The sequence below is a fragment of the Accipiter gentilis genome, chromosome 29 (assembly GCF_929443795.1).
Source record: "Accipiter gentilis chromosome 29, bAccGen1.1, whole genome shotgun sequence".
NCBI classification, from domain to species: Eukaryota; Metazoa; Chordata; class Aves; order Accipitriformes; family Accipitridae; genus Astur; species Astur gentilis.
In genome coordinates this window covers 10,326,378-10,378,597 of record NC_064908.1, presented here as the reverse complement: position 1 = coordinate 10,378,597, position 52,220 = coordinate 10,326,378, and the positions used below count along the sequence as shown (strand labels likewise).

General features: G+C 51.6%; 3 protein-coding genes across 5 annotated transcripts; all 3 read right to left on the bottom strand.

Annotated features, from left to right (window-relative positions):
- Positions 1–1,227: 1,227 nt before the first annotated feature.
- On the bottom strand, positions 1,228–14,517 carry TOR4A (torsin family 4 member A). 3 transcript variants are annotated; one of them, XM_049831899.1, is made up of 3 exons: positions 7,960–8,140; positions 4,136–4,220; positions 1,228–4,025 (listed from the first exon to the last, which is right to left on the bottom strand). In XM_049831899.1, the coding sequence occupies exon 3, from the start codon at positions 3,984–3,986 to the stop codon at positions 2,484–2,486; it is 1,503 nt and encodes a 500-aa protein (XP_049687856.1). In that variant the 5' UTR covers positions 3,987–4,025; positions 4,136–4,220; positions 7,960–8,140; the 3' UTR covers positions 1,228–2,483. The 3 variants fall into 3 exon arrangements, with proteins under 3 accessions (XP_049687856.1, XP_049687857.1, XP_049687855.1); XM_049831900.1 differs by lacking the exons at positions 4,136–4,220; positions 7,960–8,140 and adding an exon at positions 14,498–14,517; XM_049831898.1 differs by lacking the exon at positions 4,136–4,220.
- Positions 14,518–16,416: 1,899 nt separating this feature from the next.
- ANAPC2 (anaphase promoting complex subunit 2) lies at positions 16,417–30,439 on the bottom strand. The gene is made up of 13 exons (XM_049831895.1): positions 28,925–30,439; positions 27,447–28,069; positions 26,790–26,922; positions 24,335–24,509; positions 24,067–24,186; positions 23,430–23,547; positions 23,165–23,346; positions 22,877–23,018; positions 22,045–22,120; positions 20,661–20,864; positions 18,286–18,415; positions 17,695–17,930; positions 16,417–16,921 (listed from the first exon to the last, which is right to left on the bottom strand). The coding sequence occupies exons 1-13, from the start codon at positions 29,378–29,380 to the stop codon at positions 16,709–16,711; spliced, it is 2,808 nt and encodes a 935-aa protein (XP_049687852.1). The 5' UTR covers positions 29,381–30,439; the 3' UTR covers positions 16,417–16,708.
- Positions 30,440–31,465: 1,026 nt separating this feature from the next.
- On the bottom strand, positions 31,466–51,760 carry TPRN (taperin). Its single transcript, XM_049831897.1, is given in 5 exon segments — positions 31,466–34,385; positions 34,786–34,916; positions 35,190–35,376; positions 49,615–50,847; positions 50,849–51,760. Coding segments are annotated over 5 exon segments (2,520 nt in total). The 5' UTR covers positions 51,755–51,760; the 3' UTR covers positions 31,466–34,322.
- Between the last annotated feature and the right edge of the window lie 460 nt (positions 51,761–52,220).

Here is a 52,220-nt window from a genome sequence, read left to right as displayed (position 1 = left end):
ATGCAGCTCGTGGGGGATACAAAGGCACGGGCTGGTGCCTCAGCAAAACTCAGACAGCTCACTTGGGGCAGGGTTGGGACCCCTGGTTTAGGGCAGGTGAATCTTAGAGGGATGAAAAGAAGCTCTGCAGATGCTCAGCTCCACTCAAAGTCACCCTCCTCTCTGGGGTGATGGTTTGTGCAGAGGCACCCAGGGACCTCTAGCACAACTAAACACCCTGTGGGTGGACTGCAAGTGCAGACATCCAAAACTAAGTCTAAATCCCCTCCAAAACAACTCAGGCATCCCCACATTACCTACAGCCCCTTGCATAGTCCTTGGAAGCCTGAATTCCTCTTGTGAAGGCAGCACTGCCATCAGCGCTGCTGCCTGTCCTGATGCCACGACAAAAGCCATCTGCATTCCAACACCCATGGGTCCCTGCTTTGGCAGCACCCCTGCAGCCCAGCACTATAGACCCTGATGGCATTTTCAGCTTCCAAGCTAGGGCAGTGTGGGTGATGCTTACCTCTCCTGTCGTACTCTTGGGCTTTGAACTCTCTCCCAGGCACGAGAGACCTTGGTAGAAGAAACCAGAAATAGCCTCTGTCCCTCTGCCAGCTGGAAGAGGAGTGGAATCCTGGTCCCTGAGTTGTTTCTGTTTCTTATCCAGGATAAAAACATATTAACTGTCCTGGTAGTAAAGTCTCACTAAGCTATGGAAACCAGCTCACACACGTCACTTTTTGTGGACGCTTGCATCTAGAAGGTGGCTTAGTTTCATTCAGAGCCCTTCTCCTAAGCCACGCAAGCAGCCCTTCCTGCTCTCTGCCCAGCTGCTCTCACGCTGCAGGGCTATTCTGCAGGAGAAAAAGGCTCCTCCACTGGATAATTTCAAGAGGAGAAACCATGGACAGGCAGTCCAGCCCAGCACCATCTCAGCCAAGGCCACACTTCCCCAGTCGCCAGCCTAGTCCCTCCGGGCAGCTCTGGGGGATGGAGGAGCTGTGCGACACACAGCTTTTGGCACTGCTGCACTGTGTGGGTTTTGGATCTGGCTTACCATAAGTGTACCTCGAAGAGCTGTGCACACAAGCTGCATCGAGGTGGTCTGCAAAAAAAATGCAGCAAAACTGTAGCCCTTGCTCCCAATCCAGGTCACCGGGAAGCACAGGCATGACAGTGCAGCTACATTGGTCCAGAAAAGAAATCTGGGAGGAAAACCACATTTCAGTCAAAGAAAGGAAATGTACTTTGAATGATTTTATTCAGGATAGTTTGGATTTATTCCTGACAATAGCTCTGGAAGCAGGAGTTTGTGATGAAAGTCTTTGGAGACCAACAATTAGAAAGAGGAAATCAAACAACCAGTGCAAACATCCACAGGATTATGTGTATGATAATTCACAGCAAATTGTAGAAGGGGATTTAGGCACAAAACCAAAACAGCAATGTCATAAATACCTGCTCAGTTTGCCTGCTCAAAACAAGGACATGTGCTTTTCCTGAGGTGCTTCCAGGCAGCGTGCTCTCTCCAGGGTCTCAATGGCAAAGAACCTCTCCTTGGCCTCGCAGGACTGGGAACAAGCCGAGGACTCCCACTGCACTCGGCCCAGCCAGCCTAAACTGCCTTTGCCAGTGTGTGTTGCTTAATATATGCCAGCTGCTATTTTGTGCTGTCTAGATAATGAGTGTGGTGAAGTGTACCCAGAAGCAAAAAGCAGAAGAACTCGCAGAAGGAGTTGCTACCACCAGACCTGAAACAATCCAGCAGTTATTTCTGCACTGGCTGGCGCAGCTGAGCAGTCTTCAAGACGAGCCCAAACAGACTTGCAGGGCAGAAATCTCACTGGAGGTGCCAAAGGTGAGCTCAGGTATGAGCTCAGAAGAGCAAGAACTCAGGAATGGGTCCAAAAAGCAGTCTCCAGAGCGTGTGGTCACGTAGGAGATGGGGAAATCGGAGTTCTGACTGCCCGTGCATTTGGGGGATGAGGAGCCACAAATTCTCTCAATTCTCCCAGGCGTTCAGCATGGCTTCTGCTCTGCACATCACCAGCCAAGACCAAGAAAAGCAAAGAGTTGAAGACCGTGAGCCTGGAGAAAGAGTGAGACACGGCTACGTGTACTGCAGGGACAGTAACCCAGTTACTATTTCTCCTCTTGTTTATATCCCACAGCGTCTGTCCTCATCTCACAACTCCTTAATGACAAAGTATCCCAAATGAGCATGTGAGGAACAAAGCATCTCACAATTAATGGCTGGTTGCTTGGGCTTTGTTGCCTGTGCCTTATTCACAGCACATTAGGAACATGTGAAGCATCTGGAGGAGAACAGAGACCATGTTGCAGAGCAGCCCTGGCTGCCATCCCTCCACCTTGACCAGGACAGACTCAGTGCAGGCCTGAGAAATGACACCTTGACCACAGCCTGCTGTAAAGTACTCCTCCATAAGCCCAGAATTTTGCAAATCCTGAGAGCAGGAATTGGCCTCTGCAGTAAGTCACTACAGCAGGTTGACTTTGGCCACAACCTGCTTGCAGCCCATCCTGGAGTACTGCTTGTCCCCTGTAGTGTAGTAACTGAGCTGACTCGCTAAACTTTCAATATGCTTCTGGTCAGGATACAGCCCTTCCCTCCTCATCTCCTCCAGGAAGCAGTTTATGACGTGACTTTTCTCCAGAAGAACAAATGGGATGATGTCCGCAGATTTCCAGAGGGGGTGGACATCAATCAGTACAGGCTGGATGATGCTCAGCAGTTCTTCAAGTCCCCTTTGCTGATGCAGAAGCTCAGCAGATGCATTCTGGATAACAAACTTGGTTATTTCACCACCTCCTATGTTGCTTATTAAAATGTAGATGGCGTTGAGGAACTCGTTGGTTTGATTGGGTTCAAAGAATCGGCTGAGAGTATCCAGCAGGACTGGAGACATGAGTTCAACCTCATCCAGAATAAACAATGGTATCTTCTCTTCTATTTCGGCTCTTGTAACCATGTCAGAAATCTTCTTAGACAAATCTATTTCACAAGTAAGAGGAGCCACCTCGTTGGGGCAGTGATGCATAACAAAGTACTGAAGCACAAAGTCATTGTCCATGACGGAACGAAAATGTTTAGCCAGTAGCCAGCCAACATGACTCTTCCCAACTCCTGTCGGGCCATTTAAAGAGATTACTAGAGGCTTGTTGTGTATGTGGGTAGCCAGATAGTCTTTCAGTAATTCCATAATACTTTCCACAGCAACCTTCTGCCCAAATACTTCCCGGTGCATTGTTTTCTCCAAACCATCTAGGTCATATTTTTGGAGATTATCATCCAGGTTCTCTATTGCATTGAGAATCTGAAAGAAGATAATGACAATGAGCAAGAGGAGGCAGCGTTTTGCCTTGCTCTTCTCCTCTGTTGGAAGGTATCTTTTTGTTTTGTCTGGATACAGGACTATCCTAGATTTCCTTCGATTCTTTTTCCGCCTGCATTTTTTCATAGAACACTGCTCCACAGATGTGTCAAAGGTGAAGTACTGGGAAGTTTCAAAGCTGGTCTGATTAAAGAAGGACATGGAAGGGCCATACAGGCTAGTTCGGTTCAGGGAAAGCTGCCTTTGAAGCAGCCTTCTATGGACAAGCTCTGAAGACTTTTCTCGAGGGAGCTCTAAATGCAGGCGGCTTTTCTTTTGCACCCGGTATTGTCGTCGCAGGCGGATGATTGCCCTCAACGGAGAAGAAATAGAAGACATTTTCTTTGAAACAGCAGGGATTTCAGTATCTGGTACTTCTTCCCCATCACTCTCATAGCAAGATGCCTCTTCTTTTGCGTCACTCTCAGCACAGCGCATTTCCCCTTCCTCATCGCTGTCAGTGCCGGGCATGTCTCCTTCCACGCTGCTCTCAGCACAAGGTGCCTCTTCTTTTGTGTTGGTCTCCGCACAGGGCACCTCTCCTCCCAGATCTTCTGTGGCAGAGGACACTTCTCCATCCACCTCAGTGCAGGGCAGCTCTCCATCCATCTCGTCTGGTTCTTACAGCCCATTCACATCATCTTCTTTCTAAAAAGAAAAAGAATATTGTAAAAGCAATCTTTGTAAGATCAGGAAGTGACTAATAACAGTCAAATTATTAGACAGATATCCCACTTTCTAATGGGCAGAACAGTTACCTGTAGCAATCAGCAATGGCAAGGTGGCAGAGAGAGACTTTTGGACGTAAGCTAACTTTCTGGAAGATGCTCTAGACATGAAAAACTACAGATGAAACTCAGTGTAAATAAATGTAAATCGATGCATATCATAAAACCAACCATGCCTTCACATACAGAAGGAAAGCTTGAAGCTGGCTGGACCCAAAGCCAGGGGCTCTGCCACGTGCTGCCACGAGCAAGAGGCAGGACACCGGGCATACAGATCTGTGCTGTGAAGCAGAGCTGTCCCGTCCTGTTTCCTTACAGCTGCTAAATTTAAGCCAGACACAAAACCACACCTCTGCACCAGCATACGCACACACGCGTGTGTACACACCCCTATAGGAAAGAGTCACTCGTACAACCACAGAGACCTTCCGGGGTGTGGGAGCGTGCACGGGAGCAACTTGCTGTGGAAAGGCTCTTGCCACTCAGGTTGTGGTGGCACGGCATCTCCCTGGGGGAGGATTTTTCCTGGCTGTGCCGATGGGTATGCCAGGCAGCGCTGGTCACTGCCGGCAGGGAGAGGAGGCGAAGGCGGCATCCAGCCAGCGCTCAGCCCTCGGCCCACAGCTCCCCGGGCTGCCCGCGGATGGGGAGGACTCAGGTTGCAGAGAACTGATGTGGTTGTGACTAAGCCTGCTAGCAGCACACGGCTATGGGGAGGGGAGAGGAGCGGGGCTGCCCCACAGCACCCTGACCCTCCTAGCCCCATGGTCCTTCCCTGCCCCGTCTGCCCACACACTTGCACCCCTGGACATGTGGTAGCCACTGTGTCCTTCCCACACGAGTCCCCGGAGCTGCACAGGAGAGCATCCCTGGGAATAACCGTCTGCGGGGGGGATGCATGGACAAGCCTTGGTCAGCAAACAAGGAGGAAGAGGAGAGGCCGTGCTCCAGCTGCAGGACATGATGACAAGAGGCACGGACCTGATGGGGAAGCCCCAGGGAAAAAAAACAGCTCTCCAGGCCTGGATGCAGCCACGCGGCACGACCCCGTGCACACACGGCCACCTCCACGTGCTGCAGCGCCAGGCATGGCTCTGTCCCTGCCCAGCATGAAGCCGGAGGCGGCAGAAGCTGTGTCACGGTGGGAGGGCATTTCCCTGCTGCCTCTGGACCGCAGCAGCGGTGACGCAAGGGACAGTTTGCCGCTGTGATATTACCAACCCTGAGAGCAGGAAGCTGGCACAGGCAGGGCAAGGAAAGATGCTTTCATCGGCCACCCAGAAAAATCATCCCTAGGTCTTGCCAAAAGCACCACTTCTCTGGAGAGGAGGAGGTGGTCCCCAAAGGGTTTGTTATTAACTCACTTCAGCTCAGCAGGAAGTTATCAACCTGCAAAATGTCACGGTCTGGCGAAGGTTTTACTTCCCTCACCATGAGGCTGATGCAGGCGGGCGCCCGCCGGCATGCAGCGAGCAAAAGGCTGGCAAGGGAAGCTGTGCAGGGAGTTGCAGGTGGTGGGAAACGCTCTTGTCCGCCTCCTTGCTTCACCCCGCTCCTTTCCCAGCTCCTTGGAAATGCCAGGACATGCCGAGCAAAGGCTTCGCCCCCGCCCCAGGGACAAGTTGATTTCTGGACCATGTGCCGGCAGCCGGCTTGTTGTGGGAACCAAGCCTGAGCAAGCGGCTCCCCCAGTGCTAATCACTGGACGAGCTATTGCTGTGCAGCAATTAGCCCCGAGTGCTAATTGCTGACCATGTGCAGGATTTGGCCGTGCCCACAGCAAAACCAGCCGGAGGAGGTTGCTGCAAGCAGGTGCAGAGGCAGCACCAGGCAGGAGGGCTGGGGACCACTGCCACCTGGGATGCCACCACCAGGGAGGCCACTGGGAATCCTGGGCTGTCCGCATGCCACCCTGGGGTCACAACCTTACTTCTCTCCATCTTGCACATTTTGCCTTCCTCACACAGCGCCTGAGGGTCCCCAAAGCGACAGCCGTCCCCACAGCTGCTGGCAAGCAGCCCCTGTGGCACAGACCAGCACGGGCCATGGTCCCCAGGGAGCGGGTCACCGCAGAGCTCAGCCTGGGGCCAGAGCAACCCTCTGGGCCATAACACACATCAACGCAAACACAAAGTGAAGCTTTCTCAGCCCCAAACGCATGCAGGTGTAGAGGGGATTGATTAAATGCCAGGGGAGAGCTGTAGGACTTTATGGGGAAAAGGTTTAGGGAGCAGAAGGATGCTGGCAGGGAAACAGGAGACATCCCAAACACTCCCCATGGATGCTGCTGGGTGCCCACCACACCCTGCCCCTGCCCATAGCCCCGGCCGAAGCATGAAGCGGTTTGGCTCCTTGCAGCCTGGAGCCAACTCTCCTACCACTGCTGTGTCCGCGCAGGGAGCCTTAGGCCAATGTGAGGACAATAGAAGACAGTGAGGACTGAGTGCTCACTAGCTGGGAGATGCTCAGGACCCTCTTTCCCCAAAGCTGAGAGCCCAAACAGCACATCCATCCCAGCAGCATGGGATGCCCAACCCTCCAGATGAGCCGAGTGAGGCAGGGTGGAGGGACCAAATCCCATCCTCAGCAAGAAATCTGTCCAGTCACGCATATAATAATCCTATTAATACCATGACTCAGTCCCTAATACTTGCTGGTATTTACATAGGACTCGAATTTTGTAAGAGCAGCCCCCGCGTGCTCAACATCAGAGCAGGGCCAGGGCAGGCAGCTGTGCCAGCCCAGCAGTGCTGCCAACCTGCAGAGATGCACTTTTGGCAGCTTAATTAGATGTTTGGTGAAAACTGTAGGAAAAAGAACCCAGCAATTAGGTCCACAGAATCACAAGTGCTCATGTAAACACTGTTAGCCACTGCTCTGCACCAAGTCCAGCCGCACCGCGGGAAGACTTGCACTTAGCTCTTGGAAATGCTCCTGAGAAACCTCCAGCTTTCCTCCTTTAACTCTTCCCCTAACGTCTGCATTCATGTCACCCCACTCCTGCCAGAACAAGGTTTCCACAACAGAGGAGCCTGTATGGGCAGACAGAAGCAGCCAGGCCAGGAGCAGGATGGGGGCAGCCTCCGGGCAGATGGCATTAGCAGGTAGAAAGTGCCTAGTTTGCAGGAGACATCAGCCCAATGCCAGCCGGAGAAACGTGTCCCCTGTTAAAGTGCCGGCTACTGAATCCTGAGGACAGCATTGGAGAGGAGGGAGCTGCACCCCAGACTGGGGCTCTTTGGCTTAGCAAAGCTGCTAGGAAAAGGGAATGGCTAGAAAATGAGCAAAATGGACCCTTGCAGTGCGGGCTGCAGATTAAAGGGCGTCAGTGGCCGGGAGCGGAATTCCTGGATGCTGGCAGAGGCCAGCATGGCTCCGGCACAGGGCACAGCCCCAGCACCCGACTTGCAGCTCCCTGGGGGCACCACTTGGAAACAAGCTGAGAAATATGGTTTGCTTTGTGGCTCAATCCTGGGGCATGCAGGCACTCACCCTCCCCAAAAACACAGCACGAGGGTGATGTGCAATGCAAAACCCACCCATACCACCCCAAAAGCCTGCTTGCCACCAAATCCCACCAGCCCCGCTCCCAGCCCAAATTTTTTGCCAAGCCCCAAAGACAGAGACCAATGGGAAGGGCAGCAAGCGGAGGGGAAGAGCCCAGAGCATCCGAAACCAGCGGGAACAGGAGGGTCCCTGCAAAACTGGGGCGGTTTTTGGTGGAAAGGGGCCACTGGGGATGAGCAGGAGGCAGTGGTGGGGACAGAGCTCAAAGTGGCCGAGGCCAAGGGGTGCCCCGGTGACCCTCTGTGGGGTGGGGAGCGGGACAGGGAAGCCGAACCAAGCGCAGTTACCGGCAGCGTCTCCCTCGGGGCCAGCCACTGGTGCTCCACTTCGGCCGCTGAGCCCAGCCTCTGGCCTCGGACGGGCCAGCTGCTCCTCTGCCCCCCCTTCTCTCATCCGTATAAAAAAACCCGACTGCAGAGAGGAAATGGCGAGGAGGAGTGGCCCGTGGCTGCACTTCCTTCTCCCCATGGTGTGGGACGGCTGACGGTGGCCGGTTTTCTCTCCCTCCTCTTGCTTAAAGCCCTCCTCAGCGGCTGCCGTCAGACAGCATCGTGCGAAGAAACACGAATCCTGGGCGGCCGCAGCGGGACTGGGTTGGGGCAGCGGGATGAGCTCATCATCCATGCAGCCTTGAAAACCCTGGGTTTGGGCAAAACATCCCCACCCTATGGGGTGTAATTAGCCCTGAGCCTGTCACCGGTAAAGGTCAAAGCGATGATGCTGCAAGGAGAGGTTATTGGGGCTAACCCAGCACCAGTGTAGCTCAGGGACGAGGTTTCTTACCAAGCAGGGAAAACAGGGAGGGCAGAAAATAGAGCGAATCTGGGAAAAAAATAGCAAGTCCATAAAAAAATAGTGAGTCTGGAAAAAAATAACAAGTCTAGAGTAGTTGAATTGTCTGTCCTGGGGCAGGCTCCTGCACCGCAGCAGCTCCTGCTCTGCTGTCCCCAGCCACCCCGACCCGCTGAGGCTTTTGGCCCCTTTGCAGCCCCCGGCCCCATGGCAGAGGGACAGGGACACGGCCAGGCCAGGCTGCATGGTCTCTGCAGAACCGACCTCTGGAAGAGACGGTGTGGGCACTCCAAGCCCTTGCTGCACAAAAACTCCCTGGGGAAGAACCGCTTCCTCCACCAGCTGCATTAAGAGAGAGAAGAAGGAAACAGCAGGGGTTTTTTCCATAGCCAGCAGTGCAAAAGCTCATCATGGCAGTTCCTCCTCACCTCCACCTGCAGCTCAACTTTCCTTTAGCCCTAACCAACCTGCTCCAACCCCCGCCCTACCTCTCACCTGCACTTGCACAACCTGGCCAAGGCTTTTCCCCAAAAAAACAAGCCCATTTGGGAAAGCCAGAGCAGCCCCAGTGTGACCCCTTGCAAGTCTTTCAAGCTCCTGTTTTTGATCAGCTCCCAGCTGGAACCTGCTCCCTGTGAGAGTGGCTGCCCAGGACCAAAAATAGGGATAAAAAAACCCAATTTGGAGTGTTCTGGAGCATCACAGCACAGATCCCACCCTGGCTGCAATGCACATGAAAGACCCCACATCTCCATGGGGTGGGGATGCTCTGAGCAGGGTCCCCCAGCCCTGCAAAGTCTCCCCAGCTCCATGCCAGGCACCCAGACATGCCTCTGCTGTGGCCTGGGCGGGATTTGCCTAACAAATCCTTGCAAATGTGGGGATTTCTGTGTCACAAAGCTGGAGGACAGCCACTGGCATGGAGTGACTGTCCGCTGCTCTCCAGGTCGGGAAGCCTGGCAGGGCTGACCCCAAGCTGGAGATCCCCTCTGGAGAAGCTCAGGCAAACATTTCAGGAACAGCCATGAAAAGAGATGTTTTTCTGGCTAATTTAGATTTTTGCAAAGGAAGAGCTTCTCCCAAGCAATATGGTTGAAAACCATTAAAAATAAAAAAGCAATGCTCCCCCAAAACCCTAAAAGAAGCAATTAGAGGAGCAAGAAGCTCCCAGCCACCACCTGAGGGCTGTTAGCATACCTCAATAGCCCAGAAAAAAATGTATTGCTCTAAGTGGGAAGGAGTATGAGCTGTCCCCAGTGCCCTGTGGGCAGCTGGGGGCAGGGGCGGGGGGGGGGGGGCAGGAAGCCTCCAAAAAGCAGCAGAAAACCAAGGGAGGATGGAAGCAGGGCTTGAAGTGCACCTGTGAGGGATGCTTGCCTGGCCGGGACACCAGGAGATGCTGAGCCCATGGCCAGAGCAGAGGGTGATGAGCTCCCGGTTACGGTGAGGACATGGGACCAACCTGCGTGGGACCCCCACGGTGCTGGAGGAGCTCGATGGTGCGTGGGGACGGGGACCCAAGCGGGGCAGCGTGGCCACCACCAGCCCATGCCCGAGCTGGGGGGCCCAAGCACAGCCATGGGGTGCCCACACAGGTGACGTGGTGATGCATGCAGGGTGATGCATGCAGGGTGATGCAGGGCTGGCCCTTGCAGGTGGGGACATCGTCCCGGTGTCGATGCCAACCAGCCTCCAAAATCATCGGCTCAGTCTGGGTCAGCTGCCAAAAAAAGCCAGGGGAGTGCCTTGGGGGGAGCAGGAGGACGGGGCAGGGGCATCCCTGGCACCAAGAGGTGTCCCACGTGGGGACGTCCCTCTGGCGTGGCCCATCAGGCAGGTGAGGACAAAGGGACAGGACCGTGGAAAATGGTCCCTGCTCACGTTCACGGCTGAAATACCACCTCATGCTGCTGCTGCCCCTGCCACGGCCCCGGGGTGGGGACTGTGTCACCCCTGCAGGCCCTTAGGGACCTCCGGCACCCCAAAGTGGGGGGAGCAAGCTGCCATGCCGCTAGGTGCCATGGGGAGGGGGCATCGGGGGGGGGGCACATGCAACTGGGGTGAGATGTTTGTGGGGGGCAATGCAATAGGGTGGGGGCTGCGGGGGGTGCAGAGCAGTGGGGGGGCTGCTTGCAGGCAGGGGGGCAGTGCGTTGGGGGGCCCCCACATGCAATGGGGTAGGCTGTGTATACAGGGGGCTGTGCAATGGGGGGCTATGCGTGGGCATTGGAGCAGCACAATGGAGGGGGGGAGACACTGCATTGGGGGGACCCTGTGTGAGCAGGGCAGCTGTGGGCAGGGGGGCAGCGCAGCTGCGGGGGGGCCATGCCTGTGCATTGGGCCAGTGCACCGGGGGGGCTGTACGCATGCAATGGGATGGGGGCTATATGCATGCGGGGGGGGGGTTGGGGGGGGGGTGGGGTGTCTAATGAAGGGGCAGGAGGGGTGTGCATTTGGGCCAGCCCTCTCTCCCCCCAAACCCCAGTTCCCCCACTCACCTGGGGCCCACGAGCCCTGTGCCTTGTGTCCCTGCCGGTGCTGAGGCCGGCCCCCCCCCCCAGCCGGGCCCCAAGTGAGGAGGAAACGGCGGCTGGAGCGGGACTGGGGACAAGCAGCCGTGGGTGCCACGGCCCTTCCTGCAGAGCCACAAATGCAAATCCTGTGCAAACACGGCCTCTCCCACAGCTCTGCCCCACCACGGGGCACTCCAGCAGAAAAGGGGCAAGAAAGCCCTGGGGACAGGGAGACGGCGACCTCCAAGCCAAGATATTGGTACCAGTCATTGACCAGTGCCCACTGGTTTGGGTACCTGCAGGTGATGGGCAGCCCCTGACTTTGGTACTCACCAGAAACCATCATTGGAGGTCGGGGCAGCCGCACGGCCCCCTGCTGCTGGGCACCACTTTATATGACAAGTTTAGGTTTTTCCTCAGACATGTGCAAATGCCCCGGCCTCTCTGCTCCCCCAGAAAGCCAGAATAAGGTGAATGAATCCCCCAGGGCCAGTGGGTCCCTTTGGGAGGTCTGTGGGTGCCCAGAGCCCAGAACAGGTCCAGGATGGAAGGTCCCATACCCACAGCACTGGGCTTACCTGGAGAAACTCTGCAAAAAAGGAGGAAATCTGTCAAAAAAGAAGCTGAAGGGAGCTGAACAGGTCATGGGCTTGGAGCCACCAGGAAAATGGATGTAGAGATCAGAAACATGTCCCACAGATGCAAAGCCTGGAGCAGGCAGGGAGCCCTAAAACTAAAAGTGAGAGCCTGCAAGTGGAGAAGGGGAAATGGTGCCCAGGGGGGTTCTACAGAAACCCTCCAGCAGCCCTGCCGGCCCTGACCTCAGAGCCAGCCCCTCCTGCTGCCCCAAAAAAGTAAGAATAAAAATATATAATAAAATAATCCGATCCATGGTAGGCAGTAGCTTCCCTGGCGTGGGACTTCCCAAGCAGATGGGTGGGAGCAGCCCCTGACAGGCATCGCCTGCAGGATCCAGCCCCGCGGGGTCATTTCCAGACCCGGAGGACTTTTCTCCGAGCATCGAGCTGCCCTTTTTGCAGTGTGACCACCCGCTCTCCAGCTCCAGGGCCACAGTAGCAATGGCTTGGGCTATTGGGTGGGGTTTTTTTCCTTTTATACCACCCACCTTGTGTTGATCTGCCCTGAATTTCTGCTGCTGCTCCAGCCCCTCACTTCCACAGGGTCCCTCTGCACCGTCAGCCCTCCTGCATCCTAAACTTGGTGTATCAGCAAGAAGCAGAACAGCAGCAAGCTTGGTGTAAAACCAGCAGCAGATCAGCAACTCCCCAGGCGGGATGCAGTCCCAGGGCCATTGAGCCAGACCCCACGCTCTTCCCAATCTCACTCTTAGCAAAAATTTCCAACCTTTGTAAGCAGCCCTGCTTTAACACGCCCTAAATAACCCAAACAGTTTATCTGTGGGCCAGGGAACATCCCCTGTAAGGACACCACATCCTGCTTGGATTATCATGGCCCTTCTAAACAGTTTATAAATAGACCAAGGTAAATGAGGGCGGTCGCTCTTTTTGAAGGAAAGTGAAGACTCTTATCCAATTTCTTTTTGTAAAGCCGTTCAGGGAGCACTGGTCCAGATGACCACTCCTAAACCCCAATTTTAATATGCTGCTTCTTTCTTCTCCAGCTGAGCTCCATCCCTGACTCACTAAACAATAAAGAAAAAAAAAAAGGAAAAAAACAAAGAAAAAAGGGTTTGGCAGCTTCACCCCCTCACGCGCTGGCCTCAGCGGCGTCGCGGGGCTGCCGGGAAGGTCGTGGTTGCGCCGTGAGGCGCCGGCTGGGCTCGGCACCAGGGCGGCAATGGGGTGGGTGCTGGGGCCAGCAATGGGAGAGGGCAGCGACCAGTGGCATGCTTCGGGGTCACACTGCTTTTTACTTTGGAAAAAAAGCAGAAAATTGGGGCGAAAAATGGAAAATTTGGGAAATAATTTGGAGAAGATGGAGAGCAGCGAGTGCCCACAGGCGCTCCTCCTGCAGCGGGTGGGACAGTCACCTACACAGTGTCCTGCCGTCAGCATCCCCCAATTCCAAAAATATCAACTCATTTCACAAGCAGTGATCAGAGAAAATGATCTTAACGCTTTCCTGTGTAAATGTCCGTTCACAGAAAGGGGTTATATTGTGCAACAAGGGCATCTGTAAAACACTCTGCAGGAACTGAACCCATTTCCAAGAATCTAAGGAGTGAAGAAATTATATTTTACGTGCATTTCTGAGCTAGAAATACTTTTTTCTTTCTTTCCTCTAAAAGTGGAAGTGGTTTGCAAAAGCAAGGGACCTGGGACAGGGCTTCACCTTGGCCAGCAGATGCAGCTTCAGCCTGAAGCAACGTGGCTGCATGGCAAACGGCGCAGGGAAGAGCCCACAGCTCTTTTTTTTTTTTTCCCCAGCTTCCTCCATTCAGGCTGAAAAATTGCATTTCCAGCTGGTTTCAATTAATTTTAAGACTTTTACATTCCACAAAAGCTGAAACACTCATTAAACCAGAGTTTTTCCTATTGTAACACTTTGAAACGACCACACTACAACTCAGACGGTGGCTCAGGCTCAGCTGCGCCAGGACCTCCCGCGGGGAGAGAAGCAGTTCTGGGTCCCATCAGTGGCAGCAACACTCACCTTCCAGCTCAGGATGGACAAAATCATCACACCCCATGGGTCCATCCCATGGGGCAGCATCAGGACAGCTGGGAAAAGTCAGGGCAGGAAAGATGCTTGTCCCGTGCCCTTCCCCGACCTGACATCCGCAGCACTGCCACGGCTTTGGGCATGGCAGGGAGGGCTGCATGTGCCCCTCATCTCATCACGGGGAGGCTGGGAGCGCTGCTGGGAACGGGATACGGCTAGGGCATGCTCACTGCCCTGCAGCACCCTGCCTTGGGGGGTGAGGAAACACCGCAGGAGGAATATATCCACTTGCACCCATACATAAATCACAGAATCATAGAATGGTTTGGGTTGGAAGGGACCTAAAAGATCACCTACTTCCAACCCCCCCTGCCATGGGCAGGGACAACTCCCACTAGACCAGGTTGCTCAAAGCCCCATCCAACCTGGCCTTGGACACTGCCAGGGATGGGGCATCCACAACTTCTCTGGGCAGCCTATTCCAGTGCCTCAGCACCCTCACAGTGAAGAACTTCCTTACATCTAATCTAAATCTACTCTCTTTCAGTTTAAAGCCATTACCCCTTGTCCAATTTTTGCACCTATAAGCAAAGCAGAACCAGCCAGGGCCCTGCAGTCACTCACAGCCACGCTCCTTGCCCCAGCAGCCGGCCCTGGCTCCATTGGTGGCCGTGGACAGCCCTGGCTGCCAGCAGCCCCACTGCAAAGCTGACGGTTTCTTTGATCTCGAAAGATCAAAAAGAGACGTTTCCCCGCCCCGTCGCAGCCACAGCGTGCCCAGACGTTTGTCAGTCAGCCATGAAGCACGGAGCAGGACGTGGCAGCTCCAGCTCCCATGGCCGGCAGACACTGAGCCTGCCGTCTCGCAGCTGCCTACCTTTCCAGATGCTTCTATGTGCTCAAACAGTTTTCCTTCCTGGGAAAACAAAACAAAACAAAACAAAACAAGAGAAGCTGTGAAACGCAGCAGGAAAGAGGTATCCTCTAGGGATGTCTGCACAACCTGCCCACATGTTGCTCCCTCCCGCCCTCCCAGGGCATGTGGGTTTTGGATGGAGCCCAGGCACCTGTGGGCTCCTTTGGTTTATTCAGTGGTGGGTGAGCATCTAAGCAAGAGCTGAGCAAGGGCACACGGAGCTGAGCAGCCTTTGAGGGAAGGTGGAGAAGTCCCCAGGAGCTGTTTTCTGCAAGGAAAAAACCCAGCAGGACCTGCTGCAGGAGCACTAAGCAGGCAGCAGAGACCTCTGCCTGGGGTTAAATGAGTTGCAGTTCGACAAGACTTTGTGTCTCGTGTCCTCGACACGTGGGTCCCAGGTGTGGGTCCCAGGCATGTCCCCAATCACATCCCATGCTGGGCACAGTGATAACAAGTCCAGCGCCGCGTCCTGGCCAGCCCATCCAACCTCAAACAACCGATCCAGCTGGGTATCCTGCCAGGGTCTGGTGGGGCTCTTCACACATTCAGGCATAGATTTCCCTCCCCTGCCTGCTGTGTTTTGGGATTAGCCGCTGTTCATCTTCCTTGGCTTTACCTGGAGTAATATCCTACACGTTCACAGATTGGGGTTTATTTAGTTATTACCAGAGCCCCTACAGCACAAGGAATATTTTAAGCTTCACAATAGAACATGCCAACTAGTTCTAGTACCACACCACCAGCAGCTTTGAGCAAAGCGCTGCAGGGAAACAAGAACACATGCTCTCATCCACAGAGGAAAAAAACGTAAATTTGCCCAAGGGGGAGCAGATAAGTGCCATACCCCACTGCCTGTGGCTGCACAAGGGATGCCCACAGTGTGGGACCTGCAGGCCTTTAGGCACTGAAAAACAAGGTTAAATGTTAAATACAGGTTGGTTTGTATGTTCCTCAAGCCTCTCATGCACCTGGATGCACAGCAGCACAGCCAGGGTTACCGGCTGCTCCAGTGTTTTGAGCGTGGCCCTTTGGTATCTCAGTTCCAGCTGCTGCAGTGCCCACAGGCTGGGAAGGAATACTCAGCAGAGGAGGGGAAAGACTCCTTAGGCTGTGGAAATTCATTCCTTGCTTCACAGAAAGCAAATTTTTAGTAAAAGCCTGATTTCCCCAGCATATTCCTCTTGATGAGCAAAACGCACCCAGAAAGCAGGACTAAGGCACCCTGAATGCAGAATACAATCCTGAAACCCACTGCTTGATACCCAGGTTGGGGGGCATGATGTTTAACCAACAGAGTTCAGGGATTATCCCATCCAACTGCCTCGTTGATCTCAGTGGTGCCAATAACTCCAAAGCACACCAAGACGATGCACCCTCGAGGGCAGCCACCATGGTGTTGGAAGGGAGATGTGTATTTGTGCCATAGTAAAGCAGTCCTACCAGTGCCTGGTTAATCCACTTACTTATCCTGCAGGACTAAACAACTTGCCCTGAAGAACTGCTACGTCTCATCCATCTAAAGCACTCTTCATCCCACAATAAAATTATTCCACAAAATTTAAGAGTCCCAAACAAGGGCAAGCAGACCCTGGGGTCTTCCTCCCACATAAGCCAAAGGAGACAGCGTGAACACTTGCTTTTGTGTAGCGTCTTGCTCATCACAGCCAGCTGCAAGACGCTGCTTTAGCCACACAAAGAGACCCAGACAGCAACTGGAGCCAACAGTCCCCCTCCCAAAACCTCCCAGGGCTACAGATGGAGACCCAAGGAAAGGGAGCCAGTGCCCAGCAGACTGGGAAGTTTCCTGCCTGCCCTTTCAGCATAGGAAAGCTGATGCCAAGAGTGCTCTGCCAAGAGGAAACAAAGGAGTTGGTACCATCTGAAAAAGGAGACTGCTGCTTTTTATTAAACAGTGAAGTGGGCCCAGACACTCATGTATGGGAGGAAAAGCAATGTGGGGAGCAGGCCCAGACCCAGCAGTTGTGGGGTGCATGGCCCAGGCTGCTGTTGAGCTGTCTCCATGTGGAAAAGGACACCCTTTTGGGGAAGAGGGCACAGCAAACCCCCAGAGCAGAGAACTACCCAGCAGGATGCAGATAGCTGGGCAGCACCTTGGAGCTGAGCACAGGCACGGAGAAGTGACGCAGAGGGGAAAGCAGGGACACTAGCAGACTAGTTGCAGTTCTTGGGCAGGCGATAGACACCTCCAGAGTAGATGAGTTGCTGGTCCCGGACTTTTTTCTGGAGAAAACCCTGCAGCTCTTGTATATCGATTTCTGTAACCACTGGGCCCGTCATCACAAACATCTTCAGCATGCTGTGAATCCTCTCCAAGGACAGGCTCTCCAGGTTTGTCAGCATAGCCTGGATGTATGTCCAGAACAGCTGCAGAGGGGGACACACAAGCAACAGTAAACCATACTGACATCTATACCATGAAGAAAAAGGGTGCTTTAGCATCCTGTATCCCAAAAGCAGAGCAAGGCTGTGGCTGGCAGTAAGTTCTGCTCTCAGCCATGAGCACGTAGTCTTTAAACAGGAAATACCCAAGAACAGCACCAGGTGTTGGGAAACACAGCTAGAAAGCAGGGTTTGACATGCAGTACGTGCATGACCCTCAGTGGATAAACACCAGTATGACACCTCCGTGTTGCACAGTGGCACAACCCACACACACACAACATGACACATGGGTAGAAAAAGCACTGGAAGCATCCAGGAACCACAACACAGGGAAGGCAAAAGTCCAGCTGTAAGTGCTAGGTAAGCCTTTTTGGCAGTCTAGAGTGCCAAAAAGCACTGCTTGGGTGAATCCAAATAAGTTATGACTATTTTCAAACATGAAATCATGTCTCAGACTTTTTCTTTTTTAAAACTCAAAAAACACATTTAGAGATGTCCAAACGGTTGCCTGGCTCAGCAGCTGGGCATTTTTCTGGAGGAAAGGCTGCAATCCAGCACCTGCACCAGTGAGCATTAATCAAGAGATACCCGCTTCAAAAAACCCTCATGCTGGACTTAGCCCCTTGCAGTGGAAAATGCAAATACAAAATACAAATTGAATCCATCATCTTAATCAGATTCCCCAAAACCAACAGCATGGGATGTTTGCACCGTCCTGCTGGCTTCACAAGCAGCAGAGACAGACAGACGGATACCTGCAGCTCTTCCTCTTTCTGGTCAGCCTGTGACGCCATGGCAGAGTCCCCCTCCTCATCGCTGTCTATCAGAACGACCTTCTCCACCTGGTCCTTCTGCTCCTCCTCAATCACAGTGAAGGTGCCTTGGGGCTCTTCACGCAGGACACCCTGCTGCAGCCACAGCGTCATCTTACGCTTCAGTGATGTCACCGGTACCTTGAGCACTTCACTTAGCTCTGTCAGTGTCCACGTACCTGTGGAGACCATGGATATTGGAGAAGAGAACAGGATACTTGCCCACCTCCCAGCATGGCAGGACTTAGTAAGAGGATGGGGAAGGCTGGGGAGCAAGCCAGGAGCAAGCAGCTGTGTGCAGTGACTGCCTGAAAGCAGACCGGGTGCTGAGCTGTGGCCCTGCTGGGTGCTGTCTCCTACAAGAGCTGGAGACCTGGCTGAGCCCTGTGGTAGATCCAAGCCCATGAACCAGGTCTTGGTCCTGCTGCCAGAGCTCTCAGAGCCTTCAGCTACCTGAGTAACACAGCCTTCCCACCCTCCCACGGGAAGCACACAGACACGGGTGGTACACTGAGTCTCTGCCACAGCACTCACTCTTGGTCTGGAAGTGCAGGATGATGGCGGCATGCACAGGAGAGACGGACAGGGAGAGGGTGCGATCTGCCAGCTCCACGTCCAAGCTCACCAGGCCCAGGTGGTACTTCCAGTTCAGGGTCCTCATGGCCTGGAAAAGGGAGAAGCAGCCACTCACAGCAGATCTTCTAATAGGAACCACTAAGCACTGCGTTATTGCAAATGCCCCTCTACCACCAGGGCCAGCTGCGCTCCATACCCCTCTGCCAGACATGAAAGCTGCTCCCCTCCTCATGAGTCAACCAGCACTGCCACCACCCAGCCGTCCCCTACCCCCTCATGGGAAACATCCTCCTCAGCACAAGTTGTTGTTCAGCCCTTGCCCAAGACCAATACCTAAAAAGTCACTCAGCTCTCTGGTAGGGTAAGCACAGGTTGAGGAAGACCAGCTGAGCCACTCAGGACAAACTCCTACTGGAAAATAAATACTCATCTGGGGCAGGATTTCCTCAGAAGAGAAGCAATTTCTTCTGATACTGATGTGAAAAGAACACTGCTTGCTTTGAAGCCTGAGGATGCTCAAGGAGGCTGCTTCCTCCTTGCATCTCCTCCTGCATCCTCCCCTAACTAATTTTTTGCAGGCACAGAAATCAGGTGGCACCCACATCTGGTACGTAGCTACAGCAGAAGAGACAGGATCTAGAAGTATGAGCTTCCCAGCCTTATGGCACGTATCACCTGGTACATAATAACAAGTTCAAGAAAGGATATAGAAAACCAAGCCTGAAGTGGAGTCAGAGCACAAGTGGACAGGCAAAGGGGAACATTTGCATGAGACACCAAGTTGCATTCAGGTTGGCTGCAAGGAACCATCTGTGTGTGCATACAGACACTACACTGGCATGACAGCTAGATCTGACTCATCCATGCTCCAGATGTGTGCTCTGCACTATACCAGGTAAGAAGCTGCAAGATGAGAAAGCCAAGACCACAGCTCTGGATGTCACCTAGATCTCTCCTTGACTTCCAGACAGGTGCTCCTGCTTCCAACTTGTTCTGTATGTGCAGAGCAAGATGCACCTCGGCCTTCTCTATTTGACTAATTGCCATGATCAGGTGCCTGGAGAACAGAAGAACACTGCATGGTTGGTTACATTTGCTCTGTATGCCTCTCCTCCACCCTTCCATGCTGTTTAAAAAGGCATGGATTCAGACTTTGTCTGAGCCACAGTCAAACTGGCCAAAAATGCTTGCACCTAAACTGTCTTAACACAGAGTTCAGGTGTTATAGTAACTCGCAGAATTAACTCACAAGATTGGCAAAACTTAACAAATTTTGAAATAGTTGGTATGAAGAAATACATTACCTTGGAGACACTGCTAGGTGATCAAGATAAACAGAGTTAGAATATGTGCAGTATGTATAACCAAGAACATATTATTCATTAGGCACAGATAAAGGCAGATTAGTCAACGCTGGATGAGAATCAAGTAAAAGACTCTGTCCTTGCCTTACCTTGCTTAATTTTAATACTAAAATCAACACCCACTTGTGCATAATGAGTATATAAATGTGAGACCACCTCAGTATAATGAGCTGGACAAGAGCATGACCGTGCTCAAAAGATCTTTTCATTGTATAAGTTTGTGTAGCCTATCACAATTTTTGTTGTATGTGTTTCCTTGTAAAAAAATTGTATAAAAACCTCAACCTTTCTTTCTAAAGGTGTGCAGGTATTTGGAGACCTGGCACCCTATACTGCAGTATAGCAATAAAGACAAATATCTCAACTCGATGTGTTGACTGGCTTACAGCACACTGGGTGAAAGAACCCAGCTTTTGAGACAACACAGGGACCCTCCAGAAGTGAACAAAACAACCTGGGAGAGGCCACAGACATAAGAGGAAGCAACATTCACCTAACTCCAGACTAACGGTGAATCTTAAAATGAGACCATGTTAAAAGAGCTTCTTTACAAGAGGACAAACAGGGGAGGAGAGTGTCAGGGTCCTGAAGAGAGGCCCAACAGGGACAGGATGTCACTTACTACTATAGAACTTAGGCCAACAAGCTTAGACCAGACTTAAGATGCCTAAAAACTTCCACCTCAGTATCCATTTAACTAACAAACAATGGCATATTTTCGAAAACTCTCTTCCTTAACTGCAATCACTATAATAACTCAGACACCCCATAAAGAGATAAACCCTTCTTTTGACAATAGGTAAGCTAGCACAGCTTCTAACCCCAATTCAAAGCTGAAGGACTTTAGGATTCCACCATAACAGCGTGGGTATACTAGCAGCTAAAATTTAAGGGATGTTAAAACCCATGCTATGTAACAAAGTCTGAACAGCACACGGCTTTTTTTGAGGAGCATTAAGGTTGCCTCACCTTTAATTTCTCATATTTCTTGGAATAGGCTTCCATGGCTTCCTTGACCTGCTCTGGAAGCTCTAGCTTCTCCTCTTTCAGTGGTGGCCAGAACTCACTTGACAAGATAACGGCAACAAGGCTGAATGGTGGCCTCTCCTCTTCTGGGAGCTTTTCTTCCTCATCACGAATGTTAGCATTAATGCGTCGCGAGTCAGCCATATCCTGGAAAAGGCAGAGGAAGCTAAGGCAGCTCCTTCTCTTCCAAGTCAGTGCTAACCCTTAGTAAAGGAGACGATTAAACAAGGTGACTAGCATTGTCTCCAAATGATGATAGGGACATTGGAAAGAACATGATCACGTGTGTCTACTAGAAAGTCTGCTACATACTCAGAAACATTTGTGGGGAGGTTAAGGAAGGGCTTACAGCTCAACGCTAGCCTACACTGCAGTCCCTCCAGACCTGTGTTTGTTGTGGTTTAACCCCAGCCAGCAACTAAGCACCACACAGCTGCTCACTCTTCCCCTGCCCCCTGCCGTGGGATGCTGGACAAAAATCAGGAAAAGAACTAAAACTTGTGGGTTGAGATAAGAATGGTTTAATAGAACAGAAAAAAAGAAACTAATAATGATAAAGATAACACTAATAAAATGACAACAGTAATAATAAAAGGATTGGAATGTACAAGTGATGCACAGTGCAATTGCTCACCACCTGGTGATCGATGCCCAGTTAATCCCCAAGCAGCAATCCCCTGCCCCTACTCCCCCCAGTTTATATACTAGACATGATGTCCCATGGTATGGAATACCCCGTTGGCCACTTTGGGTCAGCTGCCCTGGCTGTGTCCCCTCCCAACTTCTTGTGCCCCTCCACCCTTCCTGATGGCTGGGCATGAGAAGCTGAAAAATCCTTGACGTTAGACTAAACATTACTTAGCAACAACTGAAAACATCAGTGTGTTATCAACATTCTTCTCATACTGAACTCAAAACATAGCACTGTACCAGCTACTAGGAAGACAATTAACTCTATCCCAGCTGAAACCAGGACAGTGTTCTTCCCACAGTGCTCGAAGTGAATTAAACTCCAGAGTCCCAACCCTAGAGGAGCTGGAAGAGCCCAGCTCTTCAACGCCAGAATACTGTACTGCAGGAAGGGCAGGAACGACAACAGCACCAGAGCAACCATTTCCCAGAGTTGATAACCTGACCCACAGGGCTTAAAAAACAGAGATGATTTTGAATGCACTTCTGCCTGTCACAAATCAGCCCCCTCACTGGGATTTTGGGAACCCCACTTTCCTAAAAGACCCTTTTTGGGTCACTCCTCAAGTCTCTCCCCTTCCCCAATGAGCTCAAACACCCAGGACTTGAATTTAAAGAAAAAAACCCCAAAAGTTACTTTTAACATGACTTCACAATAGTGCATCTGAGCTTCACCAAACCGCAGCTTCAGCAGCTCCACATTTCGGATTTCCCTGATAAGAGAAACAATAGATCAGACACAGGTCCCTTAGACAGATGAACCTGGCTCGGCCTCCACCCCTTGCAACACAGCCAGGAATGCAGTCCCTGGCACAAGGGTGATCTTCCTAGGAAGCCTCGCAAAGCACATTAGCTGAACAGGATGCCTCCTAGCATCTAAGTGAGGAATGGTCACTTTCTCTGTAGGCCAGCAGCTTTTTGAAGACCTTCCCATCCCTTTCACTTGGACAAGCACGGCACCTAGCCATTCCCCTTAACAACACAGTGCAACCTCAGCATTTGGTAAGCCACTTGCCCGAGACTGCCTATCCCAGCCGTGGCTCGCACTAGCTGCGTTTCACAGAAGGGAAAAATACCGCAACTGCTGAATCAAGAGACATAGTTGGGTTGCAACTGAGGTTTCCTGACAGTTCATTCCTTTTTCTTACTTTGACACTTTCTGCTGACCCTAAGCAGCCTGTGCAGGTTGTGAGGGCCACCAGAACATGTGGGATGGAGCTAAGAGGGTGTCAGTGCCTCCAATTTCCTAACTGCTGCCCTACTAGTGCAAGCCAAGGGAAGGACTAAGCAGGAAGCAGCTGAGAAGAGGTAAGTGCATGAAATTCTAGATGCAAACCCAAAGCTGCAGAGGAAATGGCCAAAGACATTCCTGGCTCCAGAAACAGCTGTTCATAGGACTGAGTCTGAAGCACACCTTTATCAGGTGATTTTACCATGGAAAGCCCTGGAGTTGGGCACTTGGACCTCACCTCTCAGCACTGTAGTTGAACTGATGTAGCAGCCGGTCAGCTAGAAGCGTGCGGTATTCGTTGATAAACAGGTCCTTGCTGCCATAGATGCTCACCAGCAGGCTGATGATGTCCGAGGACCGACGCTTGGAACTTGATTTTCCTAGTGAAATCCAGCAGACAACAGCACGAGATTAACAGAGACCTGCCCCAGCCCAGCTCAGCTCTAGAGGACTGATGAACTGCTCAAGACTACAGCCCACTGGGGAAAACAGCAGGCCGTCAGGACTTCTGGTCTTGGGATCTAACCTGGATCTGCATCAACCGGGTCAGGAACCCAGTCCCCTGGTTCTGAGATGTCATCGTCACTCTCCTGGCCGTTCTCCAGGGTCACCGGGTCAGCTTTCGAGAGCTCATTTGCAAGATCACCAGAGCCCTCAGCATCCCCTGTGAGACCAGCCACAATCTGCCGCACCGTGTCTTCCCGAGTCCTGCCAACAGGGAAGAGAAACAGAGCAAGTGAAAGGAAAGAGAGGGAAAGAGGATGTGTAAGACTGCCCTGCAAGCCTCTTACCTCAGATACTTCCTGATGGGTTCACAGGCGACCTCGAGGATAACCATGGAAGGGTCAAGCTCCCGCAAGGCCTTGATGGCCGAGATATACAGAGTGATGATATCAGATGTGTTGACTCCTACAGGAGAGGGGCAGAGGGAGTCAAGAGTCCCAGAGCACAGACTAATGGCTTGGACGCAAGGAACTTGCATGCTCTAGGCCCCCTGTTTGATCCGTGGAGTTGGAGGCGAAGGGCTTGCTGCCCTACTGCCCCAGCCCAAGGGAGAGATCGGATCCGTATGTCTGAGAAACCAGTTCCAACTGTGAACACAGGCTCAGAGACTACTACAAACCAGTTGAGCCCAGATTGTGCATTAGGAGCTCAGACCACACACAGCAGAGAAGACTTTACCCACCTGCCTCAAAGCTAAACTTCTAGCTCGGGTCCTCACCATACTGCAGAAATGAGGCAAGAAAGGGCTGGGATATAATCAGCTACTGCTGCCCATGCACACTCGAACACAGGGAGCACGTGATGGGCACAGCCTGGCTGCCTCTCACTCATCAAACACGAAATCAGATGATGGTTCCCAGTAGATCCCCACTCATGCCCAGGCTCCTTACAGTATTATGATATATGCGGGGATGTAAAACCCACCAGGATGCAGAAGTCGCATTTCCAGAGCACTTTTCAGGGAGCTGAGCAGCTGCTGCCTCTGATTAGTCCTTTCCAGGCAGAACTTGAGGTCCTCCACAGCAGGCTTCGACTCCGGGAAATCTACAAACTAAGCAGTGATTAGAAACAACGCCATGCTCTTGTGGGAAGGCAAGAGGAGACAGCATGGCACATCAGGAGATGAAGACAGATCTACCATTCATCCAAACCAAGTCCAAGAGTGAATGCACACTGAATGGGTCCCACCTACCTCGAATAATGCTGAAGAGCTCTTCAATGCGCATGCTGGCATAGATGCGGTAGAAGAACCTTTGGACGTGGCACCGCCAGCGCCTCAAGGTGCTGCTAGCTTCTGGAGAGGAGCGTGCCAAGGGACCATCTTGCAGAAAAACCCTGCTGAGCCAGCCAATCACTTTCTCAATCCACTGCAAAAGGAGAGGGAGGGTACAGAGATGGTGAATACCACAGCTGGACGCACAACCACATCCCACACTTACCCCATCACCAGGGCAGCTACCACAGCAAGCAGAAATGAGCAGCTAGCCAAGGACAGCATTACCTCCAGCTGCTCTCCAAATGCACCCTGGCCTGGGTTATAGCCAGGGAAAGCCTAGCTGAAAGAACGTGAACTTTAACTAAAGATAAAGGATATGGACTATGCAGATGCGTATGAGAAGATAAAGGGTGACTGAGGACTGTGCATACGTGCTGGGCTCCAAAAAGGACAGGGTATATTAAAAAACTTGCAGACTATTCTATTTTTGCAGAATTCCATTCCATTCTATTCTTGCAGAACTATTCTCTTTACGAGAATATGAGCAAATTGCCCATCACATCATCCTTGGCCCAAAATTTCTATGACTCCTGAAATCAACGAAGAGCGAGCAAGCCATCCGAAGGACTCACAGCCATACTCTTACCAACCAAACTCAGGCACTTGAAACCAAGACCTCAACCACCAGCCTAGTCACTGAATAATAAAATAAAAACCTGAACAGAGAGCATCAGAGGGTAATTTTTTATATTTGAGATCTAGTTTTCTACAGAGAAATGCGTAACTGCCAAATTTCAAATGTACTCAACTACAATATCCAGATATTAAAAAGAAATGCTTTTTTTAAATTTTATTTTTACTTTAAGGTGGCAAATGTGTAGCACTTCCTGGGATAATATCTGAGTATTAATAGCTAGTAAATATTAATCTTTGATAACTAGATTTGGACAGCCTGAAACAAAAATGCTAAGTTCAGATCTGGTTTGATTATGTTAATTTTTAATTATCTACTCAACTGAAGAAACACTGAAGGAATGCACGAGTTCTGCTAATTACAAAGCAGGACAAACCTGACAAGTACAGAACATCTGGGCAAAACTGTGGAAAAGCTGATAAAGAATTCTCCTAAAGAACAAAAGGAAAGGACTAACTGATGCAAAGCAACTCAATTTTAAGGAATACAATTATTATCAAACCAACCCATTTTTCCCCATGGGTTTATCTTCTCTGAGTGCTCCTGCTATAGCCTGATTAGCGGCTGATGCTCCAGACTGCTGCTGATGTGTCTGAAAATGGGGTTTGCTGTCAGCACTTTGTACTTTGAGGAAGCCGTTTCTCAGACTTCTATTTTACCTCTAGCTTGCCAGGCTTGTGCCTCTTGTCTTTTTTTGAAATAGCTTCCCAATTTGGATACCGCTTCTACTGTTGGGGTTTTTTTAAATCACCTCTTCCTACTTCTGACACGCTCCAATATTCTGCAGCCAAACACGCTGGCCTTTCTGAAGCAGCGGGAGCAAGAAGACCTTCTGCAATGTCTGACAAACAGAATGCAGCTGCATTTTCTCTGGTGCCCTTAAAATGTCCTTAAACAATCTCCAGGTTATCCAGAAGCATTTCACACTAAGTCCAATAAAGTGTTGCACAGCAACTAAAGGGAAGTATATATAAAATGACTGCCGATATTTGCAGACAAAAAAAACAGCCGGCACAGCAAACAGCAAGGCAACTAGGGCAACCATAGAGAGCAGTCTGGTTTGCATGACAACCTCACTTCACGCATTGTTCTTCAACACAGGAAAAGGCAAGGTCATGCATCGAGGAACAAAGAGCACAGGGCAAGCCTGCAGAGCCAGGACTGTACCCTGGAAAAGCCATAACCCAGAGAAGAATTTTATTTTAAGGTCACACTGGGTAAACAGCCCTACGCAAACTCGGTTTAAGGTAGCAGGAAAACAACGGGTAGGTGCAAGGAAGGACTTTAATTCTGTATGTGGCCCACTGGTGAGATCAATGCCAGAGCATCACCTCCCAGCTTCACTTCCTATTTTAAAGGGATGCTGAAAAATTGGGAAAAAGAAAGAAAACAACCACACAAATTCAAATTATGACCCCACCTACACAGAGGGAGGGTTCTCTGCAGGCTAGGTGGCACTACGTGTTCTTGTAGTTTGCAAAACAGAACCACAGAAATTCCCTCATTACTAGGGACATCACCAGGTGAAATATAATGGTCCATTATGCACAGGTCAGAGCAAACCTTCCCCTCCAGCATTAAATCAAAATCACCTCTTCTGCTAGGGATGGTGGGAGTCATAGCTCTGGACCAGGTGTTTTTGTGGAATCCACTTTTAGCCTGAGCTGCTAAAGCAGTAACAGGAGCAGCTGCGCATCTCCAAAGGAAGGGCCCTCACTGCCCGCACGCCTTCCTTACCTCCTGGAACTCATTCAGGAAGGAGTGCTCGTACTCCCCCCTGCACCTTTGCTCCATCCTCTCCTCTATCATCCTGTGCAAGATGGTCGTGACGGCATCAGCGCTCACTCTCTCCAGCAAATTCAGCCGGCGGCTACAGACACAGACAGCGACCCGATTCAGAGCATATGGAAGCAAAGGTACAAGCAAATAAAGAAAAAATCTAACTACCTGAAGGCACCTTCCTCCCTGTAAGCTCCACAGATGCAGGCCTAGCTCTTAGTTTAAAAGCTCTGATAGCCCGCACAGATGCACTGCATATATAACACATGACACTACTGCTATCCCATTTTCCTTAGAAACATTATTTTCTAGCCATCAAAAGCTTTTTCATTTAGAAGAGTTCGCTTCCTTGTGGACAGAAGGCCTTAGAGCCAGAGGAAGATATTCTCATATCCACGGAGATGAACTTTCTGTCTAAAAACCTGCTCTAGTTCAACCACCACGTGGCAACTGGTTGCAGAAACCCTTTGTCAAGTCCTCTACCCAGTACCATGATACAGCCTGACCTCACACATAACTCCTACTGTTTTCAGGTATCAAGCAAACCTGCTGGTGCTCCCCATCCAGACCATCTGCTTGTTCTGAGTGACAGCCACCACCCCGAAACCTACGTACAGAATGTCATTGAGCTGCTGAAACTGCTCCATGGCTTTGGGGCACCAGCACTGCTCTCTCTTGGTGCTGCAGCCGGCGCACAGCGGGCTCTCTGCTCCACCCTCCTCCGTATCACTCTCCTGCTCAGTCTCACTCATGCTGCTCTCACACTCGTTCGATCCATCTTCTCCTTTCTTCCACTGCCGCATATATATCCTAAAAGTGCGGCTGTAGAACTGCTGGATCATTTCCTGGAAGGATTTGGTAGTGGAGAAGAAAAGGATAGCTCTGAACATGGTGTAGACCTTTTCTTGCAGCATCTGAGCACCTGTCCCCAGGAGCAAGCCGGCCTTGGTCCACCTCTCCAGAAGTTCCAGACTGTTAAGGTAGGGGTCCAGGCGGCACTTGAGAAGACAAAAAGCGTCCAGAAGGAGTGAGGAGCACTGGGGCTCATCAGCTGTGTTTTCATACTGGCCGATGCAGTTCCAGAACTCAGGAGCTATATTTGCCTGAAGGTCAGTCTGCAGCACCTCGATGAACCACTCCTCCACGATCGAGTGCAAGTCGTAACACCGCAGCACGTCCAGGGCTGCCCGCAGGTCGGCATCCTTCAGCGGCCCCACAGCATCGGACCTCGGTGCTGCCTGAAAAGCGGAGGGGATACCGACTTAAGCGCGCATAAAGACTTCTCTCGGAGGATCTGTGGCAGAAGAGACTGCTCATCTCAAAGAGCGGGGACCAAATGCACACGGACTCTGCTGTCAAACAGCACCAGGCGGATGCCGTTCCTCCATGGACCCCTGCTGGGGTCTCAGCCCGCTGCCTGCAGCCAAGTGCCCACCTCCCAGGCCTGACACCCAACGCCCTCCATCGCTGTCCCTGTCGGCGGCTGCTGCAGGACACATGCGCTGGCCGGAGTGCCGCGACCCACTCTCGGGTCCCCGAAAAGCCAGGCTCTGGGGCAAAACCTCCCGTGGCCGACCTCAGCTCCCTCGGGGAGCAGAGCCGCAGCGCGGACGGGGGAAAGCAGCACCTCTCTTTGGCAAGGCCGCTTTCCTGGCCGGCGTGATGGGGGAAGCGGCCTTCGGCTGGGCCCCCGCGGCCTCTCCCCGACAGCCCCCCGAACAAATACAAGCCGCCGCACGGCCGGATCCCCCCCTTCCCCTCTTCCCAAGCCGGCAGCTCCAGCCGTTCCTCCCCGCAGCTCCCGCCTGCCCGGCGGCAGCACCGAAAACCGGGCCCAGGAGCGGAGGAGACCGGCTGGGGCCACCTCAGCCACCCCGGGGGGGGGGGGGGGGGGGCGGCGGAGCGGCAGACCGGCGGGCTCGGGGCCTGCCCTGGGCCCCACAGGGCCCGCAGCCCCGCGGGCGGCGGCGTGAGGCGAGCGGGGAGCGCCGCGTCCTCCCCCGGGCCCGGGCCCCTGCCCGCCCCCGCGGCGGGCCCGGCGTGGCCGCAGCCCCCCGCCCCCCGCGCCTCCCGGCCCGGCCGCCGCCGCTCACCAGCCCCAGGGCGGCGGGCGGCACCAGGGCGGTGCTGAGCGTGTGCCAGGCGGCCGAGAGCTCCGCGCCCGCCGGCGGCTCCATGCGGGCCGCGCCGCGCCGCAGGAAGAGGCGGAGCGCGGCGGGACGTTGGGCAGGGCCGGGCCGGGGCGATGAGCGGGCCGGAGGCCGCGCTGCGGGGGTACAACGCGGAGCTGCGGGAGGGTGAGCGGCGCCGGGGCCGGGGCCGGGGCCGGGGCCGGGGCCGAGGCCGAGGCCGAGGCTGACGGGTCCGTGCCGCGCAGGGCTGGCGGAGCTGCGCGCCCGGCGGGAGGAGCTGAGCGGGCGGATCCGGGAGGAGGAGGCGGAGCGGAGCCGGCTGCAGGGCCGGATCGGGGCGCTGACCGAGCGGCTGGCCCGCACCAGCGAGAGCCTGGCGCGGCACCTGGCCGCCCGCGGCGAGCTCGACAGGACCATCGCCGAGACCGAGGCGGCCTACGGCAAGGTACCCGCCGCCCGGGGCTCCCCGCCCGGCCCCGGGGCGACGCGTCCTGCCGCTGGCCGGGGCCGGGCGGGACGGAGCTCCCGGCACAGGCGGCCCCCCTTAACGGGGAGGCTGGGGTTGGGCTGGGTGCCGCGCTGCTGGAGCTCGGGGAAGCGACGCCCGACGGTGCCGAAGGGCGCGGGCATCGCCTTCAGCTGGCCCCGAGGGCCCACCGCAAGCACCGCAGATGGTGACAGAGGGAGGCGCAGCAGGGCCTTGGAGCTGGGGGAGCAGAACTGGAGGTTAAGCTAAAGCGTATTGTCAAAATATTCTTTGGAATGGGCCCCCCAAAAAAGAGCACCTCACAAACCATCACTGGGGTGACAGGGAAGGAGGAAACCAGAGACAAGACACTGACCCAGGCGGCCGTGAATTCACACAGGTAACAACAAACCGATGACAGAGCTGTTGGCCTACTAGACGCTTTTTGCCCAACTCTTCCTGTAATTTCTCCCATCTTTAATGGAGTAATATGATGATAACATCATTAAAGAAAGAAGTAGAAAAGTTGGGTCAGTAAAGGAGTGGGAAGGAGGGAAATAGTGCAAGGGCTGTTATTTCAGTTACTGGGATGGCTCAGGCCCTTCACCTTTCCTGTATTTTAAACTCTGCCAGGCAGGGACAGCTTCATCCTGCATATACGAGAACAGCTGAATTCACTTTTGAATTACACACCACTCAGCTTTTTTAAAAAAATAAAGGATCTTTCCAGCCCACTTTCTGATAAGCAATAATCTTCCCTCTTATTGGTAACAAGGAGCTGTTCAGTTCAAGAACACCCCTTCCCCTATAAGCTGCTGTCTACATTCTCCTTTTCCCATTTGTTTTTTTTTAATGTGGTCACTACTCTGTATCAGACCCTCCTCATCTCCCAAAGTCAGTACTTTCCGGAGACAACTATTTTTCAGATGAGGCTGGAGCAGTTTTCTAAGCCTACTTCAAGAAGTGATGGTTTGGGGTAAAGGGGAGAACTTGCATAAAGAGTTAACAACTTTGAAACTGTGTTGTAAAGCTACATGAACAAACAGCACCTTTTAAAAGAAACTTTCCCTAATATACAAGTCACAACCCCCCAGCCTACAAATGAATTCACGTTTATTGACATTAAAAGGCAGTCACAGTAAGTAAAAGGCAGAGGTGGTTAGGAGAGGAAATGCAGACAGGCTGTGAACAGAAACCAGTAACAAAGTTCCTTTCCTGTGGATGTCTCTTGTCTGTAATCGCATTCCTTGCCTTTCCCCAGCCCGTGACAGTTGCAGGACTCCACCTTCTTCCATGGACAAGATGGCAAGATCCCACCAACATGTTCTACCAGTGTCTCATCCTGCAGGGCACCTACCTTCATCTCTTCTCTGATCACTTAGTGATTTCCACAGGTTCACAGGAACGTAAATGATCTTTGGAACTACAGCCCTGCCATCATACTGTTGCAATTGTCTATCATGTTAAAAGTTTAAAATGGCAAGATGGACAGGCAGCAAGAGATCCTAAACCTGTTGTAGCCTTGCTTCCTAGAGCATAATAAAAGGGAATGTTATGTTACATACAATATAAGCTAAAAATGGGAAAAAATGAATAAAAGAAAAGATTTAGTCTGACTTAAGGTCATTGTAGAGTTGAATTAGTCTTGGAGCAAGAAACCTAAAGCATGCAGTTTTAACAGTGGAAGACAGTTGAAACTGGGTCAGCTGAGCACAATTTAATACTGATCTAAAAAGCCCAGGTATCAACATCTCCCTTAAAAAAACCCAAACAAAACCCCAACAAACAAAACCCCACAACCCAAAAGTTCACCCCACAGCCTGCTTCAGGAAGTTCTCTGCCTCGTGCTCCAAGACAGATAAATTGGTTAAGCCATTTCGTATTCAGAATATGGGCACAAACCAGAGAAATTCCTCCACAGATATTCCTGCAGTAAGATAGGACAATACATCACCAAGAATTAGATATTGTAAGCGCTGGAGAACCCCTCTTCCTGCAAGGTAGATCAGCCGAATTTGAAGGGAACTCATAAGAGAAACAGTTAGTTTATGTAAAAATAAGCTATTTTTATTTATTTATTTCCCAGATACTGGAGAGTTCTCAGACATTGCTAGATGTCCTGAAGGGAGAAATCGGGAATGCTGGTAAAGCCAGTGAGCCACAAAGTACTTCAAAGGAGAAGTTAAAACAAGCACATGGACAAAAGCATTCCTGAACTTGTTCTTCAACCTGGAAAGTCCTGTTGGTCTGGGACAGCTGCTGTTCTGGTACAAGGATGCTGCATTTAATAAAAGTCTTTGTCTTGCAAAAGTAAATTTTCCTTTCAGATGCACTTTGGTATTAGAGGTCTACTAAAGTTAATCCTCAAATGCTAGAGATTAGGGTAGACATCTACAAAAAAAAAAAATACCCTTTATTTTGAGCACAGTGATATGGAAGCATATCCCAGGAGATGACTTTTACCAGCTAATGTTTCTGCCCTCGAAACAGCTTTCACCTTCCTCTGCCAAAAGCAAGCCAAGAGCTCATCCGGTACAGACAGGTATTAAGAGTACAAAGGTAGGAAGTACAAAGGCAGCACTCGGGGAGGTGCAAATCACAGCTACAAGGTAGAGCAGGCAAACTGGAAAAAGTCAGCAGTACACCAGGGCACCACCTGCTCCTCTTGAGAAGCACACTCTGCACTCCCACACCTCCACTGAGCCTGTCCTAAGTTGTAGGCACAGAGCTAATTCACTGAGAACAGCACGCAGAATACCAGAGCAGCATTTCAGTTGGCTGAAGTCAGTGGAACAACCTGCAGGATATTGTTGGCTTTAGCATTCCTCACTGATCCACAGCAGAACAAAGTCAGGACTAGTTCAGACACCTTGTCCCCAAGTTTAATTGCAAGCAGCTTTTGCTTCACCACCTGCAGTTTTTTTAAGTTGAAAATCTAGAGATAGAGCTGCCTTAGACTGGCCTGAGCTTTTCCACAGTGCAACATGCTCACTGAGACCTTTTCTGCTAGAAAACCTGTGCATAACCTTTTCTTCAAACACAGTCCCTGATCTCCTTTGGCTGTGTGCACAGCTGTGTTTAACTCCACATATTTGATAACCTACTCATCCCTTAAATCTAGCAGTTACTAGCAGGCCTGCATTTTTCATCATTCTACCCCAGTCTCAGCATCTTGTCCTGAAGTATTTAATTAATGGGAGAAGCCTCAGCACACGGGATTCACTGCTCTTTCCACTGTAACTTCTGTCATGTCACAGGCAGATGTGCTGCCAGCCACACACTGCTCCTGGGAGGTCACACAGGGAGAAGATCTCAAGTTAGCTTGAAAAGGACAAGCCTTAGATGTACAAGGAGGTGGAAAGTCTTTCTTTGTGGCCTCTCCAGCCAACATCTAACAAGCTGCTGAGCATCTTTTTTTTTTTTTTTTTTTTTGCATTATTTTTCCAGAAATATTTAGGCACCCAGGGCAGAAGATGAGGACAACTAGAAGAAGGTATGTCCTAACATTTAGTCCTGACCATATTTTTCAGCAGAACAACCTTCCTCCTGCTGCTACAGTGTACACAAAAACAAGTGCAAGGTATGCAGAGCATTTTCAGTTCATAGACCAGCGTCAACTTGACTAGACATTCATCATCTATATATAACAGACAAACCAGTAAAAGTATCAAATTTAATCAAAGATACCAGCCTGTTCCTTTGGATAGAGCCACATACTGGGCTACCACTCATTTCATAAAGCCCAAAGAGGCTGTATCTATTCCAACCGCATCTCTTTTAATCCCAGAAGTACAAATCACATTAGCAGCAGTATTCCATCCTTTCCAGAGTGCAATTTTGACCCTGAGTTTACAGTAGTAGAAAACTTAAAATGGAAGAGTCTAGCAGATTCCTTTGCATATTGGCTGCATTAAACAATTACAATAGAACTATAAAAAAATCCTAGAAAAAATACCATATTCCTTGTTCAAGTTCTGCAGAAGAAAGGAGTGAAATTGCCCTCCTGTGCTTTGCATTAGAGGAGCAGGGCAAGCATGGCTAGAAAGAAGCCTTCCTGCCAACCAAGACAGATAAATCTTGGGCCTGGCCCCATTAGATGCTAGAACAAAGCAACAAGAGGAACTGGCAAAATGAAGCACAATTAGCAGTTATGAGAGACTGGACCCCAGAGTTGGGTATGGACAGATCAAAGCTGTGGCCAATGTTTGGGAATCTTTATGAGGCTCAAGCCAGTCTGGACACTTCTTTACAGATCAGTGCAAAAATGACACAAGCATTTATTCCCCTTCCCACTCCTCACACTGTGTTCAGCTTCTTTCACAAGAACATAACTGGCACATTAATTCCATGACGGTTCAGTGAAGCTAGACCTAAAAATGTGCTGAGAACTGACACCCAATCTAGCTGTCAAATCACAGCCACTTCTGTGAATCCAGCTAACTGCCCAGATACTCCCAGTGCTCCAACTCCAGAACCTCTCTTCACTGGGGCTTCTGATGGGACAAGTGTTACAAAAGCTGCCCAGGCCCCATACAGTGCCTGGATGTGTGGACTCAGATAAGCACCGAGAGAATCTACATCCATCCCGGGATTACAGGTCTGTTCTTAAGATGCTTGCCTTATCAGCAGCTGATCTTGAACAAGGAATACACAAGGCCACAGGTAAAATAAATCATATGCCCTAAAAGTAGTAGTTAGGTCCCACAATCCGGTGCAAATATTCTCCGAAGATGCCCGATAGCATCTAGCCCACCCTTGGCATCAGGCTCCAACTAAAACTGTGGTGAGGGAGGGACCCAGAAGCTCATTTCCGTGGTGCTTGCATGGACATTCAGAAGGTGCACTGACACGTTTTGACCAGCAGCCGCTGCTGCAGGCTAGAAGATGAAGCAATCAAAAATACAGAGCAGGCTCGCTGCTGAAATCGGAGAGTCCGCCCTTCTCTGCTGGGGTGAGCTGTGGAGAAAGCAGAGTTGACGTGGACGTGTCATCAAATCCAAAGCAAATGAGTACCCACACCTTTAGACGGTGAAGGCTGCATTGGCACCTTGCCCGGGGCTAACGAGCACATTTAATTCCCCCCCTCCAAACATGCCCTGGAGTACAAAGTGTGCCAGCTGCCTTAAGTCTCCTTTACACATTTACAGGGAGTCTCCTTTACAGGGAGAGTCAGGTCTGCTAGTGGCAGCGGGACCCTGTGTTGATCCCTTTGTGAGCCACACCTCCCTGGGCAGCAAACACACACACAGGCGTTCAGTGGAAGTCACATCCCATCCCATCCACTGTCCAGACCAACCTGAGCACCAGATAAGAGCACAGCAGGACAAAGTCAAGATTTGCTTATTTAAAGTCTCACCATGACTTGGTTCCCATGGGAATCAGCTTCCTTCGGGAGGGGTCCCTCTGCAGCAGGCATCTCCTCATACTTCTGCTCCTGCCACTCACTGAACTTCACAGAGTGCTTTGGGGTATAGCTGGATAAATCTGCTGGAAGGACAAAGCTGATGTAAGTATTTCTCACCACCCCAAAAGGAAGTGGGATCAGGATCCTGGCAGGGACAGCATGGAAGCTCCCCATCTGCAGTTCCCTGTTCCAGCTCAAGCCCTGTCCCCACTAAGCTCTGATTCTGCCATCAGCTGGCAGAAGTCATCTCTATTAGCATTTCTACCTGTGTGGAGCCCTATAAGGGCCTGGAGGAAACATGGACGCTATCAGGTACCACCAGTAACCCCACAGTGCCAATACAGTGCCTCGCTCACCTGAGTTAGGTGTATTGGGATGCAAAGTGCTATTCGGGCGTGGAATGTAAAAGGTGTGAGATTTGTCCTCCTCCGTTTCAGAAGCAGGTCCTTCCTCTTCCTCTTCCTCTTCCTCTTCTGCCAGTGAGCTCTCTGATGGGTACTCAAACATAGTCTGCAAACTTGTCTCGTTGAAAGAGATTTTCATCTAGACAACAGCAAAGGAGAATTATTAGAAAGCAGCACAAGAAACCATAGATCCCAACACATGCTCTGACAAAGGCCACCTCCCACACCAGGGCTTCACCCTGGTGTAAAGGAGCCATTGCATATCCCCCCACCTTTCCCCACGTGCCTTGGCAAATCTCTTACCACACTGAGAGAAACCACAAAGGCAGATAGGCAAACAAACAGGTTGGAGGCAGGCGGCTGAGAGGTCCAGAGTACCTCTGGCTTTTTGCCCTGGCACAGAATTTGCCATCACCTAACACTGATGTGCAGCAGCCAGGAGGAGCTGCTGGCGTGTCCCTTGAGGGATTGGTTCCTCAAGGGATTGATGCTTTCCTTTCCTCCCTTTCCAAGGAGGAAAGGAAAGCATCTATATGTTGAAAAGGTGACATTGCTAATGCCAGCCAACTCGTTTGTGTACCCATGCCCTAGACAACATAAACATCAGTGATCAGGACTACATTTTTGGGAGGACATCCTGGCAAAAAGCTCTTTAAGCTAGGTTAAAAACAGGGCTTAATAACAAACATGAGGAGATAGAAGCAGCTAAAGGAAAGACATTAACAGGTGGTAGTAGAGGGGGAAAATACTGGACAAGTGGGAGGTCCTTTAAAGGTTCTGTTTTGAAACCAGTTTTATTTAATATTCTCACTAATGACTTTTGCACAATAACGGCAAGACTGAGAAATTAAGATGATTCAAACATGGGAGTTCATCAAGGGAAAACCAGAATTTTATGGGTCATGAAGAAAACTGGAGAGCAAGAACACTAGAAATGGGATGATGTTTAAGACTGACCCTTGCTCTAAGAGAAGTTCATCACCTGTGAATAACTGAGGAAGAACATTTTAGATTGGCTACAGGACTGTGATTATCATTAGGATGCTGCTTAAATAAACCAGGAATAAAGCAAGGCATTTCCACTGGAAATAAGGACTGCCTGGCTCCATCCTCCCTATAACACCCAGCACGTAGTGGAAGGCAGCAATTGGACTTCCCCCTTCTCTCCTGTAGGCTGAACAAACCAGCCCCCTCAGCTTCTCCTCATATGCCATTTTTTCCAGCCCCAGGAGCACTTTGGTAGCCTCTGCTGGACTTACTCCAGTTTTTCTGCATCCATCCTGCAGCAGGACACCCAAATCCAGATACAGTAACTCCAGATGTCCTCTTCCAAGTTGAAAGGAAAAGCTGAGGGAAGGGATTGTTCCCCTGCAGCCTTACATGTCCTAATCATTATCTACCATTCTGCTTAGAAGATCTGGTTACAACTCATCTCAACAGGTGGAGAGGAGATTCAGCCTGCTCACACTAGCAAAAATGAAGGTTGAGAAAAAGCATAACAGCTCTTTGTAAGTACACCAAGAAAATAAACACCAAGGAGCAGAGAAGAACTGCTGATGCCAGCACACAACAGACAAACAAGGAGGATAAGCTTGCCAGGAATAAATTTGTGCCAAAAGTAGGGAAGTATCTAGCCAATGCAGATCAAGGTTCAGGAGCAGCTGCCTAAGAGGGTGTTGTGATCCCTTTACTTCTAACTACAATTAAAATTGAGCTAATAGGGTTATGAACAGAATTAAAAGGACGTGGTTGCTTGCGACAGGCAGTAGGAGCTGGGTGGTTCAGGAGAGCTCTTCTGATGCTGTGTAATAACTTGCAAGAAGAAAGCACAGCACATTTGCCCCATGTGCCATATTTGCAGTTTCCCTCATAAACAAAATACCCCACAGGCTGAGAAATGGCATGTGGCCCCAAAGCAGCTATCAAGCAAGCACATGTGCTGCCCAGATGCATGTATTTCTTGCAACAGCAGCAGCCGCCTCTCTGCATCTCCTGCACACGGAGCCCTGGTGTGATGATGCTGCTGCCAACAGGGTCTGCTGAAGCCGAACCTACAGCTGCACAGGGGCCAGAGCCTGCAAACCAGCAGTGAGCTGGAGCCAGCCTGCTACTGTGTTATCCTGCACTGCCCACAGACAGATATGCTGGAGCTATGTGGGTGATAAGGGTTTTTAAGGCAAAACAGTAAGCATTTCATTGCTGCTTTTCAGAAAAGCAATGAGGGGAGCTTAAATCAAATCTGGGTAACAAAGTGAGTACCTAACGCCTCCTCTGCGCTGCAAATACACACGTCAGAGCTGTGTGCTACTCTGCCTGAGTCTGGGATGTACCTCAGACGCAGGCTGGCTCCCTTCCCCATGCTCCCAGAAGGCAGGATGGAAATAGCAGAGAGGGCAACCAGCTGCCTTTCCCCATTCCCTGCCTCAGCCCTGGCCAAAGCCCTCTGATCTTCTCCTGATAACACATGAGGAGAGGAGTGATTATATTTCAGAGAAAAGGGGTTAGAATAAAACGGCCCTGAAGATCAGAGCATCCCAGTTGCTGTTCCCTGAATTTCTCACCCCTGCTACTGACCTAGATGCTCCCTGATCCGAGCCAGGCAGCGGAGCGGGCAGTGACTGCTCACAATGTGGCGTCTGTACTGTGGGGACGAGCCACACTGCCAGGCACAAAGGCCACAAGGGTGGAGGTGCCCAGGGCTTCTGGAAACTCAGAAGCTGTCCCAGAACCAGACACTGCACGCAGGCTGCTTACCAGTGCTGGCAACTGCCGCTGAAGGGCAAGAAGCACTTGACTAAACATGGAAAGTAAAGGGTACAGGGGAGATGTGCCTTGGTTTTGGAATTTAAGTTTGGGAGATGGAACTAATTTTTCCTGGTTTTCTGCTATCAGGGGGAAATCTCTAAGAAAAACTACTTTGAGTCCAATTTGGACCAAAGCTGCATGTAGTGCAGGAGGAGAAAACAGCCCCACCAGGGAGTAAAACCAAAGAGTAGAAAGCAGCAGAAATGACCAGGAGTCAAACCCCATACAGGCAACACACCAAGAGCTCAGCCTAACCCCTGAACTAAAGCAGCCAATTCGACTCGGGCCATGCTCGCTCCCTGGAGTCAGGCTGGGTGTCCTGCGGAACGCTCTGCCACCAGGGTCTCTCGGGTACCTGCTGCAGAGAGGCCACAACGCTGCAGGAGTCAATGTTGTAGCTATTCAGAAAGTGCAATTATTAACAGCAGTACCAGCCCCACACACTCAGGGCCCCAGCCTGGGGGAGAGCTCCTAACAAGATAATTTGCTGCTTCAGCAACACCTCCAGCTGGGCCAGTGCAGCCTACGTGAAGGCTGACACCAGGCTGTCTTGCTTGGCCTGAGTGCACCTCGGCACAAGGCCCGCCCCCCTCCCCCCCCTAAAACTGTGTTGGCTTTCCCTTCTGTAGCATCCCATTGCCCCACACCCAGTGCGCTGCTACCAAGAAGCAGGAAGAGCCCTACAAAACAACTGTACTCTGCCATAAAGCACTCCAACGCACCCAGGCAAAGCAAACACCCGAGGAACAACCAGGCACTGGCACAGGGTTGGACTCCGGCAAACAGGTTCTGCACGAGCGGCCACCTTCCCTGCACCTGCACATCCCCCTGGGGCACTCCGTCGACCTTGCCCATGTAGAGCAAGAGCCCCAAAACTCAAAGAGATAAACCTGCCCTGGCATCACCTGGGTTCCTGCTGCAAGCTCCCCTCCCCAAGCATGAGGTGGTTGCAAGGGAAGCACAAAGCAGCTCTGCTTGATCCAACAGAGTATGAAGGGCAACTTATTCAGGCAAAACTAGGGAACATATGGGTCAGCATAGCTGCATTAAGAAACCCCCTGAGCAGCTAATGAGCAGAACTGAGCACTGCCCGCAGGTAACACAGGCAGATTCCGTCCCAGGAACCATCTAAAAAGAAAAATCAAGAGCCCAGTAATGGCACAGACAATAGGTTTGCACAGCCAGCAGCCCCTTGCCAGACCATCTAGACTTTTATGGAAACACAAAAGGTGACAGGGGTCATTTTCTTTAGAAGAAAAACATATCCCAGAAGAGCCAAGCACACTCGAGCCCAGCCAGAGAACTCTGCTCATCTTGTCTCAGCAGCAGTTCCCCCATTTCTGCCTCAGCAGCAGCTGCCAGTTGTGGAAAAGAAGAATTCTGCACCCTTCAGCTGTGGATGTTTGCAGGGATTTGTCACTATTTGCCCAGCTGAATGCTTCATCCGGAACTGTGTCACAAAACCAGGGTGAAACCCAAACTCATATATCTCTATATTAATACTCTGCCCAGCAATCAGAGTCACACTGGGAAGAATAAGGCAGGCTTTTCATGGAATATTGTGCTGTTCAGCCACCAGATTCTTGTTGCCGTAGCAAAAATCATGTATTTATTTGCTAGAATTTGAACAGTAATGAGCAATGGAGTACACAGCAAAGAGAAACCAGGGTAAACATTGCCCAACAAGCCTAAATCTGAGCAGTCATACAGGGCTCACTTAGAAAAGAAAAAAGTCAACCTTGTTCCAGGAGATGCAGGCTGTCAGGACTCAGTCTGCACCCAGACCAACAACGAAAGAGCCCCCATGTAGAGAGACATATTAGAAATAAAAATAACCAGTTTACAGAAACCAGCCCATGACATAAACAACAAAAGCCAGCAGACACCTCGCCTCCAAAAGCTGAGGTGGGAAAGTCTGCAAGACTGCGGTTAATGGAAGAGCAAACACTCAATGGCTTCTCACAAACCATGGGTATCTCTGTAAGTCTCAGGAGCAAACCATGGGGTTAACCTGCATCAACTCCAGAAGCAATCTCTTTAGTGTGGCTTTTCTCTTCACCCATTATCACGTTTGCTTCTTGGCAGATGTGGCAAAGCCAAAGTGATAATGTAGGGCAGGGTGTTTTACACCTTTTGAACAGAAACCCTCTTTGGCAATCCAAATCCTCACTTTATAATATTAAGGGGAAAAAAATTGTTCTAGGCATTAAAAGAAAAAAAGAGAGGAAAAAAATCACCCCTTAACTATATTCCAGCAAGAAGAGTCAGAGTCAGCATATTGATCCCCATTGTAGCAGCCTACAATGGGACTGAAAACAACTGAGCCCATTTCCCCTTCCCCACAGAGCAACTGCTGTCTCCCAAACCAGTGGCTCTTGCAGGAGGCTGCAAGGGGCACTGCTGCCATCCCTGCTGTGTGCAGAGAAGCCAGATGGGATGGCAAGTCGTGAAGCACAAGATAGAGTTTATTCCTGCCCCCAATAACATCACACAGTACCTCCAGCATGTCCAAACACACCGCACTGCTGCTGCAGACTAGATGAGAAGGCAATGGCTGCTGCATGGCGAAAAGAGGGACACAGCAATTTTTCAGTAAAGTGGTTATGCCACCCAAGTACTTCACAAGATCCAAACAGCTGAGTAGCACTAGGGATCACGGTTTGCCCTTTTCAGGTACTAGTTTTCCTCTAATCATCCTCTCTCCCCAAGGAATATAATCCTGAAGTGACAAAATCAGGCACTGCACTGACTCCCTAGAATATGCATGGGCTGCTGGGTGTGATTTAAAGCAGCTTTTCACACCTGGTCAATCAAATGCCTCCTCCTTTCTCAGCAACAGCAGCAGGAGGGTTTTGGCTGATATCTGCAGAAAGGCTGGACAACAATTCAACATGAATACAAGAGCTCAGGAGCCGTGTGAAGAGGTGGGTCTCAACACAGAGCAACCTCCCACCTCACAGCCCCACGCTACCATGGGGTGAAAGGAAAGGTCCCTGCACAAACAAATCACTGCTTATGGGACTGGGAACAGAGGGCAAATGCAGGTATTTTACGGTGGACAAAGATCCCGTGGTCTTTCCATCTGGTCCTTCCATCTGACCCAGTCTGACCATTCTCACAGATCAGCAGATTTAGTAAAAGGAGGTGAGGGAGCCGTTCATAAACTGCATACCTCTGGGGGACCTTCACTTCTTCCATCTGCAGTCAATGATCTAGAAAACTCCCTGTGATGCAGTTTTCTCTGAAACCTTTAGGTAAAGGATTTTTGGGAAAATGAGCCATTTCATAGGAGTTAGCAATGAGTTTATCTACACGCCTGTACTTGTCCTGAAAACATGGTCATGTGTCAGCCCAAATTGTTGAATAACTCCAGGCACAGTCTTTATGGGTGGCAGGCTGGAATAGTACCCTGGGGGCTGCAGTAGCATCAGCATATTACCAAGGCATTTGCTATCATTTGGGAGAAAATAAGGAGCTTTTGTACCTCTAAAGCCCTTCCTTGACACAGGAAGAAAGGGGTTTTCCCTAACAGGTATCCCTAGGAATGGAGAGGACTTGAGGCTTGGTTCCTGTATCATATTAACCCCAAACTGCTACGGCTGAAGCAGCCTAAGTGTGTCCAGAAGACTGCAGATGGAACTTCACAAATGTACTTTTCTGTCATTCTGTACAAAAAGAAGAGTTTTGGGGCACAGGAGCTGGCTGCTCCACCATAAGCTCACTTGATCATGCTTTTCCAAGAAGCATTTTTCCTAAGAGTAACACTGAGTTTTGCTCAACTATTAACTGCATCACAGAGTTAGTTACTGAATAGAGCTAGTGGCACTAAAGATTTACAGCAGTAGCATGTCAAGGAAGCACTACATTGCTGGCAAAGGAGAGGTTGCCTCCAGGATCACATCCCAGCTCCCAAGCCACAAGGCAAAACAAGAAAGTCTCCATTTACAAGGCAACCCACAAAGCCAGCTCTGTGTAATCAATATGCTGAAGCACATGGCAGATAGGAGCAATGCATGGAGATTCGAAATATTAAACTCCTTGTACAAGACACGGGGAAGTTTCAAATTCCTGATGAGAAGTGACGGGCTAGGGACAGTCCAGGAGAGCACTGCAGGGCAGGCAGCTTTGTTAACTCTTCCCTTGACTGTGTTGGACAAGAAGAGAGTCCAGCGCACAACCAACCACAGGGCAACTGGAGTCCCAGTCTAACAAGGTACAAAGCAGCTATTCACCCAAGGATCCCTTCATTCCTTTGCACATCTGCAGACAGAGGAGCCAGAGCCTTCCACAGCTTAACAAGCAATTCAAATATTACTTACTTGGCCCATAAGAATTGGACAAATGTCCTTACATATATGAAACAAATCTCATCTGAATACACAAAGAGAGTAGGCATAAACAAGACACAATTAGTGTCAAGACTTGGTATCTTCATTAACAACACACAAAAGTCCCAAACAGCAGAGGATTCTGCTTTACAGGCAACTCTGAGCGTACAATTTGTAGCTAGAACACAGTGCAGCGCTGGGACATGCCACCCACAAACATTTCTGTGCAACTGAGGCTGACCAGAGCAGTCCAAACAAATACCTCTGTTTGGTGCAAGTGAACAGTCTCCAGCTGGAATGGGACGGATGGGAGCATCATTTCCTGGGAAATATGAGGAGGCTGGGAACAGAATTACTTCCCACCCTGGTAAGGAATTCATTCTAGACTACAGGACAAAAAGGCTTCAGTGATGTGAACAGTATTAGCTGCACAACAGAGTTCACGTTTCTCTTGCCCCTCTTCTGTACTACTAATATGCAAAAGAGACTTCCTGGAAGAGAAGAGAATAAGTGCAGCAAGTTCACCATGAGGCTTACAGATACGCCCTCAGACCTGCATTTTCACTAGCTGTAAGCTATACAATTTCCCTAAGCACACAAGTGTTTTGCTCTCGTAATGTCTGAGATATTTTCTTCAGCTTGCCTAAGGTCCTTCAAATGCCTACAAAACAGCAGCTCCATCCTGCCAAGTTCCCAAGATCACCTGAAGGGCACTTCTCAGAAAACATCAGCACCAAGTTCCTTCAGTCCAGATCTTTCCAGGATGTTTGTGAAGTTTCTCTGTGTGATACAGATGCTTCACGTGACTCTTCCTACACAAACTGTCCAAACAGTGATATTGTTACAGCTTCACAGCATACCCACCTCCCGCTGCAGTCACTAGGAAGAGTCTGGATTTATAAATAGGTTTTAAATTGCCCAGGTTTCACTCAGGCGGGAGTGAGCACAACCCCAGAGGTGAAGGAGATGCTGCTGCAGCAGCTTTTACTGAGATGTCCTTTACTGCCACTGAATCTGGAAACTAAACATTTTAATTTTTCCTACCGTTGCCAACATACAACACAGACAAGCATGACTTCTGCCCTAGCCAGCCTGAGTGTGTACTTCCTCAGCTCTTCTCAGGAACACTGTGACTGTGTACTGGAAAAAGCAGAGTGGGGAAGAAAACCCAAACCCAAGACAAACTGAATACTTGAGATGGAGGGAAATTATAAACCATCTTCAATCTGGTCCACAGATTAAGGAAACCGATTAAGATAATGTTAACTGTAATCCGTGTGATCAGAATTCAAGAGCACAAAGCACTCCAAATCTCATCTCAAGCTCTGGGGCGGGCTGAGCCCTGGGCACGTCCTAACCAGCTTCAAAGCCAGGCTTGTCTCTTATTTGCATAAGAGTTTCTATTTTAGCTCTTCTGTCCCATTCCCCGTGCTGCTGACAGTGGCAGGCAAGCAGGGGAAGGGAGGAAGAGAACCCAGGGGGAATTTGGGAGCAGCTCAGACTGTTGCTGCAACACGAGGCGAAGCATGGGAGTGGCAAGGCCATGGAGAATCTCAATCACAGAAAATTTCCCGCTACAGAGATGAAATAAATATGACGCATCTGCTCTGCCAGGGGTTTAGTACAACAAAGTACCAGCACTTCAAGGAGCTGGCAGGCAGCGGAGAAACAAAACACAACCTACTTCCCCACTGATAGCCTCAGGTGCAGCTTATGAGGTGGTTTAAAAACTACAACCGCAACAAAACCCTGATTTTGAGTCTTCAGCCATCAACATCACAGGCTAAAAATCAGCAGAATTAGAAAAGGGCAGGGAAATTGCCCTGTCTGGGTGAAACAGCCTGCTCACACCTGACAGGCAGTGGAAATCACCTCCACAGGGCAGGGACCACGCCTGACCATCCAAGACACCTATTTTCTGAGTAGGACTTGGCACTGCTGATCTCATCTACCAAAAATTCAATACATCCATGTCAGATATGTACTACAGCCCCTCCTTAAATGTGGCAGATGTATTTGCCCAAGCAGAGCACAGCCACAAGACAGAACACAGAACAGGAACACACAGCTCTCTCAGAGCTAAACAACGCAAATCTTTGTGCTGACCCCTCCAAAACACACAGACGAGGGAATCTAATTTTTGCAGAGAGATTTTTGCTTCCCCCACCAGGTTAATTTACTTGTGTTATGATTATGTTATACATTGAAAAAAAAATACTTCAGGCAGTCACTGGAATTTAGATTCCACACTGTGCAGACTTGCTCCAAACAGGTCTGGGCAATAGTTGGAAGTGTTCATCCCTGCCAACATCTCAAGCCTACACCTGGTTCTCACAGGAGACCATCTCCAGCAGAACTGAACAGATGGAAAGCTACAGAGCAAGAAGTTCAGCAGGTTAGACCAACAAAACTGCTGCCCAATCCTGCCCATGATGAAAAGCCAAGGGATGTTTAGAAAAAAATTTTAACAGACATTTAAGTGGGCATTTGGAAGCCATATTCAGGCATTATGCAGCTCAAAATGTTAGAAAACGGACCATGCTTAAGTCCATGTAGGTTGGAACTTTTTGGAGTTCAGCTGAAGCTGAATATCTTTGAAGACAGTTTTGCAAAGAAGCAGGAAAGCATCAGATTGCAACTGTTTGGATCCCACCAACCTTGTTCTTGTAAGCCCTGTTCACACAAGGCTGCAGCTCACCTTCTAGCACTTGGCAAACTGCCAGCTGTGACAAGCAAAAAAACCCCAAACATTAAAACCATCAACAATCTGATGTCTGTTGGCTCTCAAGTTGTATTATTTGCAGGACTTTGGGTGGCCTGGCCAGAAGTCCCCTTTCCTGCAGGATCCCCAAGAGGTACCAGGTCCTGGAGAGGACAAACATACTGTGACTTGGGACAAACTGCAAGATTGACAACACATAAGGAGCACAGTTGGGGCAAATTTTATACGCACAGGACCTTCATGGCAGAGTCCAGCCTCCAACAAGATGACAGCATGAAGCCTAAAGACAGACAACTACTTCTCAGGACCCCAGCTGCCTCAGCAGTTTGCAGTCCTTTCCAATCACTCGCTCCAACATGCCAGTCACATGTTTTACAGAAACCTAGATTTCTATCTTGCTGACAACTTTATTGTACGTTATTCTGGCAGGTAACCAAAGCGAGATTGATTCTTGTCAGCTGAGCCAAGCTAGATATTATCCTCTGAGATCCCAAAGATCCACATCCCACAGCAAAGCCTTCCCTTCCTCCTGGGGCTGCTATCAGGCTTAAGTGTCTTTACTTCTTCTGTAATAACAGAGTACAAATATGAGCACTGAACAGAGGTCACCAACAGCACTCTGCATCCTCTCCCCCACTCCCTGTTTAGAATAAAGGTCAGCAGGTCTCCTTCCACTCCTGCACGCGTATCCTGTCCTCACCATCAGAGCTGACAGCTCAGCCAGTCTCTTCCAGCAGCTGCCCAGAGCCCCGCTTGAAATGCAGCACGGCTGTTCAAAGCTGCAAACGTTCACTTCATTTTCAAAGTGAAGTCACACCCCCACCACTTGATCTGAACTAGCTGTGATACTGCTTGGAGAGGTCTCAAAACAGCCATGGAGTAGATGAACAGTCCTGAAGGGCACCTTAACACCTGTAGGAGAACAAGAGCTCAAACTGCCTGCCCACACAGGCAGCCTGGTCCCCAGGATGAGCACAGCTAGGGCTCTGCCCTCCACCTGCAGATCTTGACTGTGTCCCTTCATACACAACCCCATGTTCACCTTCACAGCTCTGGGTGAATGACGACTGTCCCACCGCAGCAGCTCTAGTTCCACAGGAGAGCTGGGAATCCATTTTCTATTCTGACACAGGAACAGCATTTCCCTCTCTCTCCCTCATCAGCTCAAGATCCAGCTTCAATCCCAAAACAAACAGCTGCTTCACATATTTGAAGTGTCTGGAAGGAGCAATAAACCTATTTTTCTTGAGAGGCCTTGAACACCAGCAGGCCAGCATAACTTGAGCCTGCAGCTGCGCAGCTGTGAGCAGGGGGTTGGAGGTCCCTCCATGCAGACCACGGCAGCGCTGGAACCCACTGCCACCCTGTCCCAGCCACCCTCCCACTCCAAAAAGCTACAGAGGATGTGGACCGGAGGACGTGGACCAAGTCGGCTCCATTTTGCTGGCATCTCTACCACGGTCAGGCCACTAGTGGCCAGACACTGAACAGAAAAGGGAGGCCAAATTTCCGCATTTGAAGAAAAACACAATTTGCTTCTCACAGAACAATCAGTCTAACTGCCACAACCACCTCTCTCCCTCCTAATAAATCATTAGCCCTGACTGTAAGCACAGACACCTGCCGATCTGCAGGAACACACCACTTCCAGGCTGTGCTAGACCTGCTGTTTACCTCACCCAGATTCCTGCTGGGCGTCAGCAAGCAGATGAAGTTTTCAAAGTCATCGAAGTTTCACTAAATACCACTTCCTTGAGCCTGGATCATACTTAAAGACCCTTCAGCAAATCCAAGGCAAGGTTTGGAAAGGAAGACACTCAGCATGAGGTGGGCTCATCCAGCACATCCGCCTCGAGAGAATCACCCCAAAAGACCCGGGTAGCTGCGCACTGAAACCAGCAGCATCAGGTTTGATTTTGATACCCCCAAAAGAGAAAGGGACATTGGTTTTACCAAAGAACTGCAGCTTCCAGCTCACAGGAAATGTCTGCTTCTGCCCAATTCAGGCCAAAATCAAGTTTCTGAAAACCCCGACATATCTACAAAACAGAACCCTTGTTTTTGACCAGTTGCCTTGGTGACACACAGTGATGTCTTGGGAAGAAACCAAGGAATGCGTCCTAATACTATCCCCTTCCTTTTTGGGCATCAACACTCAGCCTTATTACCCAGAATAAAAGCCACAAACATCCTCTAGGTTAAAAGTAAACAGAAATCTTTCCATGTGCTACAGCATCAGCATCTTCTAAACCCTGGCAACAAAGTCAAACTCCATGCTTGCCACTCCTAGCAGGAAGGGACCTGAAAGAAGACCTGGTGTTTCTGTCACTACATCACCACACTTAATTTTACCCAGAAACTTGTGTCTCTATTTCTGCTTAAGCTGGATCTTATTTTCCAAAGGGTCCCCATTTGTTTCAGCCTCCTGAGCCCTGCAATGTAACAGGCAGGTCCTCCTTTGCCTTTTAATATCTCTCTTCTCAGAAACTAGATCTTTATGGATGGAAGTTCTCATGCAGGATATCCCCCACGTGTAATTCTTAGCAAACACGATTACAGTTGTACATGCATACTGCAGTATTTAGCATGCTTCCATCTTCAGAATGCCTGCAGAGTGGGATAGTTAATGTTCTTAAGCTGATAAGAACACAGGCACAGAAGCTACATGACCTGCCCAACATCACAATCCAACACTGAACAGACAAAACAGTTGTTAACCGATTTCAAAGAATCATATGATATTTTACGTTGGGAAAGGACCTCTGGAGGTCTCTAGCCCAAACTCCTGCTCCAAGCAGGTCTGACCTTCTCAGTTGCTCAAGGCTCTCCCCAGGCAAGTTTCAAACAGCTCCAAGGATGGAGATGCAACTACTTCTCTGGGTTCCTGTTCATGTTAGATCAACTTTAAACAATGCAGTCACTGCACTAGCCTTGTCCTCATCTCTCTCCCGCCTTTTTGTACAGTTAAGAAAGGCTTCCACCGCACACCATGTATTTGGTTTTGCTTACTTGAGGCTTTTTTCTTTTACCAGCAAGGCTGCTGCTCCAACAGCACCACCCTGCCCAGAGAAATCAGCTCCTCTGGCTGCATCAGAAGTCGGGCTTATTTAAGAGTATCTGTCCCGCAAGGTTTCCTCTGCATTTTCTGCTCCATCCTTAAGAGTACTGGTAACTCTAACATGTTGTCTTGGTATTTTCACCATTTATACCACACACCTGATTTGGTGTAAATTCAGTTTATACCCCAAACTGAACTGAGCAGAGCCAAGGAAACAGCTGGAATGAGTGCAAGCCAGCAGGTATTTAAGCAGCAGAATAATTCCAGTCTGATCAAGCATTTCCCCATAGGAGGACAAGAAAAAACTGCCGGAGCACTGAGTGAGAATCAACACTCCTGTTAATTTGCTTATGCTGGGTCTCACGGCACTCAGGTTCCAGACCTGCTACCTGCATTGGTCACAATCAAATCAGTAGAGACTGCATGCTCTTAAGAAGGGATTTAACAATGTCAAGCCATGAGAAACAGCACTCCCTGCCTCCCTTCTAAATGAGATGCACCCCATTCAAAGGATTTCCTCAAATTATAATGCTCAGTGCCTCAGGCACCCACACGGATTCAGTCCATCAAATATTTAGTTGAATTTAGGTAACGGAACATCAAACCACTCTTCCCGCTATGGAAAAACATGTCACGTCGTAGACCTAGAAATCAAGATTTGTCACCCTGGTGTGCTGCTTTCAGAGCCAAACTATTTGTGCCTGCTTCTCTGGTGCAGCAAAATAACCCGCTCTTTTAGCATGACTGTGTCTTTATCACATCCAGATGCATTTCACCAAGCCACACAAAGATTAATTCTGAATTTAAGGCTTACAAGGACCTAAGTTAGATCCCAAGCAGTGAGAAAACCTGGCATTTGCTCCAAAGACACTTGGAGCAATTGACATCTCGTGGATCTTCAGAGATGTAGCTGCACATCCAGAACAAGTAGCCAGGTGGTATAATCCTATCAAGGGGAGTTAAGTTGTTGATCTCTTTCTGCCTAATAGAGACCTAATTCTTGAGCCTCTATCAATAGATCACTAATGCGGGGAAGATGCCAATGGCACACTGCCCACTGTACTGTGGTGGCTGCTTGGCTTGCGACACGAGAAGCTCAACACATCCATTACCCACCAGACACCGCAAGCAGAGCTAGGGAGGAGGCAAGTCCGCAGCCGTTCAAACCACGCGACTCACCTCGATTTTCTAAATACCTCAAATATTTTACTTTCCGTTATCATACCTCCAAGAAGCGACTGTGGGAGAAGCCCTGCAGTTATCACAGCTCATATCCCACCCTCATCTACTTGGTGGAACACCACCCAATGCCCCCTCCCCCTGAAGGCAAGCCTCTGGTTCTCAAAAGGACCAGAAAAACACTGCCCATCTTCCCACCTGGTGCCTCATGAAAAGACAAGCCAAAAGTAGTACCCAGCTACTTTCAGCCTGGCTTTTCAGTGCCGAGACACCCCAGGCAGTTACCTTCTTGCGGCGGGAGCCTGTCTTGCTCATGCAGGACCTCTCCAGGGACAGGTACCCCCCAATCACTTCGATCTCATTCACCGTAGGGTAGCGCTTTTTATGGGACATCCCCACTTGGGGCCCATCAGTGCTGTCCACGGCTTTGCCTTTTCCTTTGCTCTCCTCCTCCTCCTCCTCCTCTTCTTCCCGCTGCGGCCTTCCACTGGCATCAGTGAGACTCTGCAGCCCTGAGGCAACGGGCTTCCTTTTGGGCACGACAGTGAAGGTGCTGCCTCCCCTCTGGTGAGGGGCAGAGTGCGGTCTGTAGAGGGGCACGGAAGAAAACTCCATCTCCAGGTCTCCAGCTCCTCCAGGCTGATCTGCCAAGTTCCCCGTCCTCACAGCCGAGCCAGCCCTGGGAGAAAGCTCCCCACTGTCTGGCTCCACAATGTCATCGATGTAAGTCACAGGTACCAACGGATCCAGAGGCGCCGGCGGGGAAGCGACAGGCTCTTCCTGCTCCGGGGCGGAAGCCCTCAGGGGCTCCTTCGGTGCCTTCTCCTCCGAGGACGGCGGTGGCGGCCCTGGCCTGGCACTCTGGGCCGGGGGCAGAGCCGGGCCGCCCTCCCGGCGGGGCACGAAGAGGAAGGAATTGCGCGAATTCAGGCGCAGCTTGGCCAAGGCCTGGGCCTGCAGGTCATGGGCTGGGATGGCGGCCAAGTCAGGCTTGGGGGCCGGGTGGATTTCGAAGGAGCCCCCGGCCCGGGGGGCAGAGGCGGAGAGCGGCTGGGTGGAGCCGGTGGCACTGGGGGCCAGACTGGCACTGGGCAGGGGCGACTCGGCCACTTCGGCCTCCTCCGGCTTTGGCCTCCTGGCGTTGGCTCTGGCACGGGAAGCGCTGGCGGATGGCACTGGCGGCCCCTTGGGCGGCACGGGGCGGCCGGCGGGGACAGTGCCGGGCTCGGGGATGCGGCTGCCGGGGGGCAGGCCCCGGGGGGTGACGGTGAAGGAGTTGGAGCCGATCTTGTGGAGAAAGCAGTTGGCCTGGGGGGCTGCGGCCTTGGGGGCGGTTGGGACCGCCTGGGGGGCTGCGGCCCGGGGGGGAGCCGGGGCTGCCTGGGGGCCCGTGGCTTGGGGGGTGACAGCCCGGGGGGGCGCCGGGAGCGGCTGGGGGGCCGCGGGCTGAGGGGGGGCAGCCCGGGGAGGAGCCGGCTGCAGGACAGCAGGCTGGGGGGCGGCCGGCACCGCCGGGGGGGGTGGCAGCCCGGGGGGGAGCCGGCAGCGGCTGGGGGGAGGCCGGCCCCGCCTGCGGAAATCCCGGTCCAGCCTTCGGGGCCGAGGCCCGGGGGGAGCCGGGTCTCCTCTGGGGGGGCGCCGAGGCCCGCGGGGAGCCGGGTACCACCGGCGAAAGGGGCGGCCCGGCGCGGGGGGAGCCCGGCACCGCCGGAGGTGCAGCCGGCGCGGCCCGGGGGGAGCCCGGTCCCACCTGCGGAGGAGCAGCCGCCCCGCCTGGCACGGCGCCGGGCCCGGGCCCGGTCGGCGCCTCCCCGCCGCGGCGTCGGCGGCCCCGCGGCCGCTGCCCGAACTTCTCGAGGAGGCGGCTGACGGTGCCCGGCTCGGCCGCCTCGGGCGGCTCCGGCGGCTCGGCCGCCTCGTAGATGACGACCTGGTCAGCGCGGATCTCGGCGAGGGCGGCGCCCCGGCGGGCCAGCAGCTCCCGCAGCGGGTCGGGGCGCCGCGGCGGGGAGGAGGAGGCGGCGGCGGCAGGGTCCCGGCGGCGGCCGGGCAGCGCGTCCCCCTCGGCGAAGCAGGCGGCGGCGTCGGGCTGGGACTCGATGATGAGGATGTTGTCGGCGCGGATGGTGCGGATGCCGGGCACGGCGCTGTACAGCTCCAGCAGCTGCTGCAGCGGCCGCGCCGCCCCGGGGCCGTGCCCGGGCAGCCCCTGCCGCAGCCGCCGCCGCTCGCTCTCCAGCCGCATGAAGGGGTTCTCCCGGAGCGGGCCCAGGCTCTCCGCCACCACCAGCCGCTCCCCCGCCGGGGGCTCCGGCTCGCCGCCGGCCGCCCCGGCCAGCTTGGCCCGCTTCCGCTCCAGGATCTCCCGCTTCCAGGCGGGCTGAGCCCGCGGCCCGGCCCCGAGCGGCGGCTCCGCGCTGCTCATGGCGGCGGCGGCCGAGGCAGAGCAGTGCCCCCTGCGCCGCCGCCTCCTCCCGCCGCACCTGAGCAAGGCCCCGCCGCCGGCGCCGGTACCGCCCCCGGGCCGCCCCCCACCTCCCTCGGCGGGGCGGGGCGGGGCGGGCGCCATGACAGGGCCGGCGGCCGGGGGGCGCCCCGTCGCTCGCAGGCGGCTGCCCGAGGCGCTGGCCGGGGCCGAGCGGCAGCCCCGCTGCCCGTGCGGCTTCGGGGACGGCGCCAAAGAGATCCGCCCCTGCGGGGCCGTGGCAGACGCCGTCCGGCGGGGAGAGCCCCTCGGGGGCCGCCTGGGAGCAGCTGGGCTTCAGCGCGGGCCGCGTTACCTGACGTGGCCAGCCCTGTCCCCGGGGCTGGTGACCCGCCGGGCTCCCTGCTGCCCGCACCGCCTTCCCGTCGCACACGGGAGCTCCCCCCCCCCCCCAGCCCGGCGCTGG

What these genes read in the sequence shown, in the direction of transcription:
- TOR4A (XM_049831900.1), bottom strand. Translation starts at nt 3,986, where the DNA reads ATGGATGGAGAGCTGCCCTGCACTGAGGTGGATGGAGAAGTGTCCTCT.
- ANAPC2 (XM_049831895.1), bottom strand. Translation starts at nt 29,380, where the DNA reads ATGGTCCTGTCGAGCTCGCCGCGGGCGGCCAGGTGCCGCGCCAGGCTC. An exon ending in AATGCGACTTCTGCATCCTG is followed by an intron (nt 23,548 to 24,066) that starts GTGGGTTTTACA and finishes CCTCTCCTGTAG; the next exon opens with GAGTCAACACATCTGATATC. An exon ending in CCTGCACTTCCAGACCAAGA is followed by an intron (nt 17,931 to 18,285) that starts GTGAGTGCTGTG and finishes TGGTCTCCACAG; the next exon opens with GTACGTGGACACTGACAGAG.